General features: G+C 44.3%; 3 protein-coding genes across 8 annotated transcripts; 1 reads left to right on the top strand and 2 right to left on the bottom strand.

The window, feature by feature from the left end:
- Positions 1–13382: 13382 nt before the first annotated feature.
- Positions 13383–48865, bottom strand: LOC106588820 (Y+L amino acid transporter 1). Of its 4 annotated transcripts, none has more exons than XM_014178271.2 (10): positions 48752–48865; positions 41727–42051; positions 39789–39931; positions 27529–27654; positions 27129–27273; positions 26247–26370; positions 21156–21356; positions 20805–20954; positions 20450–20633; positions 13383–16782 (listed from the first exon to the last, which is right to left on the bottom strand). In XM_014178271.2, exons 2-10 carry the CDS (start codon positions 42032–42034, stop codon positions 16688–16690), a joined length of 1476 nt encoding a protein of 491 aa, XP_014033746.2. In that variant the 5' UTR covers positions 42035–42051; positions 48752–48865; the 3' UTR covers positions 13383–16687. The 4 variants fall into 4 exon arrangements, with proteins under 4 accessions (XP_014033746.2, XP_014033748.2, XP_014033747.2 ...); XM_014178273.2 differs by lacking the exon at positions 48752–48865 and adding an exon at positions 42522–42671; XM_014178272.2 differs by lacking the exon at positions 48752–48865 and adding an exon at positions 42359–42449.
- Positions 48866–49927: 1062 nt separating this feature from the next.
- On the top strand, positions 49928–66313 carry stmn2b (stathmin 2b). 3 transcript variants are annotated; one of them, XM_014178270.2, is made up of 5 exons: positions 49928–50211; positions 63069–63164; positions 63431–63603; positions 64162–64353; positions 64611–66313. In XM_014178270.2, the coding sequence occupies exons 1-5, from the start codon at positions 50193–50195 to the stop codon at positions 64668–64670; spliced, it is 540 nt and encodes a 179-aa protein (XP_014033745.1). In that variant the 5' UTR covers positions 49928–50192; the 3' UTR covers positions 64671–66313. The 3 variants fall into 3 exon arrangements, with proteins under 3 accessions (XP_014033745.1, XP_014033744.1, XP_014033742.1); XM_014178269.2 differs by having other exon boundaries at positions 63428–63603; XM_014178267.2 differs by having other exon boundaries at positions 63425–63603.
- A 1578-nt stretch (positions 66314–67891) lies between these two features.
- On the bottom strand, positions 67892–71530 carry hey1 (hes-related family bHLH transcription factor with YRPW motif 1). Its single transcript, XM_014178266.2, has 5 exons — positions 71142–71530; positions 70853–70928; positions 70647–70730; positions 70334–70415; positions 67892–69958 (listed from the first exon to the last, which is right to left on the bottom strand). Exons 1-5 carry the CDS (start codon positions 71225–71227, stop codon positions 69201–69203), a joined length of 1086 nt encoding a protein of 361 aa, XP_014033741.1. The 5' UTR covers positions 71228–71530; the 3' UTR covers positions 67892–69200.
- Between the last annotated feature and the right edge of the window lie 559 nt (positions 71531–72089).

The following is a 72089-nucleotide window of genomic DNA, read 5'->3' as shown; positions in this document are numbered from 1 at the left end:
GCCGTAGAGACAGCAGTAGAGACAGTGGTAGACAGGATTAGAGACTGCAGTAGAGACAGCAATAGACAGTAGAGACAGAAGTAGAGCATCTGTAAAAAGTAGAGGCAGCAGTAGAAACAGCAGTAAACAGTAGAGAAAGCAGTAGAGACAGCAGTAGACAGTAGAGACAGCAGTAGAGACCACAGTAGACAGTAGAGCCATCAGTAGATCCAGCAGTAGACAGCAGTAGAAACAGCAGTAGAGACAGCAGCGGAGACAGCAGCGGACTGCAGTGGAGCCAGCAGTAGACCCAACAGTAGACAGTAGAAGACAGCAGTAGATATAGCAATGGAGACAGCAGACAGCAGTAGAGACAGTAGACAGTAGAGACAGTGGTAGAGACAGCGGTAGAGATAGCATTAGACAGTAGAGACAGCAGTAGAGACAGCAGTAGAGACAGCAGAGACAGCAGCAGAGCCAACAGTAGACAGTAGAGACAGCAGTAGAGATAGCAATAGAGACAGCAGACCGCAGTAGAGACAGCAGGTGAGACAACAGTAGACAGTAGTAGAGCCAGCAGTAGAGTCAGCAGTAGAGTCAGCAGTAAACCAGAGAGGGCAGTAAAGACAGCAGTAGAGACTGCAGTAGAGACAGCAGTAGAGACTGCAGTAGAGACAGCAATAGACAGTAGAGACAGAAGTAGAGCATCGGTAAAAAGTAGAGGCAGCAGTAGAAACAGCAGTAAACAGTAGAGAAAGCAGTAGAGACAGCAGTAGACAGTAGAGACAGCAGTAGAGACCACAGTAGACAGTAGAGCCATCAGTAGAGCCAGCAGTAGACAGCAGTAGAAACAGCAGTAGAGACAGCAGCGGAGACAGCAGCGGACTGCAGTGGAGCCAGCAGTAGACCCAACAGTAGACAGTAGAAGACAGCAGTAGATATAGCAATAGAGACAGCAGACAGCAGTAGAGACAGTAGCAGTCGAGACAGTGGGTGAGATAACAGTAGACAGTAGAGACAGTGGTAGAGACAGCGGTAGAGATAGCATTAGACAGTAGAGACAGCAGTAGAGACAGCAGCAGAGACAGCACCAGAGCCAACAGTAGACAGTAGAGACAGCAGTAGACAGCAGTAGAGATAGCAATAGAGACAGCAGACCGCAGTAGAGACAGCAGGTGAGACAACAGTAGACAGTAGTAGAGCCAGCAGTAGAGTCAGCAGTATATTCAGCAGTAAACCAGAGAGGGCAGTAAAGACAGCAGTAGAGACAGCAGTAGAGACAGCAGTAGAGCCAGTAGTAGAGACAGCAGTAGAGACAGCAGTAGAGACAGCAGTAGAGAGTGGTAAACAGCCAGAGCCCGCAGTAGAGCCAGCAGTAAACAGTAGAGACAGCAGGAGAGACAGCAGTAGAGCCAGCAGTAAACAGTAGAGACAGCAGTAGAGACAGCAGCAGACCGCAGTGGAGACAGCGGTAGAGACAGTGGTAGAGACAACAGTAAAGACAACAGTAGACAATAGTGACAGTGGTAGACAGCAGTAGAGACAACAGTAGATGGTAGAGAAAGCAGTAAAGATACCAGTAGACTGTAGAGACAGCAGAAGAGACAGCGATAGAGGCAGTAGAGCCAGCAGTAGACATATCAGTAAAGATAACAGTAGACAGTAGAGACAGCAGCAGTAGACAGAGGTAGAGACAGCGGTAGAGACAGCGGTAGACAGCAATAGAGACAGCAGTAGACAGTAGAGACAGCAGTGAAGACAGCATTAGAGACAGCATTAGACATCAGTAGAGACAGCATTAGAGACAGCAGTAGACAGTAGAGACAGCAGTAGAGACAGCAGTAGAGACACCAGTAGAGACACCAGTAGAGACACCAGTAGACAGTAGAGACAGCAGTAGAGCATCAGTAGAGCCAGGGGTAGACAGCAGAGACAGCAGTAGAGACAGTGGTAGACAGCAGTAGAGCCAGCGGTAGAGATGGGTAGACAGTAGTGCCAGCAGTAAAGACAGCGGTAGACAACCGTAGAGACAGGGGTAGACAGTAGAGACAGCAGTAGAGACAGCAGCAAACAGTAGAGACAGCAGTTAACAGTAGAGACAGCTGTAGAGCCAGCAGTAGACATTAGAGACAGCAGTAGAGACACCTGTAGACAGTAGAGTCAGCATTAGAGTTAGTGGTAGAGACAGCAGTTGAGACAGCAGAGACAGTAGTAGACAGTAGTAGCCAGCAGAAGAGATAGCAATAGAGACAGCAGTAGAGACAGCAGGTGAGACAGCAATACAGACAACAGTAGACAGTAGAGCCAGCAGTAAACAGTAGAGACAGCAGTAGACAGCAGTAGAGAGAGCAGTAGAGACAGCAGACAGGAGTAGAGACAGCAGTATACAGTAGAGACAGTAGTAGACAGTGGTAGACTGCTGTAGAGCCAGCAGTAAACAGTAGAGAGAGTAGTAGAGACAGCAATAGACAGCAGTAGTGACAGCGGTAGACAGCAGTAGAGACAGCGGTAGACTGTAGAGACAACAGTAGACAGCAGTAGAGATAGCAGGCAGCAGTAGAGACAGCAGGTGAGACAGCAGATGAGACAACAGCAGACAGTAGAGCCAGCAGTAGAGCCAGCAGTAAACAGTAGAGAGGGCAGTAGAGACAGCGGTAGACAGCAGTAGACAGTAGAGACAGCAGTAGACAGTTGTAGACAGCAGTAGAGACAGCAGTAGACAGTTGTAGACAGCAGTAGAGACAGCAATATAGACAGCAGACAGCAGTAGAGACAGCAGTAGACAGTAGAGACAGCAGTAGACCGTAGAGACAATAGTATACAGTAGAGAATGGTAGAGACAGCAGTAGACAGCAGAAGAGAAAGCCGTAGACTGTAGAGACAGCAGTAGAGACAGTTGTGGACAGCAGTAGAGCCAGCAGTAGAGCCAGCAGTAGAAACATCAGTAAACAGTAGACAGCAGTAGACATTAGAAACAGCAGTAGAGACAGCAGTAGACACAGCAGTAAACAGTAGAGAAAGCAGTAAACAGCAGTAGAGCCAGCAGTAGACAGTAGAGACAGCCGTAGAGACAGCAGTAGAGACAGTGGTAGACAGGAGTAGAGACTGCAGTAGAGACAGCAATAGACAGTAGAGACAGAAGCAGAGCATCTGTAAAAAGTAGAGGCAGCAGTAGAAACAGCAGTAAACAGTAGAGAAAGCAGTAGAGACAGCAGTAGACAGTAGAGACAGCAGTAGAGACCACAGTAGACAGTAGAGACAGCAGTAGAGCCAGCAGAAGAGACAAGGGTAGACAGCAGAGACAACGGTAGACAATAGAGACAGCATAGAACCAGCGGTAGAGACAGGGGTAGACAGTAGTGCCAGCAGTAGAGACAGCGGTAGACAGCAGTAGAGACAGGTGTAGACAGTAGAGACAGCAGTAAACAGTCGAGAAAGCAGTAAAGACAGCGTTAGACAATAGAGACAGCATAGAGACAGCGGTAGAGACAGGGATAGACAGTAGTGCCAGCAGTAGAGACAGCGGTAGACAGCAGTAGAGACAGCAGACAGGAGTAGAGACAGCAGTATACAGTAGAGACAGTAGAGACAGAGACAGCAGTAGAGAGTGGTACATTTTTTACATTTTAGTCATTTAGCAGACGCTCTTATCCAGAGCGACTTACATTAGTGAATGCATACATTTCATACATTTTTTTTGGTAGACAGCCGTAGAGCCAGCAGTAAACAGTAGAGACAGTAGTAGAGACAGTAGTAGACAGCATTAGAGATAGCGGTAAACAGCAATAGAGACAGCGGTAGACTGTAGAGACAATAGTAGACATTAGAGACAGCAGTAGAGACAGTGGTTGACAGAGACAGCAGTAGACAGCAGTAGAGATAGCAGTAGAGACAGCAGACAGCAGTAGAGACAGCAGGTGAGACAGAAGTTGAGACAACAGTAGAGCCAGCAGTAGAGCCAGCAGTAGAGCCAAAGTTAGAGCCAGCAGTAGAGCCAAAGTTAGAGCCAGCAGTAAACAGTAGAGAGGGCAGTAGAGACAGCGGTAGGCAGCAGTAGCAGAGACAGCAGTAGACAGCAGTAGAGACAGCAGGTGAGACAGCAGGTGAGACAGCAGTAGACAGTAGAGACAGCAGCAGACAGCAGTAGAGATATTAATAGACAGCAGTAGTGACAGCAGGTGAGACAGTAGTTGAGACAACAGTAGACAGTAGAGCCAGCAGTAGAGCCAACAGTAAACAGTAGAGAGACAGCGGTAGACAGCAGTAGACAGTAGAGACTGCAGTGGACAGTAGAGACATCAGTAGACAGTAGAGACATCAGTAGACAGTAGAGACAGCAGTAGAGACATCAGTAGACAGTAGAGACAGCAGTATACACATCAGTAGACAGTAGAGACAGCAGTAGACAGTTGTAGACAGCAGTAGAGACAACAATATAGACAGCAGTAGAGACCGCAATAGACAGTAGAGACAGCAGTAGACTGTAGAGACAGTAGTATACAGAAGAGAATGGTAGACAGCCGTAGAGACAGCAGTAAACAGTAGAGACAGCAGTAGAGACAGCAGTAGAGACAGCGGTAGACTATAGAGACAGCGGTAGCGAGTTGTGGACAGCAGTAGAGAGCAGTAGAGACAGCAGTAGAGACATCAGTAAACACTAGAGACAGCAGTAGACACAGCAGTAGACAGTAGAGAAAGCAGTAAACAGCAGTAGACAGTAGAGAAAGCAGTAGAGACAGCAGTAGACAGTAGAGACATCAGTAGAGACAGTGGTAGACAGGAGTAGAGACAGCAGTAGAGACAGCAGTTGACAGTAGAGACAGCAGTAGAGCATTGGTAAAAAGTTGAGACAGCAGTTGAGACAGCAGTAGAGCCAGCAGAAGAACCAGGGATATACAGCAGAGACAGTTGTAGACAGCATTAGAGACAGCAGACAGCAGTAGAGACAGCAGTAGACAGTAGAGACAGCAGTAGACCATAGAGACAGTAGTATACAGTAGAGAATGGTAGACAGCCAAAGAGACAGCAGTAAACAGTAGACAGCAGTAGAGACAGCAGTAGACAGCAGTAGAGACAGCGGTAGACTGTAGAGACAGCAGTAGAGACAGTTGTGGACAGCAGTAGAGAGCAGTAGAGCCAGCAGTAGACTGTAGAGCCAGCAGTAGAGATATCAGTAAACAGTAGAGACAGCAGTAGACAGAGACAGCAGTAGAGACAGCAGTAAACAGCAGTAGACAGTAGAGACAGCAGAAGAGACCGCAGTAGACAGTAGAGACAGCAGTAGACCATAGAGACAGTAGTATACAGTAGAGAATGCTAGACAGCCAAAGAGACAGCAGTAAACAGTAGAGACAGCAGTAGAGACAGCAGTAGACAGCAGTAGAGACAGCGGTAGACAGTAGTAGAGCCAGCGGTAGACAGTAGAGACAGCAGAAGAGACCGCAGTAGAGACAGCAGTAGACAGTAGAGACAGCAGTAGAGACAGCAGTAAACAGCAGTAGAGCCAGCGGTAGACAGTAGAGACAGCAGTAGACCATAGAGACAGTAGTATACAGTAGAGAATGGTAGACAGCCGTAAACAGTAGAGACAGTAGTAGAGACAGCAGTAGACAGCAGTAGAGACAGCAGTAGACAGTAGAGCCAGCAGTAGAGACAGCAGTAAACAGCAGTAGAGCCAGCGGTAGACAGTAGAGACAGCAGAAGAGACCGCAGTAGAGACAGCAGTAGACCATAGAGACAGTAGTATACAGTAGAGAATGGTAGACAGCCAAAGAGACAGCAGTAAACAGTAGAGACAGTAGTAGAGACAGCAGTAGACAGCAGTAGAGACAGCGGTAGACAGTAGTAGAGCCAGCGGTAGACAGTAGAGGCAGCAGTAGAGACAGTTGTGGACAGCAGTAGACAGCAGTAGAGCCAGCAGTAGACAGAGCCAGCAGTAGAGACATCAGTAAACAGTAGAGACAGCAGTAGACAGTAGAGCCAGCAGTAGACATTAGAGACAGCAGTAGAGACCGCAGTAAACAGCAGTAGAGCCAGCGGTAGACAGTAGAGACAGCAGAAGAGACCGCAGTAGAGACAGCAGTAGACAGTAGATACAGCAGTAGAGCATCGGTAAAAAGTAGACAGCAGTAGAGACAGCAGTAAAAAATAGAGAAAGCAGTAGAGACAGCAGTAGAGACAAGAGTAAACAGTAGAGAAAGCAGTAGAGACCGCAGTAGACAGTAGAGACAGCAGAAGAGACAGCGGTAGAGACAGGGGTAGACAGTAGTGCCAGCAGTAGAGACAGCGGTAGACAGCAGTAGAGACAGCAGTAAACAGTAGAGACAGCAGTAGAGACAGCAGTAGACATGACTAGAGCCAGCAGTAGACAGTAGAGACAGCAGTAGAGACAGTAGACATCACTAGAGCCAGCAGTAGACAGTAGAGACAGCAGTAGACATCACTAGAGCCAGCAGTAGACAGTAGAGACAGCAGTAGACAGTAGAGACAGCAGTAGAGCCAGGGGTGGGCAGTAGAGCCAGCGGTAGAGCCAGCGGTAGAGCCAGCAGTAGAGACAGGGGTAGACAGCAGAGACAGCAGTAGAGACAATGGTAGACAATAGAGACAGCGGTAGACAGTAGTGACAGCAGTAGAGACAGGAGTGGACAGTAGAGCCAGCAGTAGAGACAGCCGAAGAGACAGGGGTAGACAGCAGAGACAGTGGTAGACAATAGAGACAGCGGTAGACAGTAGTGCCAGCAGTAGAGACAGGGGTGGACAGTAGAGCCAGCAGTAGAGACAGTGGTAGACAATAGAGACAGCAGTAGACAGTAGTGCCAGCAGTAGAGACAGGGGTGGACAGTAGAGCCAGCAGTAGAGACATGTAGCGGCAGCGACAGCAGTAGAGGCTCTGTGCTGCTCTACGTTCATTAATTAGCTATGTAAGAGGGCTTTTGGAGCACCGCGTTGTCTGTGCTGTCACTGGGCAGAGATAGGCTGTTTTTTTTGTTGTTGTTTTTTATAATACAAAATTATCATCAACAACTTACTACATCAAACATGTCTAACAAAACAAGAAAAATAATAATACATTTAAAAAACAATTCCAGTGCAATTGTATTCATTATAAATGATTCAGGAAGATGTTATTCTTGTTGTTATTCACTAGGAATGTCCTCTGAACAATATGATTAAATTCAATCAAACATATTTGAAATTTTGGTATAAAATTCTGGAATTTTTGTTTGCGTATAAAGTAGTTGGCAACAAGAATAAAAAAATCCACAATAATTTCAATAGTATTGTTATCATTGCAATAGTAACATATTATATCCTTAATGTCAAAAACATGGGTAGTGTTCAAAATGTTATTCTGTATTGTGCAAGGTTTTCCCAAAATTCTATCACATAATATCAGACAGGCTGTTGACCAGTCTCACAGTCTCTCTATTACAATATAGCAGAGAATAAACTAGAGAGGTTTCAGACACCCCCTCCCTTCACTCTTTCTGCTGCCCTCTTATCAGCCTCGTGCCACAGACCACACTGAGTGGTCAATTACTGTAGGTCATCGCACAGAGAGGCCATCGCACAGAAAGGGTATCGCACAGACACACACAAATACTGCTGAGGGGAGAAAGCTCTTCAAACAATGCTGCTCAATAAGCAGGAGACACTCCTAAAAAAGAAATGGGTTATAGAAACACTACAGTACAGAAACTGATCAGAGCTCACCCTTTTCTGGACGGGTCAGCAACTTGGAAATGGTTTATTGCTCTAGAGTGAATCTGTGGTCGATAACCTGAATCAGTCTTGTATAAAGCTCAAATGCTGTAACTCCAGGATCTGCCCCAGCCCAGGTAATCAGGCTACAGCAGTCCTACTTTGTCTAACACATGAGGATGTGTGAAACGTATTCTTCGGGCTGAAGTGTCCCCACTTGCACCAGCAAATAGCTAGCTTTTTGCGTGGCGCCCACTGGAAAGATGCTGTAGGAGGGCAGTCACATGTGCTAGCAAGGCAAAGGTCTTGGGTTCGGAGCCTCGGTGTGAACTGAAGCAGAAGGAAGTAGTATTTGCTAAGCAAGCAGTAAGACGTGCTTTACATTTGCAAAGCCACATTCAGTGGAGTGGTGGTGGAACCCATACTCTTCACTACTTGACCTTATACAATTTCAAATAAACTTTCACAGATCTCCCTCACGCGATACAAGTCTGATCAAATAGCACTGCTGGTCAACTGACCCTGACAGACCCTGACAGCGAAGCCTTTAGCTTCAAGATGATATTTCTTACATCAAGGGGTCTGCTTGCATAATGATTCTCACTGACTAACCTGGCACAAACAGTTACTTTCAGCTGTACCGAGCTCATAGGGCATTTACAAGGTTTATTATTCAAGAATCAATGTTATATCATTTTAGCTTAAATTACCATTGATTGTGGCTTTAATATTAGAATATGGGGTAGGTAAACTGATCCTAGACCTTTCTGAGGGTAACTTCTACCCAGAGCAGAGCACGTGCCGCAGCCTTGTGCCTCTGAGTGGAGGTTGTTGAAGTGACATCGCCCCCCATGGTGGAGGTTGTTGAAGTGACATCTCCCCCCATGGTGGAGGTTATTGAAGTGACATCGCCCCCCATGGTGGAGGTTGTTGAAGTGACATCTCCCCCCATGGTGGAGGTTGTTGAAGTGACATCTCCCCCCATGGTGGAGGTTATTGAAGTGACATCGCCCCCCATGGTGGAGGTTGTTGAAGTGACATCGCCCCCCATGGTGGAGGTTGTTGAAGTGACATCTCCCCCCATGGTGGAGGTTGTTGAAGTGACATCTCCCCCCATGGTGGAGGTTGTTGAAGTGACATCTCCCCCCATGGTGGAGGTTGTTGAAGTGACATCTCCCCCCATGGTGGAGGTTGTTGAAGTGACATCTCCCCCCCATGGTGGAGGTTGTTGAAGTGACATCTCCCCCCATGGTGGAGGTTGTTGAAGTGACATCGTCCCCCATGGTGGAGGTTGTTGAACTGACATCTCCCCCCATGGTGGAGGTTGTTGAAGTGACACTACACTGTTGTTGTTGACATGGCATCGCCCCCCATGGTGGCCCCCTGGATATCACTGCTCTGTGTGGATCTATTCCACTCCCAGTCACAGCACACACCAATCAGCAGCCTAAGCCAATCAGCTGGCCATGTGAGTTGATGCGTGAGCTGATCCCAGCCTCCCCTTCAGTTCTACCTCCTCGGCTCCCCCCTAAAGCAGAGAGGCTCAAGCTCAGTTCTACCTCCTCCCTCCAGCAGAGAGGCTCAAGCTCAGTTCTACCTCCTCCCTCCAGCAGAGAGGCTCAAGGTCAGTTCTACCTCCTCCCTCCAGCAGAGAGGCTCAAGGTCAGTTCTACCTCCTCCCTCCAGCAGAGAGGCTCAAGGTCAGTTCTACCTCCTCCCTCCAGCAGAGAGGCTCAAGGTCAGTTCTACCTCCTCCCTCCAGCAGAGAGGCTCAATGTAAGATGTTCCACTGCTATCTCCACACTCTTCTCTAGCAGCATATAAACAATGAATGCATGCATATAGCTGTACACACAGGTATGTAAACAATAAACATAGCCTGAAACTATCTATTTGTATTTATGTGAAGGAGAAAGAGTAGAATAAAGACACTCAACATGGATGGCCAACAGTACATATAAATATATCCAACAACAGTCCAGTTTGGGGGGGGGGGGGGGGGTGAGAGGAAGGTAGGAACTTAGAACACCAGCCATGTTGCCTATATAGAGGACCTCTCACTGTGCTTCCATTATGTAAGACAGCAGACTACACCACAACATTCCTCCATCTCCAGCACTCAGAGGACATCTAATGGATAGGTTTATATCTAGTACAAGGCTCCTTGACAGAATATATAAGCTATGAACTCCGATCCATAAGAGGCTTCTGGGCACACCCATTAACATTGAATGTAACTCCTGACTGCAACGGTTTTCAGAACTAGGCTAGTTCACAGCACTATATCTTCAACTACAGCGCTCAATGTGCTGACTGACTGGCTAATGACTTCCTCGGTGTGCTTCTCCATTACACAGTGCATACTAAACAGGCAGCAAAAAGCATTTCTCAACTCACTCAAAGACCATAGACATAGGCAAAATAGACAAAGGCACACACACTACTCACTGTTAAACTCCCTGTGGCGGGCCCGGGCCCTCCAGGGCCGGTTACGGATCCAGTGCAGCCGTCGAGACAGTTCCATGGCCTGGTGCCAGCAGTGTGCTGTGGCACGAGTCATCCACCATCCGCCTTGTCCCCGAGAAAGGAGCTCATCCCTGGGCTGTAGTGGCCCAGCTCTGGACCTGTCCCTGGACAGCTCCCTGCTAGGATATGAAGTTCCTATGGATCTCAAGTCAGACTGGCTGGGTCGATCTGTTTGTTTACAGCCAGTCCTGGCTCTACCAGAGAGTCTAGTGAGGACACTGTGATGGTGTGGATCATCTCTCCTCTCTCCCCCTTCTTTCTCTCAGCTTTATTTTTAATGCATGAGTCTGTGGAACCAAACTCCCTGGGCTGGGCGGAAGGCTCAGGGACACACAGACACACACACACACACACTCCCCAGGCCTAAGCACCTATCAATGGGTTGCATCTGAGACGAGGACAGGAGTACACACCCTGCTGAAACGTAATCCGCTACGGTCCGGACCAGAGGGGAGGGGTGAGGACAGGAAACGGTCACATACACAGACTACCTGACTCAACACAAGGCCATAATATATAGGGCCTACTGCATTGTCCTAACTATATAAACAAAAGATAATCTTCAGTTGGCTGAATCCCAACAGATGACTTGACATTCATTTTGCCTGCAAATCCATCAGGTGCTTGCTTAGAGATCGCTAGTGAACAATCCTCTCAGTTGTTATGTATAGTACAGTGCACTGCACTCAGAAACTATTCACACCCCTTGACTTTTTTCACATTTTGTTGTGTTACAGCCTGATTTCAAATGGATAAAAAAAATAAAAATTCCTCACTCATCTACACACAATAACCCATAATGACAAAGTGGGAAGAAAAATATATATTTTTTTAGCAAATTTATTGAAAAAGAAATGCAGTATCTCATTTACATAAAAGTATTCACACCCGAGTCAGTACTTTGTAGAAGTTCCTTTGGCAGCAATTACAGCTTTCTGGGTAAGACTAAGAGCTTTCTACACATGGATTGTGCATCATTTGACCATTTTAAAATTCCAAATTGTTCAAGCTCTGTCAAATTGGTTGTTGATCATTGCTAGACAAGCATTTTGAGGTCTTGAAGTAAATTTAAGTCATAACTGTAACTCAGCCACTCAGGAACATTCACTGTCTTCTTGGTAAGTAACTCCAGTGTATATTTGGCCTTGGTGTTAGGTGCTGAAAGGTGAATTAATCTCCCAGTGTCGGGTGGAAAGCACCACTGAAACAGGTTTTCATTTTCCAGGAATTGTGTACAGATCCTTGCGACATGGGGCCGTGCATTATCATACTGAAACGAGGTGATGGAAGCGGATGAATGGCACGACAATAAGCCTCAGGATCTTGTCACAGTATCTCTGTGCATTCAAATTGCCATCAATAAAATGCAATTGTGTACGTTGTCCGTAGCTTATGTCTGCCCATACCATAACCCCACCATGGGGCACTCTGTTCATAACATTGACATCAGCAAACGACTTGCCCACACGACACCATACACGCCGTCTGCCCAGTACAGTTGAAACTGGGATTCCTTACACTTCTCTAGCGTGCCAGCGGCCATCGAAGGTTAGCATTTGCCCACTTAAGTTGGTTATGATGCCGAACTGCAGCCAGGGCAAGACTCTGGTGAGTATGACGAGCACACAGATGAGCTTCACTGAGACGGTTTCTGACAGTTTGTACAGAAATTCTTCGATTATGCAAACCTACAGTAATCAGCTGTCCGGCTGGCTGGTCTCAGACGACCCCACAGATGAAGAATTCGGTGGAGATCCTGGGCTGGCGTGGTTACACGTGGTCTGCGGTTGTGAGGCCGGTTGGATGTACTGCCAAATTCTCTAAAACTATGTTGGAGGCTTATGGTAGAGAAATTACATTCAATTCTCTGGCCCCAGCTCTGGTTGACATTCCTGTAGTCAGCAAGCCAATTCCACACCCCCTTAAACTTGAGACATTGGTGGCATTGTGTTATGTGACAAAACTGCACATTTTAGTGGCCTTTTGTCCCCAGCACAAGGTGCACCTGTGTAACGATCATTGATGGATTATCTTGGCAAAAGAGAAATGCTCATAAACAGGGAAATAAATACATTTGAGCTCAAAATTAGAGAAATAAGCTTTTTGTGCGTATGAAAAATGTCTGGAATATTATATCTTAGCTCATGAAACCAACACTTTACATGTTGCATTTATATTTTTGTTCAGCATATCACCATGCTCAAAGGTCGCTGGTTCAAATCCCCGAGCTGACAAGGCGAAATGTCTGCCGATGTACCCTTGAGCAAGGCACTTAACTAGTTTCTCTGGATGAAAGCGTCTGCTAAATGACAGAAATGTACACGTGGTCTCCATATTAAAAAACATTAGCGTTTCTGTAAAACATGACTCAGACTTCATTCTGTTTTAATTCCACTTCACATATCTGAATCTTTCTAAACCATAAAGTATACCTCTTTGCAATATAAAGCATGTATATTATAATATGCAGCGCTGTAAACAAATACAAAATGGAACAAAGCAGACAGTCAGACTGGAATAATGACAACATTTAACATGTATACGTCAACACCATTAGGGAACAACTACTAGGAGAGACTAGAACTTGATCATCAATGGACCACATAAACAGATACAACGGAACACAACCCGCCGTATAGGAATGAATGTCAAGACCGCAACATGACAACATGGGGGAATTTGGAAAAAGAACACTTCACTGAAATGTTCTAAAGGATGACGTGATGGGTGGTGGAAATATTACAGGTAGAGGCCCATGTGTCCTCTGTGCACAGCATTTTATTAACATTTGGACAGTAAAGATGTTGCAGATAAACAAAATAGTCATTACAAAGATCCTCTTCTTGGTATGAGAGAAACAATGTCAAGGACACCACTATAGCCTGGTTCTATAGCAGCTGGTAGGACTGCACAAAGCGATGTGGGACCAGGCTAACACTCCCACATCATATATCTTCCTAGGCTGTGTTTACACAGGCAGCCCAATACTGCAAAAATAAAAAGTCTAATTAGGGAAAAAAGATCAGAAATGGGCTGCCTGTCTAAACGCAGCCATAGAAGGCCGCACAACAATATACAAGATTGCCTACATTTGGTCTGGCAGACAACACATTTACAAAAACTGCATATAATACTCTTACAAGAAGAACAAGAGAAACTGTACACACACACACCACTGATTTCCCCTTTGTGAGAGATTTTATTCACCAAGTTCAGACACCCAAATATAATATTCCTACTAAAGATTGAAAACAGAAATGCCTGTTGTTCTGTAATGTATAGTGACGGACCTAGTCGCTCATTGTGAAGTTAAACCTTTTATTTGTAAAGTAACATGCTTTAAACATAGCTGTACACATCCTGTGAATTAGGAATGACGGTAGGAAATGCCTATTTCAGTCACGTGGATGGACAGATTGAAGCCAATGAGTTCATTTGTTAAAATGTCACCAATACTTTGGAATCCATAGTTATGCAGTAATGTAGAGTAAAAATGATTGCAGAAAGTGAACCAACAGCAGTCGAAGATAAAGTGATATCACCAAGGGTGACATTGATAAAGCAAGTGAGATGGGTCGAGCACAGTCCACACTTGCTCTGCCATAACCTGGCCAGAATAATTCCCAAATGGGTTTATGTGCTTTATAGGTGAAACGTCTGTCGCTGTGCCCTTGAGCAAGGCACTTAACCCTAATTGCTAATTTCAGTCACTCTGGATAACAGCGTCTGCTAAATTATTAAAATTTCAAATGTATACCTGACCACTGAGAACTATAAAAAGCGACCAAAAAACCCCTCCAAAAACATTCAAATGGCAGTCATACATGCATGGAAATGTTTCCGTTTCACATTCAGTTCATGTAGTGCAAACAAATTGATTTGATTGACAGGTGAAGGGACTTGGTAAACAGCTTTGGATGGAATTAGATAATTTATTAAAAAGGGTCAATATGCAGTTGCTACATCGATTTTTGGACTTATAAATGAATGATATGTACCCATTGATTCTTGAAGAATATAACTTAAATGCCTTATGAGCTTAGTTCAACTGCCATTCACCATCAGAACCGAGATAAAGAAGCTTACATTTTCTGTTTGTAAACAAAGTAAATGTAAACAAACAGCCTCAAAATGGTTAAGACTATCATTTTGATATCATGGATAGTCAGTCCTTGCATCCATAGCACCGTCTATGAATTTGAGTGGTTATATTTCTCCCTCAGCTTTTTACCAAAACAGGGGCGGGGAGTACCCATTTATTTAACTAGGCAAGTCAGTTAAGAACAAGTTCTTATTTACAATGACAGCCTACACGGCCAAACCTGGAAGGCGCTGGGCCAATTGTGCACCGCCCTATGGGACTCCCAATCCCGGCCGGTTGAGATACAGTCTGGATTCGAACCAGGGTGTCTGTAGTGACGCCTCTAACACCGAGATGCAGTGCCTTAGACCGCTGCGCCACATTGTTATAGTTTAAACTGCTGATTTCCCCTTTAAAGCAAATTTCCAATGACAACATACATGCATACACCAATAAGAGACAGCACATTCAGAACAACAACTTTTGGAAGCAAGTGCCCCGAGTGCCGTGATCCACAACATTGACTTGCTCTCAACAACCTGACGTTCATAAAACTACCACTAGATGGTGCATAGAAATCAAATATGGCTCAGCCAGTAGCTGTAATATTTGATCTGGCTTGTCAATGAATTGCATTGTAAAGAAGATGTCGCATTCCTCTAATCCTGCATCACATGTTCATCCAAATTGCATGAATGTGCATATTTATGGCATTGGATCCTACCAAATTCATGTTGTAGGATTTCTCGGTCTATAACAAAAGAACAATAGAGAGCGAGACATGCATGACACCATGGCAAGTCTATGGCAGAGATGGCATGAATAGGATCGCCATCTAATTGCATTAGAAAATGTTGTTGTTTTTTTTAATACAAAAAAATTTACTAAAAACATTGAGACCAGTCCTCTGTATATTATTGGAAACGTATCCTTTCTACATTACCCACATGTCTACGTCAGCAACTGTCCTTTTGGATCTTCAGATAGGCTTATGGGTTGAAATTAAACATCAGTAAATGTAACATCTTAATATCAAGCACAAAATTCAGTAAGTGCTGTTAACGTGTCACTGCTGGTGATTTCATGTCTGTCTTAGAGAGCCATCTTGGTGTAATAAGGGCATAGGCTAAAAGTCAATGTCATCTACATGTTCCATTCTGGACATCAATAGGGCAACCATGGTAACAGCTGTAACAATGTCAGTAAATGGTGATATTGAAACATATCCTGTGTGTGCCATGGTGTGCAAGGCCAATAGAATGATAGCCCAATTCTGTCCACACATGAATGCTATCGGCAACAGTAACTACATTACTATCATCTGACAGATTAAATGGTGAGAAATAGCACAGTAAACAGAAAATGCAACGGCAATCTATTCTTATGAGAACGAGCAAGCGTCAGAGACAATATCTTAGCTTGGTTTGGTAGAGAGAAATAAAGAAGACAAATAAAGGACATTACAAAGTGGTCACAGAATATGGACCACTTTGTTCTTCCGGGTCAGCAGGTAGCCTAGTGGTTAGAGCGTTGGACTAGTAACCGAAAGGTTGCAAGATCGAATCCCTGAGCTAACAAGGTAAAGCGCTGTCGTTCTGCCCCTGAACAAGGCAGTTAACCCACTGTTCCTAGGACGTCATTGAAAATAAGAATTTGTTCTTAACTGACTTGCCTAGTTAAATAAAGATAAAATAAAAATTCACCATCTGTCAGCTTCACCAATAAACATTACTTTGATGCCATAATGGCTCAACCCATGGCAGTTTCCATACAGTACACGTGTCAGTCACTTGACAGCCACTAAGTTGGAGGAATCTTCAGTGACTAGTACAGGGAGTACTAACCTTAAACAAGACAAGCAGTTTGTTTGTGCACACACACCACACCTGGCCTAGTGCAAGTAAAGTAGGGCCAGAATGGGCATCTTTGACTAACGCTTCCAACTTTCAAAACAAATAACTCATTTAATATAAAAAATATCAAATCTCCACTAGCTTTATTCAGTAGGTCCTGCTGATGAAAACCTACTCCTCCTAAATGGTTAGTAGGACCTGTTCAAATCTCCATTTGAATTTATTTCGTTGTTCAATGGTTAAACTCCCATGGTTGATCGTCTCCATAGGTGTAACCAGTAGGAGTGAACTACATTGTGCTGCATGCATGTGGTTGTCAGAGTCCACCGGCACTAGAAAGTGGCTTTCCTCAGTACTCAACACACACACTGTATAGTCCCATAGGACAAGCAAGTCACAAATTATAAATAGTAAAGTCCTGGTAAAAAGTAGATTAAAAATAAATGTTCATCATTGGCACAGAAGGAGTGTAGCTATGATTGTGGTCCTTCTGTTTCCACCTTTGGCTCAGTATCTACCTCCATCCCTCCACACCTCCTTTCATCCCTTACTCCAGCTTTTCGTCAGGGATGTTGTCCAGGTCTAGGTCACGTGACGCCTCACAGCACAGACACAGCTTCTGGGTATTTAGGGAGATCGCATCTGGGGAAAGGAAATAGAAGCAGGAAGTGTCAAATCCAAGCACAGCTCCCCGGAGCAGAGTGTTACAACTTTTACAGTGCCCCCAACCAGCCAGTGATTGTCAAGAAAATAACTGTCGTCCTCATGGTTATTGACTGTTAATTAACAAACATATTTAGTATGTACTGGCTTCCCTACAAGCCACTGATGCAGACCTTTGGAACATCTACATTTTAAAAGGTGTAATATAGCCTACACCTTCACAATAAATCCATTATTTATTTTAGACAGGTCTAAAGGAACATGATATGAAGAAAATTGCAGAACCCCTAGCCAACAGCCAATGGCATCGCACGGCGCGAAATACAAAACCAACTAAAATACCACAATTAAATTTTCTCAAACAATCAACTATTTTACACCATTTTAAAGACAAGACTCTCGTTAATCTAACCACATTGTCTGATTTTCAAAAAGGCTTTACAGCGAAAGCAAAACATTAGATTATGTCAGGAGAGTACCCTGCCAAAAATAATCACACAGCCATTTTCAAAGCAAGCATATATGTTACAAAAACCAAAACCACAGCTAAATGCAGCACTAACCTTTGATGATCTTCATCAGATGACACTCCTAGGACATTATGTTATACAATACATGCATGTTTTGTTCAATCAAGTTGATATTTATATCAAAAAACAGCTTTTTACATTAGAATGTGATGTTCAGAACTAGCATACCCACCGCAAACTTCCGGTGAATTTACTAAATTACTCACGATGAATGTTTACAAAAAACATAACAATTATTTTAAGAATTATAGATACAGAACTCCTTTATGCAATCGCGGTGTCAGATTTTAAAATAGCTTTTCGGCTAAAGCACATTTTGCAATATTCTGAGTAGATAGCTCGGCCATCACAGGCTAGCTAATTTGACACCCACCGAGTTTGGTGCTCACTAAACTCAGAATTACTATAAGAACAATTGGATTACCTTTGCTGTTCTTCATCAGAATGCACTCCCAGGACTTCTACTTCATCAACAAATGTTGTTTTGGTTCGAAATAATCCATAGTTATATTGAAATAGCTCCGTTTTGTTCGTGCGTTGAGGTCACTATCTGAAGGGTGACGCGCGGGCACATTTCGTGACAAAAAAAATCTAAATATTCCATTACCGTACTTCGAAGCATGTCAAACGCTGTTTAAAATCGATTTTTATGCTATTTTTCTCGTAAAATAGCGATAATATTCCAACCGGGCGACGTTGTATTCATTCAAAGACTGAAAGAACAAAATGGAGTAGTCTCGTGGACGCGCATCTCCAGTGTCACTGTCCCCAGGCAGGCCAGTAACAAACAGAGCTGCTGTACTTAGCCCAGAGACTGCAGAGCTCTAATTCCACTTTCTGGCGCCTTCTGAGAGCCAATGGAAGCCTTAGAAAATGTCACGTTACAGCACAGATGCTGCATTTTCGATAGAGAGGCTACAGAAGGACAATAAATTGTCAGACAGGGCACTTCCTGTATGGAATCTTCTCAGGTTTTGGCCTGCCATATGAGTTCTGTTATACTCACAGACACCATTCAAACAGTTTTAGAACCTTTAGAGTGTTTTCTATCCAAATCTACTAATTATATGCATATTCGAGTTTCTGGGCAGGAGTAGTAACCAGATTAAATCGGGTACGTTTTTTATCCGGCCTTGAAAAAATACTGCCCCCTATCCCAAACAGAAATGGGTATTCCCAAGAGCACAACTTTGGTTTTAGAAGTGGGAGGAGTCCACTGGGTCCTAAAGCACACCGTTGACTTGTATTCCTATATGCTTCATTTAGAGTTATTAATGTAACTTTAGTTATTCTACAAACGTTGGGCTATATGTTTAGATTTGTTTTATACATTGTAAGGCTGCATGATGCGACTAATGATGATTTGAATAAAGTTGCTTGAAAGGCATGAGCTCTGCTTTGTTTTTTGTGCAGGCTGTACACACTACATCACTCATTCATTTCCAATTTAACAAGCACTTGATAATGCCTTGAATTTCACAGCGGCATCCCCTTCTGCGGCCAGTGGCCGCTGTGCCCTTGGTACTGCGTTGTGCCCTTCTCCCGAGTGCTGCGAGCTCCGAAGCGCCGCTCACTCACATTGCTCTCCATCACGTGATCGGGTCTTTCACAGACTACAAGTAAAGACAGACACATCGGGGATGCAACTGCGTGCGTCCTTAGCCAATTCCAAGGTGCATATCGAAGATACTGGAAGAACTGTCCACATTTACTTTTCATCAGCCAAAAAGATGAGTAGGCCTTACCAACAGCAAAAGCACTAGCCTATGTCAATCTACTATCCCCCATAGTACAAAAGTCAACCTATTCTGTGTGAGAAATAAATATTCTAAACAGTCTGGGACAGTTGTGCGATGAGATAGATCCCAAATTAATACAACCACTAGCACCAACAAAGGTTTACGCAACACAGCTAACGCAAAATATCAAAACGTTTAGCTTAAAGTTTTCATAAACTATTATTCTTCACATTATAAGCGCAGCAATGCGCACATGGCAGTAAGCTATAAGCGCGAATGTTCCATTAGTGGGAAAACACCAGTATCAAAAGTGCCCGCAAATGCAATTATGCATGTAATGCTTTTATTATAAAGGTGCATTTTTATGGTAAAAATGATGTTCCTCAAACTTGAAACTCCCGCGATGCTTATGTATGCCAGTTAGGCTCTACAGCCCTTGTAAAGCAGATTAATGTGCTTCATTTTAAGAAGTTATTTGGTCACTTTAGTGTGTGCAACTACGATTCTAAAAAGGTCGCAAAAATAAAAAGGCATTGTTTCTTGTGCTGGGCATCATTCACAAGTGATAATTCACAATAGGCTAATATTGTCACCCATCAGACTATTCTTGATTGAATCTCGTCTTCACATATACGTGAAATTTGTTTTGATTTAGAATTGGCCATTATCAGGCACCATTCTCAAAACCGGGGCAGCGAAAAAAAGACATGTCATCTACGGTATGCACTTAAATAGCGAATGGAGGACGCTTTTGCCGTGGTTAATTTTCATGCCAGCCAGGTAGCTATACTCCTGTTGTAAAGCGAAGCAATGTGCTAAATATTAGGAAAGTTGAGAAATAAATATAGTAGGCCTAGCCTATAGAGGGCTGATGGGATCCTCTGTTTAGTAGAGGCCATCACTGTTTTCTCAAACAATTACCTAGCCTATAGAAATGTTGCGCAACATGAGCTCATGGGCTCTCATGAAGTGTTTGATTAGATTTTCAAAAACAATTGCTTTGATGTCAGAGTGATTAGAGGGACAATAGAGTGCTGAGTACCAGGAAGTTGGCAAATTTGGTAGGCTACTAATGACCATCAGCAGCATCAGAGCTTGGAGAAGCCTAATGACCGTGACTAAACGGTCATGTTGAATTTGACCGCCGGTGTGGCGGTAATACGGTCACCGCAACAGCCCTACCTCCAACTACAGTAGATCTAAATTTGGTTGCCCAATTCCAAAATCACAAGGTAACCATGATATGAATGTATAGCTTTCCACCATGTATATGTCTTCAAACAAAGTCTACCTATTATTCCCCATGAATCAATCTTTCCTGTTGAATCATGTCAGCTCTATTCATTACATCTTAAGGTTGTTTCAGCCCAGTCTCACCGAGCATCCTGCCCAGGAAGGCAGGTCTGGAGGAGGGGGGCAGGTGGATACAGATGTAGTACACTGGAGCTCCAGACAGAGCCACTCCGATACCAACCAGAGAGTTGATGGTATCACTGTAGAGAGGTACTACCACCAGGAACACACTGCATAGGCAGTACACTATAGGGAAGAACAAAGAGAGCTGGAGAGGGAGAGAAAGAGGGCGAGAGAGAGCAAGTGGGGGAACTCAACATGAATTATGCATTCCATCATGTTCCCACACATTCCTCAGAGCAGTTGATAAAATAACTGATAGAAAAGTAGATAACTGACAGGAATTAAGACATTTAGTAACCGTGAATAAGGTCCTTACCTTGACGGGCCGGGACATGTTGGGAGCCTTGAACCGGAGGTATATCTGGCTGGCGACGGAGAGGCCGATGAACAGCCAGTAGTTGAAGCTGAAGTAGTTGATGAGCTGGAACACGTCCTTCACACACAGGTAGATCAGAGACATGCCACCCTGCAGGAGACACAGAACACTTCATAAATCTGATCCTAGATCAGACATGCCACCCTAAACCAGACAAGGACAGTGCCCACACACACCAGCAGAATAAACCCTACATTTTTACAGAGAAAAGGATTGTAAAGCTACTATATGCAACATCACACTCCCCGTCAATCACTGTGTGACATGACATTTAAGTCGTCATTCACTGACGTTGAAGAGCAGTGCTGGAATGGGGGTGTAGCGCTCGACGTGGATCATGCAGAGGACGTTGGGTAAATGGCCCTCCCTGGAGCCCACGAAATACAGCCTGGAGAGAGCAATGATGGCGGAATTGAGTCCTCCGGAACAAGAGATGGCCACTGACAAGGGGATCAGCCATCGAGCCCAGCCCAGGACCAAATCAGAAAACGTCTGCAGAGAAAGACAAGACAACATAGGTTCACATCTGAGATTTGGATACAGAAACCTAGGTTAGGCTGCATTCCATTTATTTCAACCAATTCAGCAATTTATCACCTTTCCATGGGGAGAATTGGATTAGGAATTTTCCGTTTACCTCCTGAATTGCAATGGAATTTACCCCATCTCTGCTAACAACCGTCAACACACCTAAAAAGGACACTTACTCAGGGCATTTTGTAACTACATGATCGTTATTAATTACCATAGTCCTGTGTACAAGCTAACCTCAGCAGCTAGAGGACTTTCCCTCTTGGTTATCATGTCAGTAAGAGTCACAGGAGAATAGTATAGCTGGTGCCCCAGGCAAGCAGAGCAGCCAGTCTCCTACTGATGACATCACAGGAACCAGAGAACAGAACAGATGCTGCCCATTAAGACCTGCCCCGTGACCTGCTAATGGTTTAACCATGGTGTGTGTGTTTGAAAAGAGAAGCCTTTTTCATTCATCATGATTGACTTACATGGCAGGTCCCAACTCATCCATAACCCTACTAGTGGTGAGCGATTAATCAAACATTTGTTTTATACTGTTCAATTCAACCAAAACATATTTCAGAACTTTTATCATTTCTGAATTTCCTGCACTGAATTACAGTGGTGGGAAAAGTACCCAATTGTCATACTTGAGTAAAAGTAAAGATACGTTAATAGAAAATTACTAAAGTAAAAGTGACCCAGCAAAATACTACTTGAGTAAAAATGTACGTATTTGATTTTAAATATAATTGATAAAATGTACTTAAGTATTAAAAGTAAAAGTATAAATAATTTCAAATTCCTTATATTAAGCAAACCAGATGGCACCATTTTATTTATGGACAGCCAGGGGAACACTCCAACACTCAGACATAATTTACCAACGAAGAATGTGTTAAGCGAGTCCTCCAGAGAGGCAGTAGATGACCAGGGATGTTCTCTTAACAAGTGCGTGAATTGAACCATTTTCCTGTCCTGCTAAGCATTCAAAATGTAACGAGTACATTTAGGTGTCAGGGAAAATGTATGGAGTAAAAAGCACAGTATTTTCTTTAGGAATGTAGTGAAGTAAAAGTTGTAAAAAATAGTAAAGTACAGATACCAAAAAAAGCAACTTAAGTAGCACTTGAAAGTATTTTTACACCACTGCTCAATTGAGAATTTCCACATTGCCAAGTAGGGCTGCATGATATGTGCAAATAATCGAGGACTTATTTTTTAACCAAATGTTGCAAATGCAATTTGACTTGCGAATTAGAGCAAAACTGTTGGAATCATGTAAATAGAATGACAGTTATAATTCTATAGTTAGAATATAATAGTGGGCACTTTGAATACAGTGTTGTTTGAGATGACAAAACATTTAAATATCGTGACAGGGTAGGAACTAAAGTGTTAATACGTGTTTCCTAGGGGACCCAATAAGCACGGGCTACATTGCATGTTGTCTCAGCTACTTCATGTAGCTAACATATTCTTGCTTTGCATATTCCCCTTTGATTTAGAAGATACTGTTGCACAAACATGCTGGTTTAGGTCTACACCATCACTGGTATTATCAGGCTGTATTAGCTAGCTACGTTTGCTCTTACTCAATACATTATTAGCTAGCTAGCTATTAGCATTAGCGGTTAACAATTAGCGTCTCACAAGATTTAGGGCAACTTGCTAAGATGTTGCTTTGCTGCTGTAAGAAACAAACTAATAATGTCGTGGTCGAGGCGCTGCTTGAGTGACAGGGGGCGTGGCTAGGTCTGTGTGGAAAGTGACACGGAGAGAAAGAGCGGAGAGCGATGACTCAAGTAGCGATGTAAACTATAAAAACTGACATTACACATGGCGCATGACATTTAACAAACCAAACATTCAAATACCGGTATAGAAGGTAAAGTAAAATCCCAAACCGGTCCCTGTATCAATACCGGTATATCATAAAATACGGTATACCGCCCGCCATACTTTGAATAACTAGTAAAATGGTTGTCAGACAGCTCTGCAGAATACTTAGGCAGCTACTAACGATGAGGGTTTGAAATAATTTCACTATTCGAATGGTATCATGAATAACTGTGAAATACGTGTTTGACCTGCGCACTGCTGCACGAGGGAGAGACGCTGGCGCTCTATTGCAGCTATGGAGGGGCCGGCGAGATGGGAGCGAGCAGACGGAGGGAGGGAGAGTCATTTAGCCAAAGAAACTCAGCTAACGTTACAGCCAAGACTACAGTCGTGGCCAACAGTTTTGAGAAAGACAAATATTAATTTTCACAAAGTCTGCTGCCTCAGTTTGTATGATGTCAATTTGCATATACTCCAGAATGTTATGAAGAGTGATTTTTTACATTTACATCATTTAGCAGACGCTCTTATCCAGAGCGACTTACAGTAGTGAATGCATACATTTCATACATTTTTTTTTTTTTCTGTGCTGGCCCCCCGTGGGAATCGAACCCACAACCCTGGTGTTGCAAACACCATGCTCTACCAACTGAGCTACAGGGAAGGCAGTGATCAGATGAATTGCAATTAATTGCAAAGTCCCTCTTTGCCATGCAAATGAACTGAATCCCCCAAAAAACATTTCCACTGCATTTCAGCCCTGCCACAAAAGGACCAGCTGACATGTCAGTGATTCTCTTGTTAACACAGGTGTGAGTGTTGACGAGGACAAGGCTGGAGATCACTCTGTCATGCTGATTGAGTTTGAATAACCACCCGAAGCTTCAAAAGGAGGGTGGTGCTTGGAATCATTGTTCTTCCTCTGTCAACCATGGTTACCTGCAAGGAAACACATGCCATCATCATTGCTTTGCACAAAAAGGGCTTCACAGGCAAGGATATTGCTGCCAGTAAGATTGCACCTAAATCAACCATTTATTGGGTCATCAAGAACTTCAAGGAGAGCAGTTTAATTGTTGTGAAGAAGGCTTCAGGGCGCCCAAGAAAGTCCAGCAAGCGCCAGGACCGTCTCCTAAAGTTGATTCAGCTGCGGGATCGGGGCACCACCAGTACAGAGCTTGCTCAGGAATAGCAGCAGGCAGGTGTGAGTGCATCTGCACAAACAGTGAGGCGAAGACTTTTGGAGGATGGCCTGGTGTCAAGAAGGGCAGCAAAGAAGCCACTTCTCTCCAGGAAAAACATCAGGGACAGACTGATATTCTGCAAAAGGTACTGGGATTGGACTGCTGAGGACTGGGGTAAAGTCATTTTCTCTGATGAATCCCCTTTCCGATTGTTTGGGGCATCCGGAAAAAATCTTGTCCGGAGAAGACAAGGTGAGCGCTACCGTCAGTCCTGTGTCATGCCAACAGTAAAGCATCCTGAGACCATTCATGTGTGGGGTTGCTTCTCAGCCAAGGGAGTGGTCTCACTCACAATTTTGCCTGAGAACACAACCATGAATAAAGAATGGTACCAACACATCCTCCGAGAGCAACTTCTCCCAACCATCCAGTAACAGTTTGGTGACGAACAATGCCTTTTCCAGCATGATGGAGCACCTTGCCATAAGGCAAAAGTGATAACTAAGTGGCTCGGGGAACAAAATATCTATATTTTGGGTCCATGGCCAGGAAACTCCCCAGACCTTAATCCTATTGAGAACTTGTGGTCAATCCTCAAGAGGCGGGTGGACAAACAAAAACCCACATATTCTGACAAACTCCAAGCATTGATTATGCAAGAATGGGCTGCCATCAGTCAGGATGTGGCCCAGAAGTTAATTGACAGCATGCAGAGGTCTTGAAAAAAGAAGGGTCAACACTGCAAATATTGACTCTTTGCATCAACTTCATGTAATTGTCAATAAAAGCCTTTGACACTTTATGAAATGCTTGTAATTATACTTCAGTATTCCATAGTAACATCTGACAAAAATATCTAAATACACTGAAGCAGCAAACTTTGTGGAAATTAATAATTGTGTCATTCTCAAAACTTTTGGCCACGACTGTACCTAACTCGTAGCAGCCACAATGTTATTTATCATCCCCTATATAACAGTGCCTGTCTTGACTAAGCTAGCAACCTATAGCTAGCTAAGCTAATTGAGGACACATGGCTGCGCTTTCTCCCCAAACCCATTCAGATAAAGTTGGTTGCTCGTTGTAGCCTACTCATCATTTCGCAAACTTTTAATTCCATAATTGTATTCCTTCTTGCATTAGTGAATTTGCGCTCCACTTGCTACATATTGAGCCGCTTTGATTGGCCAACAAACAAGCTACACGTGAAGGCTACCGTTCTTTTTATGGGGCATATCATAAAAATGTAATTGAAAAGTTGTGTTTTATAAAATGTATAATTTGAAATATAAATGGTATATCCTTGTACGCAACATGGATGTTTACATTTTATTTAGAAAAAGCCTTTGTGAAAAATCGGCCTATTTTTGGCCAACATTCATACTCACAAGTATTTGAATACTAACATCAGTTCGTATATTCGAATAACCGTGCACATCCCTACTACCTAGCTAAATAGGATGACACAAAGACAGTGCAGTATAGGGAGCACAGGGTTAACGTTAGATGGTTGGCTGCTACTTCCTGAACAGAGATAAAATGACTAAGGAATTAAAAACGAAGTAATATACACAACTGATATTTTATTATTTCAGAGTAATGTCCTTTTTCTATCGACATCTACCCAATGTGGACCTGAGAGACAATGGAATGTTTTCGGCAATTGAACATTCACTATTTTGGGCTTTAGAATTTCCATTAAAAAGCTATAAAATCATTCTCATGTCATTATTTCATAACTCATTTAATGTTGTAAATTATCTAAACCGACCTCAAAATGCACCAATCGCTCAGCATTAAACCCCACACAACCTCAAATCCAGAGCAGAGTGGAACTCACCACAGCCACAGCATCACTGGCCAGCACGGTGCCAGCATCCATAACGGTGTAGTAAGCTATATTAGTCAGAATGTAAATCACTGTGACGATGGGCATGGAGATCCCTATGGCCAACGGGAGGTTCCTGGTGGGAATGGATAAAGAAATGTATAGAAAGCTTTACAAAAATACAAGGACAAACTTTGCGGGGAGAGAGAAACCTTGACAGGAACCAGACGGCCAGGGCCGGGCTTACGTTCCTTGTCTATATATAACAAGAGTCAGACTAAGAAGGGTCAAGAGAGGACTGGCAGTGCAGGGCTGGTGGAACATAGGGCTGGGTGGTACCGTTCCTATACCATACCGGGGTATACAGTATTACCGGCAGTGCAGGGCTGGTGGAACATAGGGCTGGGTGGTACCGTTCCTATACCATACCGGGGTATACAGTATTACCGGCAGTGCAGGGCTGGTGGAACATAGGGCTGGGTGGTACCGTTCCTATACCATACCGGGGTATACAGTATTACCGGCAGTGCAGGGCTGGTGGAACATAGGGCTGGGTGGTACCGTTCCTATACCATACCGGGGTATACAGTATTACCGGCAGTGCAGGGCTGGTGGAACATAGGGCTGGGTGGTACCGTTCCTATACCATACCGGGGTATACAGTATTACCGGCAGTGCAGGGCTGGTGGAACATAGGGCTGGGTGGTACCGTTCCTATACCATACCGGGGTATACAGTATTACCGGCAGTGCAGGGCTGGTGGAACATAGGGCTGGGTGGTACCGTTCCTATACCATACCGGGGTATACAGTATTACCGGCAGTGCACACAAGTAGCGCTATTTCTTTCCAAACTTAAAAATCTAAATATAAACATCATGACAGACTGCCTCACCTCTTCGGGTTCTTGATCTCCTCGGTGATGAAGTTGAGTGCGTCCCAGCCCGAGTAGGAGTAGAGCGCAGCGTACAGAGCCAGGGCCATGTCCCCAGGGTTCACTTTAGAACCCTTAAACAAATCATCAAAGTTCTGCGTCTGGCCTACAGACAGAGGCCAGGGATCACATAATGAATTAGATATAATAGATAAAAATCATTGTAATGGATTAAATAATTTAGTTAAATATCATAGCTCTTTTCCAATGCTCTTTACATTGTAAGGGGGACTCATCTCATCCACTACAAAACTCACACACACACACCTGGTCAGCAAGTGAAGCTCTATCATGAATAGGCCAGCACACTGACGTTACAGACAGGTGGGTTATGTGTCCCTAGCCAGATGCCGTACTGTACCTTGTCCCAGCTTGATCATCCCAGCAATGATGATGACAATGAGGGCCAGGACCTTGGCTACTGTAGAGACCACCTGGAGAATGGCCCCCCACTTCACCTTCATACAGTTCACACACGTCAGGAGACCTAGAGTGGGAGAGGAGGAAGAATACTGTAGCAGACCACTCTCTGCAAGCAACTCCAAAGCAAGTGTTGTTTCAAACCAGGGTTAGTTCAGGTAAATTCTATTTCAAACTGATATAAACCAATTCCATTTCCAAACCTGGTTCAAATCATGTATATCATGAAAGCAGAAGAGCGTTTTTGCTGACTCGTTGAGTTAATGGGCTGCTACTAGTTATCAGTAAAGCAGAGCGCCGGGATGAAAAGGCTAATGGCTTAGGAACGATTCCAGATAAACCTGTCTCTGACTATCCACCACTACACAGGGAGCTGATAACACTACAGTCCAGGAGGACAGGACTCCATCTGTGGGCCTGCATGTATAGTAATTCTCTCAGATAACATTCGCAGGAAAGTGTGCACCTGCAGGCACAGACAGAGGGATTTCACTTTATCACTGTGGCGTTGCACAGAAATTTCCTCTCCTCTGGTACCCTGGTCCCAGTGGATATGGGCATGGCTTTGCATTGTCATCCCAGAGAAGGCCTGTAAAGGAAAATAAGCCTGAAGCTTCTTACTGTATTTTCAAGTGGCTATTCAAGGAAGGCTGACTCCACAGCCAATCGCTTAAACATACCCTGGAGGTGTACTGGAAAATATTTGCTGCTGTTTATTTGGTAAGTAAACAACTGAAATAAGTTACTTAAAAAGTCATTCTCTTGGGTATGGTTTAACATGTAAACACTAGGCCTATAAAAAAAAGATGCAGAACTGAATTGATAATCTAAGGAAAGCTCATTTGGAAACACACAAACCTCCGTAGAGTATATTTGGAGCATGTTACACGGAATCATTCACCAACGTGTAAGTCAACTTAGATTCACTATGTGACCAGTTTCTAAAGGTTTCATTTGTCAATTTACCATACATACTCGAAGTACATATCTCATAAATAGGAAAGTTGTCCCTTAGAGCCGGTCCAGGATTCCGGTTTCACTCCCTGTGGTTCTTATTGAGCCTATAGGCTAGTGCAAATACTGACTTAGCGGGTCTCAAAGAGAGCAGCGTTGGCATCGTCCAGAGAACAGTCACCTGGGCCTCTAAACGCTACACTAGTTCAAGGACAGATTTTAGTAGTGTAAAGAGACGGATCTAAATTCAAATCTCGCTTTCCCAAGCCACCTCCATAGGTAGTGTGGGACACATCTACACCACATACCCCCCTCTGTGAGTGGTACAGTGTAAAGACAATGGCTCGCCAAAGCCACATGTCCCTGCAAGAATGATCTTAATTACCTTAACACCAGTAGACAGCATTTTTGTTGCTAGCCATATTGAAACTTAAAGGCTTTCAAAAATGTCCACACATTTGAGAACCATTGGACTATTCAAGTGAGAAACATTATGTGCAATATGGTAGATGAGAAGCTCCTGTATACGGACAAAGAAAAAGTATTTGCCCTCCTTCTGATTATCTACTTAAGAATATATTTTATACTGAATGTTATCAGATCGTCAACCAAAACCTAATATTGTACTGAAAAATAATAAAAATGCAACTTGTAAAGTGTTAGTCCGTGTTTCATGAGCTGAAATAAGATCCCAGAAATATTCCATATTTCTCTCAAATTTTGTGCACAAATGTGTTTACATCCCTATTAGTGAGCATTTCTCCTTTGCCAAGATAATATCTTTATGGGTCTGATTACACAGAATTATCATTATACAGGTGCACCTTGTGCTGGGGACACAAATTTTGAAGGAGCGTGCAATTGGCATGCTGACTGCAGGAATGTACACCAGAGCTTTTGCCAGATATTTGAATGTTCATTTCTCTACCCTAAGCCGCCTCCAACAACATTTTTAGAGATTTTGGCAGTATATCCAACCGGCCTCTCAACAACAGACCACGTGTAACCACGCCAACCCAGGACCTCCACATCAGAATTCTTCACCTGCGGGATCGTCTGAGACCAGACACCCAGACAGCTGATGAAACTGAGGAGTATTTCTATTAGAGGTCAACCGATTATGATTTTTCAACGTCGATAATACCGATACCGATTATTGGAGGACCACAAACCCCGATACCGATTAAATCGGCCAATTAATTAATTAATTAGTAATAATAACAATTACAACAATACTGGATGAACACTTATTTTAACTTAATATAATACATAAATACTATCAATTTAGCCACAAATAAATAATGAAACATGTTCAATTTGGTTTAAATAATGCAAAAACAAAGTGTTGGAGAAGAAAGTAAAAGTGCAATATGTGCCATGTAAAAAAGCTAACGTTTAAGTTCCTTGCTCAGAACATGAGAACATATGAAAGCTGGTAGTTCCTTTTAAAATGAGTCTTCAATATTCCCAGGTAAGAAGTTTTAGGTTGTAGTTATTAGAGGAATTATAGGACTATTTCTCTCTATAGAATTAGTATTTCATATACAGTGGGGGAAAAAAGTATTTGATCCCCTGCTGATTTTGTACGTTTGCCCACTTACAAAGAAAGGATCAGTCTATAATTTTAATAGTAGGTTTATTTGAACAGTGAGAGACAGAAAAACAAAACAAAAAAATCCTGAAAAACGCATGTCAAAAATTTTATAAAATGATTTGCACTTTAATGAGGGAAATAGGTATTTGACCCCTCTGCAAAACATGACTTAGTACTTGGTGGCAAAACCCTTGTTGGCAATCAGAGGTCTAACGTTTCTTGTAGTTGGCCACCAGGTTTGCACAGGAGGGATTTTGTCCCACTCCTCTTTGCAGATCTTCTCCAAGTCATTAAGGTTTCCAGGCTGACGTTTGGCAACTCGAACCTTAAGATCCCTCCACAGATTTTCTATGGGATTAAGGTCTGGAGACTGGCTAGGCCACTCCAGGACCTTAATGTGCTTCTTCTTGAGCCACTCATTTGTTGCCTTGGCCGTGTGTTTTGGGTCATTGTCATGCTGGAATACCCATCCACGACCCATTTTCAATGCCTTGGCTGAGGGAAGGAGGTTCTCACCCAAGATTTGACGGTACATGGCCCCGTCCATCGTCCCTTTGATGCGGTGAAGTTGTCCTGTCCCCTTAGCAGAAAAACACCCCCAAAGCATAATGTTTCCACCTCCATGTTTGACGGTGGGGATTGTGTTCTTGGGGTCATAGGCAGCATTCCTCCTCCTCCAAACACGGCGAGTTGAGTTGATGCCAAAGAGCTCCATTTTGGTCTCATCTGACCACAACACTTTCACCCAGTTGTCCTCTGAGTCATTCAGATGTTCATTGGCAAACTTCAGACGGGCATGTATATGTGCTTTCTTGAGCAGGGGGACATTGCGGGCGCTGCAGGATTTCAGTCCTTCACGGCGTAGTGTGTTACCAATTGTTTTCTTGGTGACTATGGTCCCAGCTGCCTTGACATCATTGACAAGATCCTCCCATGTAGTTCTGGGCTGATTCCTCACCGTTCTCATGATCATTGCAACTCCACGGGGTGAGATCTTGCATGGAGCCCCAGGCCGAGGGATATTGACAGTTTTGTGTTTCTTCCATTTGCAAATAATCGCACCAACTGTTGTCACCTTCTCACCAAGCTGCTTGGCGATGGTCTTGTAGCCCATTCCAGCCTTGTGTAGGTCTACAATCTTGTCCCTGACATCCTTGGAGAGCTCTTTGGTCTTGGCCATGGTTGAGAGTTTGGATTCTGATTGATTGATTGCTTCTGTAGAAAGGTGTCTTTTTTACAGGTAACAAGCTGCGGTTAGGAGCACTCCCTTTAAGAGTGTGCTCCTAATCTCAGCTCGTTACCTGTATAAAAAGACACCTGGGAGCCAGAAATCTTTCTGATTGAGAGGGGGCCAAATACTTCTTTCCCTCATTAAAATGCAAATCAATTTATAACATTTCTGCCATGCGTTTTTCTGGATATTTTTGTTGTTATTCTGTCTCTCACTGTTCAAATAAACCTACTATTAAAATTATAGACTGATCATTTCTTTGTCAGTGGGCAAACGTACAAAATCAGCAGGGGATCAAATACTTTTTTCCCCCACGGTACCTTTGACTATTGGATGTTCTAATAGGCACTTTAGTATTGTCAGTGTAACAGTATAGCTTCCGTCCCTCTCCTCGCTCCTACCTGGGCTCGAACCAGGAGCACATCGACAACAGCCACCCTCGCAGCAGCGTTACCCATGTAGAGCAAGGGGAACAACTCTCCAAGTCTCAGAGCAAGTGACGTTTGAAACGCTATTAGCGCGCACCCGCTAACTAGCTAGCCATTTCACATCGGTTACACCAGCCTAATATTGGGAGTTGATAGGCTTGAAGTCAAACAACGCAATGCTTGAAGAATTGCGAAGAGCTGCTGGCAAAACGCACGAAGGTGCTGTTTGAAATAATGCTTACGAGCCTGCTGCTGCCTACCATCGCTCAGTCAGACAGCTCTATCAAATCATAGACTTAATTACAACATAATAACACACAGAAATACGAGCCTTTGGTCATTAATATGGTCGAATCCGGAAACTATCATTTCGAAAACGAAACGTTTATTTCAGTGAAATACGGAACAGTTCCGTATTTCATCTAACGGGTGGCATCCCTAAGTCTAAATATTCCTGTTACATTGCACAACCTTCAATGTTATGTCATAATTATGTACAATTCTGGCAAATTAATTACGGCCTTTGTTAGGAATAAATGGACTTCACACAGTCCGCAATGAGCCAGGCAGCCCAAACTGCTGTATATACCCTGACTGCTTGCACGGAACGCTAGAGAAGTGACAAAAATTCATGTTAGCAGGAAATATTAACTAAATATGCAGGTTTAAAAATATATACTTGTGTATTGATTTTAAAGAAAGGCATTGATGTTTATGGTTAGGTACATTGGTGCAACGACAGTGCTTTTTTCGCAAATGCGCTTGTTAAATCATCACCCGTTGGTCGAAGTAGGCTGTGATTCGATGAGAAATTAACAGGCACCGCATCGATTATATGCAACGCAGGACACGTTAGCTAAACGAGTAATAACATCAACCATGTGTAGTTAACTAGTGATTATGTTAAGATTGATCGTTTTTTTATAAGATAAGTTTAATGCTAGCTAGCAACTTACCTTGGCTTCTTGCTGCAGTCGCGTAACAGGTAGTCATCCTGCCATGCAGGCTCCTCGTGGAGGGCAATGTAAGGCAGGTGGTTAGAGCATTGGACTAGTAACCGGAAGGTTGCAAAAACGAATCCCCCCTGAACAAGGCAGTTAACCCCCGTTCCTAGGCCGTCATTGAAAATAAGAATGTGTTCTTAATCTGACTTGCCTAGTTAAATAAAGGTGTAAAAATATATTTTTTTAATAAAACATTGAAAAAAAAAAAAAAATTGAATAAAAAACATTCATTAATCGGCATTAAAAAAACATTAATAATAAAAAACATTAATAATAAGAAACATTAATTAATCGGCATTAAAAATTAATAGACCGATTACCATGAAGACCTGAAATCGGCCCCAATTAATCGGCCATTCCGATTAATCGGTCGACCTCTAATTTCTATCTGTAATAAAGCCCTTTTATGGGGAAAAACGTATTCTGATTGGCTAGGCCTGGCTCCCCAGTGGGCATAAATGGGACCCATACCATCCAAAAAGTTATACATTTGACTCATCTATCCATAAAACACCCTTCCAAGAGTATTGATGATCATCCAGGTGTTTTTTGGCAAGCTTGAGTCAACACTACATTCCACAGAAAGAACCTCATACCAACAGTCAAGCATGGTGGTGGTCGTGTGATGGTTTGGGGATTCTTTGCTGCCTCAGGACCGGGACAACTTGCCTTAATAGAAGGAACCATGAATTCTGCTCTGTATCAGAGAATTCTACAGGAGAACGTCAGGTCCTCCGTCTGTGAGCTGAAGCTGGGTCATGCAGCAAGACAATGATCCAAAACACACAATCAAGTCTATATGAAAATGTATAAAAAAAGAAACACATTTTTAGTTTTGGAATGGCCTAGACCTAATCCCAATTGAAATGTTGTGGCAGGACTTGAAAAGAGCAGTTCATGCTTGAAAACCCACAAATGTCGCTGAGTTATAGCAGTTCTGCATACAAGAATGGGCCAAAATTACAACACAGTGATGTGAGAGACTGATCAAAAACTACAGGAAGCATTTGGTTGCAGTTGTTGCAGCTAAAAAGGTGGAACAACCAGTTATTGAGTGTAAGGGGGCAATTACTTTTTCACACAGGGGAATTGGGTGTTGCATAACTTTGTTGAATACATTTTAAAAGTATAAATGTTTTGCTATTTGTAAACTCAAGTTACCTTTAATATTAGGTTTTGGTTTAGGAGCTGATAATTCAGAATTGAAAAAATGCAAAAATTGAGAAAATCAGAAAGGGGGCATATACATTTTCACGGCACTGTAGTTTGAATAGCGATCCTTATTTTGTCTTCATAAACTGGGTGGTTTGAGCCCTGAATGCCGATTGTAAAATGGCACCGGAAGAAATGTCAGCAGTTTTACGGGCACTCAACCAATTGTGCTATTATGTGGGGTTTTCTGCCACCGTATCTTACGGCAAAAAACGATCACTCACCTCGGATTAGACAAAAAACAGTTATTCAACAAACAAGACATTCTCCAAACACCCGGCAGGGCCGACATCCACGTTATTTGCAAGAGAAAGCGACACAGGTACAGAGGACAAAAGAGCCGGATGCCTGGTCAGGACCCGGAAAAGGCGAGTGGGAAAGCTGCCGTTACCGTCAATACTACTCGCCAACGTGCAATCATTGGACAATAAACTAGACGAGGTACGATCACGAATATCCTACCAAAGGGACATCAAAAACTGTAATATCCTATGTTTCACGGAATCGTAGCTGAATGACGACATGGATATTCAGCTAGCGGGATACACGCTGCACCGGCAAGATAGAACAGTACACTCTGGTAAGACGAGGGGGGGCGGTCTGTGCATATTTGTAAACAACAGCTGGTGCACGAAATCTAAGGAAGTCTCTAAATTTTGCTCGCCTGAAGTAGAGTATATTGTGATAAATTGCAGGCCACATTACTTGCCTAGAGAGTTTTCAGCTATACTTTTTGTGGCTGTTTATTTACCACCACAGACACATGCTGGCACTAAGACCGCACTCAGTCAGCTGTATAAGGAAATATGCAAACAGGAAACCACTCACCCAGAGGCGGCGCTCCTAGTGGCCGGAGACTTTAATGCAGGGAAACTTAAATAAGTTCTACCAAATTTCAATCAACATGTTAAATGTGCAACCAGAGGGAAAGAAATTCTAGATCACCTGTACTCCACACACAAACGAGTACAAAGCTCGCCCTCCATTTGGTAAATCCAACCACAACTCCATCCTCCTGATTCCTGCTTACAAGCAAAAATTAAAGCAGGAAGCACCAGTGACTCGGTCTATAAAAAAAGTGGTCAGATGAAGCAGATGCTAAACTACAGGACTGTTTTGCTATCACAGACTGGAACATGTTCCGGGATTCTTCCGATGGCATTGAGGAGTACACCACATCAGTCACTGGCTTTGTCAATAAGTGCATCGAGGACGTCGTCCCCACAGTAACTTACGCACATACCCCAACCAGAAGCCATGGATTACAGGCAACATTCGCACTGAGCTAAAGGGTAGAGCTGCCGCTTTCAAGGTGTGGGACTCTAACCCAGAAGCTTACAAGAAATCCTGCTATGCCCTGCAACGAACCATCAAACAGGAAAAGCGTCAATACAGGGCTAAGATTGAGTCACACTACACAGGCTCCAATGCTCGTCTTATGTGGCAGGGCTTGCAAACTATTACAGACTACAAAGGGAAGAACAGCCGCGAGCTGCCCAGTGACATGAGCCTACCAGACGAGCTAAATCACTTCTATGCTAGCTTCGAGGCAAGCAACACTGAGGAACGCCACAACAGATCCACAGATAATGCAATCTCTATTATATTCCACACTGCCCTTTCCCACCTGGAAAAAAGGAACACTTATGTGAGAATGCTATTCATTGACTACAGCTCAGCGTTCAACACCATAGTACCCTCAAAGCTCATCACTAAGCTAAGGATCCTGGGACTAAACACCTCCCTCTGCAACTGGATCCTGGACTTCCTGATGGGCCGCCCCCCAGGTGGTGAGGGTAGGTAGCAACACATCTGCCACGCTGATCCTCAACACTGGAGCTCCCCAGGGGTGCATGCTCAGTCCCCTCCTGTACTCTCTGTTCACCCACGACTGCACGGCCAGGCATGACTCCAACACCATCATTAAGTTTGCAGACGACAGCGGTAGGCCTGATCACCGACAAGACAGCCTATAGGGAGGAAGTCAGGGACCTGGCCGGGTGGTGCCAGAATAACAACCTTTCCCTCAACGTAACCAAGACTAAGGAGATGATTGTGGACTACAGGAAAAGGAGGACCGAGCACGCCCCCATTCTCATCGACGGGGTTGTAGTGGAGCAGGTTGAGAGCTTCAAGTTCCTTGGTGTCCACATCAAGAACAAACTAGAATGGTCCAAATACACCAAGACAGTTGTGAAGAGGGCACGACAAAGCCTATTCCCCCTCAGGAAACTAAAAAGATTTGGCATGGGTCCTGAGATCCTCAAAAGGTTCTACAGCTGCAACATCGAGAGCATCCTGACTGGTTGCATCACTGTCTGGTACGGCAACTGCTCGGCCTCCGACCGCAAAGCACTACAGAAGGTAGTGTGTACGGCCCAGTACATCACTGGGGCTAAGCTACCTGCCATCCAGGACCTCTACACCAGGCGGTGTCAGAGGAAGGCCCTAAAAATTGTCAAAGACCCCAACCACCCCAGTCATAGACTGTTCTCTCTACTACCGCATGGCAAGCGGTACCGGAGTGCCAAGTCTAGGACAAAAAGGCTTTTCAACAGTTTTTACGCCCAAGCCATAAAAATTCAAATAAATCTAGTTTAAGTTTTCCTTCCTGAACAGGTCTACCCAGACTATTTGCATTGTGTGCCCCCCCTCCCCCAACCCCTCTTTTTACGCGGCTGCTACTCTCTGTTTATCATATATGCATAGCCACTTTAACTATACATTCATGTACATACTACCTCAATTGGGCCGACCAACCAGTGCTCCCGCACATTGGCTAACCGGGCTATCTGCATTGTGTCCCACCCACCACCCCCTCTTTTACGCTACTGCTACTCTCTGTTCATCATATAGGCATAGTCACTTTAACCATATCTACATACTACCTCAATCAGCCTGACTAACCGGTGTTTGTATGTAGCCTCGCTACTTTTATAACCTGTCTTTTTACTGTTGTTTTCTTTCTTTACCTACCGACTGTTCACCTAATACCTTTTCTGCACTATTGGTTAGCCTGTAAGTAAGCATTTCACTGTAAGGTTGTTGTATTCAGCGCACGTGACAAATAAACTTTGATTTGATTGGCTGACAGCCGTGGTATATGAGATTGTATACCACGGGTATGACAAAACATGTATTTTTACTGCTCCAATTACATTGGTAACCAGTTTATAATAGCAATAAGGCACCTCAGGGGTTTGTGATACATCTCTAAAATACCACGGCTAACGGCTGTGTCCACGCACTCCACGTCGCATCATGCTGATAACAGCCCTAAGCCATAGAACATTGGCCATTTACCACACCCCCTCGGTCCTTATTATTTAACTATACTAATGGTACTTACAGTGCTAATAGCTGCTAACACACATGAAGCAGGAATGTGGCTTAGGCCACATCACACCCAAGGCTAACAGAAGGATAGTGCAAACTGAAAAGTTGCAAATCTGATGTTGAAGACAGATCTTACTACACATATTTTATTTTTTTAAGAGACAACCTCTGAAAATAGATTATCTACACACACACACACACACACACACACACACACACCCCATTGGAATCATTGCTTTAAACAAGGACCTAATGTTGCTAGTCAGTGTGTCTATGCTTCAGGAAGAATTTCAACAATGGCTTCACACAACAACCAAATGCTTCCATGACATGAATGAGATATGTTGTCATGGCCTATGGCATTTACGTACATCAAGCCCTGCGTTTAGGGGAACAATTATACCTACGTCTTTTCTGAAACATGAGTAGCATACACTGTTACCGTCGCAATATTAAAAGGACATTTAAAATCCCCCACAAATAACTGAGCAGGTTCTCAGTTAGCTACTAAGATGTTACCAGGTTGCTTCCGCGTAGACCTTGGCCTCCTACACTAACCAGAGAATCAGCATTCCTTTATTCACTCGTAATTCATGAAGGAACGTGTGAGAATGTCTCCCCAGACCCTTAAAGAGAACAAGCATGCACAGTTGGCCTAATTCCTAAGGGGATTCAACTAAATGCCAAGTCAGGCTGTTCCGTTTATTACAGCTCACTCTCTCCGACTCAACAGAACCCCTTTTGAGCCTTCTACACGTTTGTCTGACAAAGCACACATTTTTTTTTTACCTTGAGTGGCTCAGCTCCAACTGAAAAACACACACACGCACATTCATATCCCCCCTGGCAACTGCAGAGCTGACACAGGATGAGAGAAACAAAAGGCAGGACTGAGAAAAACAAAGAACACACAAGTGCACTTTAAAGCCAGACCCAGTTAAGACCCAGTTACATCATTTGTATTCATGAAATATCAAACTGTCTGACATACAAAAAAAACCCAGGGAAGACAATGTAAAGAAACCCAGGCAAGACGTCATAATGTGCTCGATCAGAGTTCCTTAGTGGCAGCTGGGCCAGCCACCCTTTGATCAGTCAGTATCAGACAGCTGATGTTCTCGTTTGCGTGTAGCCAACAAGCATGTAGGCTATTCTACAGTATTGTAACATTTTAAATGTACAAGTGGGATCAGCTTTGAACGTTCAGGCAGTCAAAGGTATTTCTAATTTACAAACACGATCTCAACAATAAAGGCAGCCTACATTTGTCTTATCTGTGATATTTTGATTAAAATACAAAAAAAATGAAATTAAACAATATACTACATTACTTCTTATTAGCAATACATTTATTGTTTTAGAAACATGAGCATGCTCATCGGTTTCTGTTTTGTTGGTGCAATTTTTGCGGGAAATTTTCCATCTACCTGCCAGTGGCCGTTGGACCAAAAATAGAATTTTAGGCCCTGGTTACGACATGCATTTGTCCGGGATGCTGGCCTTCTAGGCAGAGTTCCTCTGTCCAATGTCTGTTCTTTTGCCCATCTTAAACTTTTATTTTTATTGGCCAGTCTGAGATATGGCTTTTTCTTTGCAACTCTGCCTAGAAGGCCATCATCCTGGAGTTGCCTCTTCACTGTCGATGTTGAGACTGGTGTTCTGCAGGTACTATTTAATGAAGCTGCCAGTTGAGGACTTGTGAGATGTCTGTTTCTCAAACTAGACACTAATGTACTTGTTCTCTTGCTCAGTTGTGCACCGGGGCCTCCCACTCCTCTTTCTATTCTGGTTAGAGCGCTGTTCTGTGAAGGGAGTAGTACACAGCGTTGTACAAGAGCTTCAGTCTCTTGGCAATTTCTCGCATGGAATAGCCTTCATTTCTCAGAACAAGAATAGACTGACAAGTTTCAGAAGAAAGTCTTTGTTTCTGGCTATTTTGTGCCTGAAATTGAACCCACAAATGCTGATGCTCCAGATACTCAACTAGTCTAAAGATGGCCAGTTTTATTGCTTCTTTAAATCAGGACAACCGTTTACAGCTGTGCTAACATAATTGCAAAAGGGTTTTCTAATGATCAAATAGCCATTTAAAATTATAAACTTAGATTAGCTAACACAACGTGCCATTGGAACACAGGAGTGATGGTTGCTGATAATGGGCCTCTGTACGCCTATGTAGATAAGGCATCGCAAAAATGTGTAGAACTGCAGAAAATCGCTTAGAACCCTAAATGTTGTCTGCGGCAAAGAGGAGGACCTCTAAAATGTTCCGTCAGCAACTGCGATATTGGCCACGACCACCACCTAAGCCTCATTTTTATCCAGAAAAAAAAGATTTGTTCAGCAGGGCACACCATAGAATGCCACTTTATAAAAGTTCAGGTAGTATCTCCTTATTTCAAAACAGGCAGAGGGAGGAAAAGTGAACTCAGCTCATCTTACTGATGATGGCTGCTGCTATGAGTCTCACAGCATCGTAGGGGGCTGAGCACGTGGGGTAGAAGGGCTGCACCAGGTAGTTGGAGAAGGTGAGGGCTATGACAGCCTGGCCTGCTGGCTCCACGATCATCAGGGACGACCACAGCCTGATAATTAAAAATAAGAAATTAATGAGGATAATATATATATATATATATATATATATATACTGCTCAAAAAAATAAAGGGAACACTTAAACAACACAATGTAACTCCAAGTCAATCACACTTCTGTGAAATCAAACTGTCCACTTAGGAAGCAACACTGATTGACAATAAATTTCACATGCTGTTGTGCAAATGGAATAGACAACAGGTGGAAATTATAGGCAATTAGCAAGACACCCCCAATAAAGGAGTGGTTCTGCAGGTGGTAACCACAGACCACTTCTCAGTTCCTATGCTTCCTGGCTGATGTTTTGGTCACTTTTGAATGCTGGCGGTGCTTTCACTCTAGTGGTAGCATGAGACGGAGTCTACAACCCACACAAGTGGCTCAGGTAGTGCAGCTCATCCAGGATGGCACATCAATGCGAGCTGTGGCAAGAAGGTTTGCTGTGTCTGTTAGCGTAGTGTCCAGAGCATGGAGGCGCTACCAGGAGACAGGCCAGTACATCAGGAGATGTGGAGGAAGCCGTAGGAGGGCAACAAGCCAGCAGCAGGACCGCTACCTCCGCCTTTGTGCAAGGAGGAGCAGGAGGAGCACTGCCAGAGCCCTGCAAAATGACCTCCAGCAGGCCACAAATGTGGATGTGTCTGCTCAAACGGTCAGAAACAGACTCGATGAGGGTGGTATGAGGGCCCGACGTCCACAGGTGGGGGTTGTGCTTACTGCCCAACACCGTGCAGGACGTTTGGCATTTGCCAGAGAACACCACGATTGGCAAATTCGCCACTGGCACCCTGTGCTCTTCACAGATGAAAGCAAGTTCACACTGAGCACATGTGACAGACGTGACAGAGTCTGGAGACGCTGTGGAGAACGTTCTGCTGCCTGCAACATCCTCCAGCATGACCGGTTTGGCGGTGGGTCAGTCATGGTGTGGGGTGGCATTTCTTTGGGGGGCCGCACAGCCCTCCATGTGCTCGCCAGAGGTAGCCTGACTGCCATTAGGTACCGAGATGAGATCCTCAGACCCCTTGTGAGACCATATGCTGGTGCGGTTGGCCCTGGGTTCCTCCTAATGCAAGACAATGCTAGACCTCATGTGGCTGGAGTGTGTCAGCATTTCCTGCAAGAGGAAGGCATTGATGCTATGGACTGGCCCGCCCGTTCCCCAGACCTGAATCCAATTGAGCACATCTGGGACATCATGTCTCGCTCCATCCACCAACGCCACGTTGCACCACAGACTGTCCAGGAGTTGGCGGATGCTTTAGTTCAGGTCTGGGAGGAGATCCCTCAGGAGACCATCCGCCACCTCATCAGGAGCATGCCCAGGCGTTGTAGGGAGGTCATACAGGCACGTGGAGGCCACATACACTACTGAGCCTCATTTTGACTTGTTTTAAGGACATTATATCAAAGTTGGATCAGCCTGTAGTGTGGTTTTCCACTTTAATTTTGAGTGTGACTCCAAATCCAGACCTCCATGGGTTGATAAATTGGATTTCCATTGATTATTTTTGTGTGATTTTGTTGTCAGCACATTCAACTATGTAAAGAAAAAAGTATTTAATAAGATTATTTCATTCATTCAGATCTAGGATGTGTTATTTTAGTGTTCCCTTTATTTTTTTGAGCAGTATATATATATATATATATATATATATATAGAGAGAGAGAGAGAGAGAGAGAGAGCTTTTCTAGATACTCGAAGCACTTTTCTTAAAGGTCTCTTTTGCAAAATAGTTTCTCAACGAGACCAACCTGTAAAAAAAATGTTTTAAGTGGAATCTCACCTAATGAAAGCCAGGAAGCCGCCAAAGGACTCCAGGATGTAGGCATAGCTGGCACCAGACTTGCGGATGGTGGTTCCCAGCTCAGCGTAGCACAGGGCCCCAAACACGGAGAAGATCCCGCCGATGGCCCACACCACCAGAGACAGGCCGTAGGAGCCTGTGTAGAAGAGCACCCCTTTGGGGGAGATGAAGATGCCCGAGCCGATCATGCTTCCCACAATGAGGCAGACCCCTTGGAGCAGGGAGATTTCCTGCTTCAGACGCATGGACCCAGTCAAAATGGTCTCGGTGTCTTTCTCAGCCCCCATGGTGACGGATTATCCCTCTAAATGACACAAAAAATGATTTTCTCTGTCACATACACTCAGTCACAACACACGTGCCTGGCTGCAAAAGTGCATTGTGAGACGTCAGCAGCAGGCGCTCAGCTCGTGCACAGGCAGCAGCAATTTCAGCAAATTGCAAATCGTTTTTGGCTGACTGCAGCAGCAGTAGTACGGGTTCGACGAGCCAAACTCAATGAATATAGTTGGTCACGAATGTTTGATCTTGAACAGAACTTACAACATCAATCAACATGTCTCAATCAAAATTGTACAGCCAGAAGTACAGAAAAGAGTGGGAGTCTGTACCTGAACAAATGTCAAATCATATTTTTGGGCGAGATGACCAGTCAATTTGAGCACCGTTATTGTGTATTCTACGTAATGACGCAGGTTTACGTTTTCACGCAATGACATCACAACGTCATTTAGCAACCTTTCGCAACAAAGCAACCTGCATCTAGCAACTTACCCTGAAAATTAGTTGGCAACACTGGTACACGCACACATACGTAGTGTGCACGAACATACTACACACAGTGACACACAGTGCAGTATTCACATCACTGTTTCCGATCACTTATTTCCCTCCCTCTAGAGTTGAAATAAACTCGTCTGGGATTCAATTACTCAAGCGCGACCTCTGTAACAAAGAAAAAAACAAGGACAAGGAGTAGTTCAAATGCCTCCTGTTACCATGGGAGAATTTCCCATGGCTGTTTGTTCACCAACTAGAAAATCAAAGTGAACATAGAACAGCCCGCACACTATGCATTTCATAACAGTAATATGGCTAGATAGATGCTCATTAAAAATCACTAATGGTGTACTAGAGCTTGATATAGCCTAGCTGAATATCTAACGCAACAATGCTGTCAGTAGGAGAGATGCAATTTTCAAATGATTTTCCCCCGATATAAAGTGCGCTGCACTTCACCTCCGCACGTAACAGTTGGCAATACATTGAGAAGTAAAATGAGAAGATGAAATGCAAACTTTGTGAGGTGGAACTGGGCTACAGTGGCAGTACAGGTGCAATGCTGAAAGGGAGGCAGCAGGAGAATCAGCACTTTACTCAGAGTACATAGCTCTCCTCCCGGGCAGTGTTGCTGTGTGAGGTGAGTTAAAGGACTCGTATTTCTTTGTGCACACAAAGAAATACAAATCCTATATCCAACCTTACGCAGCAACACAGTAAAGTGCTGACAATCATTTTTGATGGCGCTGCGTACTGGCATAAACTTTGGTCTAATTTACTCTAAAGTCTACAAAGTGAGACTTTGTCCTCGTGTTTTACTTTTTATATAGTTTTGTTCACAAGCTCGGATGCTTTTCAACGTTAGTTTGGAGTCTGCTGCTTTAATTTATAGTGAAGAGACGCCCTAGTCAGATCACTCACCGTTACCACGGTAACATCCCGCCCTTATTTTGGTTAAAAGACTCAAGTTACAAAACTTTTAATTAGATTTAGAAATATACCACATAACTTACTAATACATTTTTTGTCTTAGAAACATTACAAAGCATGGGCATGTTTTTTTAATGCAATTATGACGAAAAATATATATTTTGGCTGGCAGAAAATCTGATTGACTGGTATACTTTTTTACATCTACCTGCCACAGTGGCTGGTGGAACATAACGTACATTTTAGGCACTGGTATGGCGATTAAATACTGCAATTTTATTGCAGTTTGACGTTCCGAACATATTGCTCACTATATGTCTGCTGCAGAGAGACAAGAGCATGAAAAAATGTGTTTTGATCAGTCATGGAAATAAAAGTGCTGAAAACATAAGCTACAGGATGAAAAATACTGGTGTTTTAGAGCAGGTACAATTTCTTGAGGCAAGCCGAAGTTCAGAAGCCTAAAGTCTACGGCCTTTCGTCAGTGATTGGTCAACAGTAGGGATTCTTCAATTAAGTGTTTGTTGTCATTCAACGACATTCGATTAGGTTTAAGCAAATGTTTTCGCTTGAGAAACACGGCACCAAACATCTTAGATGTGAAATTGCGCGACTAAGACCTCTGCAAAAACGTAAAAATCAATGAGAGATTTCTTGATTTATCTTAGCTTGATTCTTACTATTTTGTGGAAGTCTTGCTGTATGTTGTTACTACGGTGGGACAAACAGTCATAGTTTTAAGGTAATGTCTTTTTAAGTGAGTAGACGAGGCACAGACGTACGCGTCGCTTAGCTCTGCTAACAAACCAAACCTAGTATACGGACGCCTTCATTTTTACATTTTACATTTACATCATTTAGCAGACGCTCTTATCCAGAGCGACTTACAGTAGTGAATGCATACATTTCATACATTTTTTTTTTTTTCTGTGCTGGCCCCCCGTGGGAATCGAACCCACAACCCTGGTGTTGCAAACACCATGCTCTACCAACTGAGCTACAGGGAAGGCAGTGATCAGATGAATTGCAATTAATTGCAAAGTCCCTCTTTGCCATGCAAATGAACTGAATCCCCAAAAAAACATTTCCACTGCATTTCAGCCCTGCCACAAAAGGACCAGCTGACATGTCAATTAATGCTGCATCTGTTTGTAATGCCCTCTCTGTGTTTGTAATGCTTCTATTTGTAATGATACTTGTGTGTTTAATGCAGTTTCTAATGACTCTCTCTGGCAGAAGCGTCCTCTACTTTACTAGCTAGTTCCTCTCATATCCACGAACAGGAATATAATAGAGTCAGAGGAGGGACCACAACCATGCAGACAAGTCTATTAGATTCCAGCGGTATCTGGTCTGGTGGTCTGTCTGTGTGTTCTGGGAAATACACTGCCTTCAATTAAATGTATTCGGGATTCCTGCCAATAACAGCCTAGAGACTTATAACATAATCACAGCTTTAACTAAAAGATATCAGGGCGCCATATCGCAAGGAATGCCATGTGGGAATCAGTTTTCCACTCATGCGTGTCAACATCATTTTACAGCAAGTGATGCAACATCTAGATCACATGAAGTTATTCTAGCTGCTTGAAAGTCAAATGTCACTGCCCATATCATGTTCGGATTCATTTAATCACAATTACAGTGTTCAACATTTTGCATGATGGTACTAGCTAGTCTGCTTAAATCAGGCTGTAATACAAAATGTATTGGTATATACACAACATGAAACAAATGCCTGATAAAATTACATTTAAGGTTAATCTACCAGTTGCCTTTGTGGTTTGATCTTCAGCTGCTCGAAATTTGAGATAAAATATCCACCGTAAAGTAATGGTTTAACCAACTGTTTATAGAGAGCCATAGGTATATGGTAGTTTTGTTGGATTTTCTTTAGTCAATAGCTATTGAACCATATTTTAAATCAGGGAAGGATAGCTAACTATCGACATCTGATTCATTACACAGTACCAGTCAAAAGTTTGGACACACCTACTCATTCCAGGGTTTTTCTTAATTATTTTCTTCATTGTAGAATAATAGTGAAGACATCAAAACTATGAAATCATGTAATAACAACAATAACAACAACAAAAAAGTGTTAAACACATCAAAATATATTTTATATTTGAGATTCTTCAAAGTAGCCACCCTTGCACACTTTTGGCATTCTCTCAACCAGCTTCACGGGGTAGTCACCTGGAATGCATTTAAATTAACAGGCGTGCCTTGTAAAAAAAATTATTTGTGGAATTTCTTTCCTTCTTAATGCGTTTGAGCCAAATCAGTTGTGTTGTGACAAGGTAGGGGTGGTATACAGGAGATAGCCCTATTTGATAAAAGACCAAGTCTATATTATGGCAAGAACAGCTCAAATAAGCAAAGAAAAACAACAGTCCATCATTACTTTAAGACATGGTCAGTCAATACAGAACATTTCAATAACTTTTTCTTCAAGTGCAGTCGCAAAAACCCATCAAGCGCCATGATGAAACTGGCTCTCATGAGGACCGCCACAGGAAAGGAAGACCCAGAGTTCAAGTAACAGACATATCAACTGTTCAAAGGAGACTGCGTGAATCAGGCCTTTATGGTCAAAACACTGCAAAGAAACCACTACTAAAGGACACCAATAAGAAGAGACCTGCTTGGGCCAATAAACATGAGCAATGGACATCAGACCAGTGGAAATCTGTCCTAGGGTCTGATGAGTCCAAATTTGAGATTTTGGGTTCCAACCGCAGTGTCTTTGTGAGATGCAGAGTAGGTGAACGGATGATCTCCGGATGTGTGGTTCCCACCGTGAAGCATTGAGGAGGTGGTGTGATGGTGCTTTGCTGGTGACACTGATTTATATAGAATTCAAGGCACACTTAACCAGCATGGCTACCACAGCATTCTGCAGCGATACGCCATCCTATTTGGTTTGCGCTTAGTGGGACTATGATTTGTTTTTCAGGACAATGACCCAACACACCTCCAGGCTGTATAAGGGATATTTGACCAAGAAAGAGTGCTGCATCAGATGACCTGGCCTCCACAATCACCCAGCCTCAACCCAATTGAGATGGTTTGGGATGAGTTGGACCGCAGAGTGAAGGAAAAGCAGCCAATAAGTGCTCAGCATGTGGGAACGCCTTCAAGACTGTTGGAAAAGCATTCCAGGTTAAGCTGGTTGAGAGAATGCCAAGCGTGTGCAAAGCTGTCATCAAGGCAAAGGGTGGCTATTTTGAAGAATCTAAAATATATTTTGATTTGTTGAACACTTTTGTTAATACATGATTCCATGTGTTATTTCACAGTTGACGTCTTCACCATTATTCTACAATGTAGAAAATAGTACAAATAAAGAAAAACCCTTGAATGAGTAGGTGTCCAAACTTTTGACTGGTACTGTATACAATTTTTATTGTCACTGCATTATTGTTTCAATATTTCAAGCAGCTGAAGGACAAACCGCACAGATAACCAGTAGATTCAGTTTAAATGTAATTTTGTTCAACATTCTGGCTTGTAAGGAACATTTACAGAATTTTGCAGGCATTCGTTTTAGGCTGAAACGTTATATACCAATTAATTGTGTATTGCCCAGCCTATTAATTAGGCTAGGTACATGCTAGACCTATTGTTAGCAGGATACTTTTTTTGCCCACAACATCAAACCACAGATAGAACAATGAGACAGATATTTCACCAGATGTATAAATGTGAAGCACCTGCTTGGCATTTCCACTCACTATCAAATATGGTAGTAAGGGAAAACAAATCCAATTTTGACAAACTTCCATATATCGGGTGAAATACCACAGTGTGCAATCACAGCAGCAAGATGTGTGACCTGTTGCCACAAGAAAAGGGCAACCAGTGAAGAACAAACACCATTGTAAATACAACCCATATTTATTTATTTCCCCTTTTGCACATCGGTACAACACTGTATATAGACATAATGACATTTGAAATGTCTTTATTCTTTTATAACTTCTGTGAGTGTGAAGTTCACTGTCCACTTTTTATTGTTTATTTCACTTTTGTTTGTCCAGTTCACTTGCTTTGGCAATGCGAACATATGTTTCCCATGCCAATAAAGCCCCTTGAATTTAACTGAAAGCCAAGTTGCCGGCAGTGGGAGAAGATGGAACGAGGTGGATTTTGGCCGACATTCTGCTAATTCTCTCATCGATTAAACATTTCATCTCAATAACGTTCTGCTCCCAACACTAGAATCTGTCACGAACACTGGACTACGTTTTGTAGACTTTACCCTTTGCCAAAGTTAACATTTGTGTTGTTGTTTAGCGGTGCAAAGGCCAATTGGATCTCGTTAGCTCGTGCTACCTCCTTGCTTGTTCCGCCCACTACTGGGTCTCATTTGTTCCCATTTGAAACGACGGGTGGTCTCGCATGGTTAAATTATACAAATCTCATCAAACCATGGTGTAATAAATTAAATCCACATCCCGGAAACTCCATATCAGTATCAGCCAGTCAAACAGAACAAACGTGGACACAAGTTGCACAACGAACAAGCTGGCAAATGTAAAAAACTGGACACTTGGCAAGCATCATTACTTAAATAGTATTTTCATTCATTGGTCACATCAGACTCACATGCTCCGTTCCGTCAATATATACTTAACTAGCTACCGCGGCTAGCTAGTAGGCATGCCGAATAGCTAGCAACACGCCGTTTGTCGCCACAGTACTGTAGTTGGATGATATTTATGGGGCCGCAGTGAGATTCTGGGTTCGAGCCCAGGCTCTGTCGCAGCCGACCAGGAGACCCATGGGGCGGCGCACAATAGCGCGCTGGACTTCGGACTAGAAGGTCGAGGGTTCGAGACCTGCTCCATTACAATATATTGTAACGACCCTGGGTTTATAAGCGCGGAAATCGACTCTGCCGGACGAGCATGCTTTTGCGGCGCCGGACTTCGGGCTTGAAGGTCGAGGGTTCGAAACCTGCTCCTTGCTGTTTCATTACAATATATTTATCGGTAGCTTGCTAAACTAGCTAGCAAATATAACTACTGGCAGCTAAAGAACTCCCAACAATGATCAACTTAGACAATAAAACATATTTGCCAGGTAGTTTGAGTAAATGCAAAAAAAAAAGTATGGTAAACACTCTATCTTGAACCCTTTCCAACATGCGCGTGACAGTTCAATCCAGTGACGTTTAGCTCGCTCTCTACTGTAGCTAACAAGTTAGAACCAGCTGGCTAGTTTAACATCTTAACTAGATCAATTTAGTTAAGAAGTGAAATCAAATTCTCTTTAAAAAAATACCTTACCTTGAAATATTCAATGAGACTAGAACCCCATGTGCAAAATTACTCAACGACGGCTGTTTATCGTTGGTTGACTGCCTCTTCTGCCGCGTTCAACTACTAGATGGAACTAGGAAACTCAGAAGTTTCGGACTTGCTAACTGGTTGTAATTATACACGTGCCGCGTTCAACGAATCAGCAAGTCGAAAATTGAGTTTCCAGTCATTTATATGGATATGTACAGTGTAAGTGTTGTTTATTGATGTGTTCATGCAAGGTTCATCTGCATAAGAGTCCATGGTCTCAGCATGACTCCCTGCCTAAATAAAGGTTTACAAATACATTTAAAACACTTAAATAGCAGAAAAAGTCACATGAATTTCACATGTGAAATTAAGGTAATCACATGTGACTTTTCCTAAGAGTAAAAAAAAAAGAGCATATCCATTTATTATAAAGTTTACTTTTGTTTTCCTAATTCATAGCCCACTCTGGTTGATGGCTGAAGTGAAGGTCTTGGAACTAGTAAAGTAATTGTCTGCTGACATCAAATGATTGAAGAGGGAACATTGTGGAGAGGTCATTCACAATACGATTCTGTCAGATAGGCCTACTATAATATTAGGGAAAGGGAAAAGGACAGGGGGATACCTATTCAGTTGTACAACTGAATGCATTCAACTGAAATGTGTCTTCTGTATTTAACCCAACCCCTATGAATCATTACAGGTCTCAATTCTGGATAGGATACTTTATCATGCAATCACAAAGGCATAGGAGGAAGACGTGTTACTGTGAAGCAGAAGGCCATTTAGCCACTACACTTATAAACTAGATATAATTGTATTCCAATAAATAAGCTAGTGAGTGCCATTAAAACATCAATGTCAAAATGTCACAGGTAGGGCCTATGTGTTACCTTGTAATTATGTCACACACGAAACATTAGGCCTATACATTGTGGTCAAGTTACGTTTCATTTACCTTCAACGTCTATTTCCATTAAGTTAAGCTATTGGGGGGCTGCCTCTCTCGCTGATACCGTTTCAACACCATGGACAAGAGCCATTAGGACAGGTTCCATCTCTGACAATACTTTTTTTTACGGGTGGCACCATTAGAGAAAACAAAGAGGGATAACACCCACCCCATCACCTTTCATAGGGGCAACTTGAGCTATCCTACACACAGGAACATTAGAGGAAAAAGCGACCGTCTCTTGCCTTGGAAATGCGCGTCAGGGACCGCGGTAGCCAATCTGCTTGAGCACGTATAGACGCTTGTAATTCACCAGCCCCCTTGCTGTCTCGCGCAGTGCTCTCTTTCCCCACATAGCAGTGTTCTTGCTGACTCAGTGCCTTGCTCCCTTTTCTCGCCAAGCACCGACCAGAAACTGCGACGCACGCTCCCTCCAGTAGCCTATAGCCCACTTCAGCAGCACCAACGCCGCACAAACCGACAGACATGGCTAAAACAGCAATTGGTAAGCTAACGATTTACCGTTATTTATCTGTGTTTTGGGGACGAGTTGACAGTCACAGAGCGTTGGGTGGTGAATCTGCATGAGGCTTTAAGGATGCTGTGTGAGCATGCAGCGGCGACACCCTTGGCACAAAAGACTGCCAAGCATTTATTAAAGGGAGCGGTCAAAGTCTGTCGCACGTCAACAAATATTGTAGTTTTAAACTTGCAAATGGATGCAATCATTTTGCTTGTGTTTACATTGAGCCTGAACTGTACGCATTTGTTTTTTCTTTCATTCTATATCAAGAGGGTCGATTGATAACAGTGGGCTACAGTTTAGGATTAAATAGCCCAATAACATTTTATTATAGGGATATTCAATCTCCCTTTTTACATTGTGCGTAAAGCGAATACATAGCCTAGATTGAAGAAATCCTATGGACACATTTACTGTAGATTATTCGAGCAGGATAGACGCTCTTGTGGATGCTGGCTGACGCACCTGCCGCTGTAGACCAACACATGCTCATACAACAGCATAATGCAGAACGACCGCACCCAACATCACGGTCTCTCTCTCTCTCCTCACCAGCCCAGAATTAGGCTAAACCTTTACAAATACTATTATAGGGACTGGGCCGCTATTTATTATAATCGTATGCTCAATCAAATTGAATGATGAGAGGAATGCATGAGAAGAAAAGAATCTCTAGCCGCACACTTTGCATCAGAGCAAAAGCTGTCAGGTGAAGAATTACGACCTGCAATGAAAATGAATGGACGTTTGCAGAATTCGATTTTTTTTCTTCTCGAATCTATATGGATACTAATCATATAGTCACATGTATTCCTAGTGGCCGATGATTGCCCTGTCATTCAATGTATGATCTAAACATGTCTATATGGTTCTATGAAGGAATGGACGGAAGTGAAATGTGTCATCATATTCCTGGCAATTTCATGGCTGGTCTTGATATCATTTTTATTGCATGGCTCGGCCTGATTTGCTTACAGCCAGTCATGATACATGTTTTAAGATATTTGGGAGTATAAATAGCATAGACCTATCCAAGATTGTCTAATGCTTAATAATGGAGCACTTTCATGCGGATTTAGGGCCCTTTTGAGTGAGTTAAGACCCGTCTCTATGGCGACGACGGCCAAGGGACTACTTGTATTCCGGATGACTAGGTCGGTGATGGATGGATGGATGAGGGTGCAGACAGAGAGCAATACATTTAACTGGGTCAGGTCCTGAAGTCTGCCTACACCTGCAGCGGGCTGTTTCGTTATGTCTCGGCCTGGCCGCATAGTTGTTAGTTCTGTTTTTTTGTATTTTATTATTGAGTTGTAGTCAGACACGGGGCGAGTGGGATGGGCCAGACACCCGGGGCACACGATCGTCATAGACGTCGTCAATGGGCGCAAGGGCAGGCAGGGCCGCAGGCCGGATTAGTTGAGGTTTGGTTATGTACCATACTGTCAATGACAGTGATTGTAATAGAAATAGAAATGTGTCCTTGCTGTTTATAGAAGATTCAATAAGAATATGTTGCCTACAGCCTGGGATCAACGCATTTTTAGCAGACAGACAGGCAGAAAGGCAGGCAGACAGACAGGATATTTGACAGTTGTGGGCGGCATACACAGCTTCCTCCCAATGGCATATAGTGGTAGGCCTATTAAATGACAAGCCAAAATGGAAATGTATGCTCTCTGCCCACTTGGCTAATGATTTGGCTAGGGACATCAAACATGCTTACTTTAACGTACATTAAGATCCTTGTTCATTTATAATATATACAGGGCCTACTGTGTGATCTCTCAGATAAGCCCATGAGTTAGGTGTGGCTATCAGATATCTATTCCCCATTCTTTGTGTTAAGGGGCCAAAGCTTTCTGGAACAATGGCGCCCCCCAGAGGTCATAGCCTCTGCAGTGTCACTGAGTGCATCCTGAACCCAGTTCTGCCTGAGTCACTCCTGTGACTCTTGTTGCCATAGAGCTGTATTCATCACTTCTCAAGGCCCATCAACAGTTGTAGAATAAAATGTTTACGAATTAAGCAAAAGCTGGAATCAAATATCCCAGCCAGAGAGGGGAGGCTATCATCAGCAATGTCACTCAGTTAAAATAATAATTATATCCTAATCAAATCAAATCAAATTGTATTAGCAATATGCGCCGAATACAACAGGTGTAGACCTTACAGTGAAATGCTTACTTGCGAGCCCCTAACCAGTTAAACAAAATACGGATAAGAATAAGAAATATAAGTAACAAGTAATTAAAGAGCAGCAGTAAAATAACAATTGCGAGACTATATACAGGGCGGTACCGGTACAGAGTCAGTGTGCTGGGGGAACCGGTTAGTTGAGGTAATATGTACATGAAGGTAGAGTTATTAAAGTGACTATGCATAGATGATAACAACAGAGAGTAGCAGTGGTGTAAAAGGAGGTGGGGGGGGGCAATGCAAATAGTCTGGGTAGCCATTTGATTAGGTGTTCAGGAGTCTTATGGCTTGGGGGTAGAAGTTGTTTAGAAGCCTCTTGGACCTAGACTTGGTGCTCCGGTACCGCTTGCTGTGCGGTAGCAGAGAGAACAGCCTAAGACTAGGGTGGCTGGAGTCTTTGACAATTTTCAGGGCCTTCTTCTGACACCGCCTGGTATAGAGGTCCTAGATGACATTAGGCCTAGATGACATTACACTAAATAGAGAACATGACTCCTTGGGTGTGGTTATTAAAATAAAAAAAAATAGGCTCAGGCTTATTGTTCTGTTGTTTGCATTTCAGTGTTCAATAATGCATACTAATGTCTGAAACCTCCCTCGCTGATAATATCCTCCACCTACCATCCCACTCAATAGCCCATTTCCACTGTAGTTCTACATTAATGCTGTAATTACACAACTGATTATATTGTCGTCTAGAGGCTGGGTTGTAAACTAAATGATGAGCTTTATCCGACACACACACACACACACACACACACACACACACACGCACACACACGCACACGCACACACAGTCAGGCTGCTGTTTTAGCTTATTGGGCCCTGGAGACCTGTAAGGCCCCAGTATTGGGTTAGGTAGGAGGGACGGGCAGAACAGGACAGTATTGGGTTGGGTAGGAGGGACGGGCAGAACAGGACAGTATTGGGTTGGGTAGGAGGGATGGGCAGAACAGGACAGTATTGGGTTAGGTAGGAGGGACGGGCAGAACAGGACAGTATTGGGTTGGGTAGGAAGGATGGGCAGAACAGGACAGTATTGGGTTAGGTAGGAGGGACGGGCAGAACAGGACAGTATTGGGTTGGGTAGGAGGGATGGGCAGAACAGGACAGTATTGGGTTAGGTAGGAGGGACGGGCAGAACAGGACAGTATTGGGTTGGGTAGGAGGGACGGGCAGAACAGGACAGTATTGGGTTAGGTAGGAGGGACGGGCAGAACAGGACAGTATTGGGTTAGGTAAATCAACTCAAATCAAATTTATTTATATAGCCCTTCGTACATCAGCTGATATCTCAAAGTGCTGTACAGAAACCCAGCCTAAAACCCCAAACAGCAAGCAAAGCATGTGAAAGAAGCACGGTGGCTAGGAAAAACTCCCTAGGAAAAACTCCCTAGAAAGGCCAAAAACCTAGGAAGAAACCTAGAGAGGAACCAGGCTATGAGGGGTGGCCAGTCCTCTTCTGGCTGTGCAGGGTGGATATTATAACAGAACATGGTCAAGATGTTAAAATGTTCATAAATGACCAGCATGGTCAAATAATAATAATCATAGTAGTTGTCGAGGGTGCAACAAGCACGTCCGGTGAACAGGTCAGGGTTCCATAGCCGCAGGCAGAACAGTTGAAACTGGAGCAGCAGCACGGCAAGGTGGACTGGGGACAGCAAGGAGTCATCATACCAGGTAGTCCTGAGGCATGGTCCTAGGGCTCAGGTCCTCCGAGAGAAAGACAGAAAGAGAGAACGAGAGAATTAGAGAGAGCATATTTAAATTCACACAGGACACCGGATAAGACAAGAGAAATACTCCAGATGTAACAGACTGACCCTAGCCCCCCGACACATAAACTACTGCAGCATAAATACTGGAGGCTGAGACAGGAGGGATCAGAAGACACTGTGGCCCCATCCGATGATACCCGGACAGGGCCAAACAGGCAGGATATAACCCCACCCACTTTGCCAAAGCACAGCCCCCACACCACTAGAGGGATGTCTCCAACCACCAACTTACCGTCCTAAGACAAGGCCGAGTATAGCCCACAACAATCTCCGCCATGGCACAACCCAAGGGGGGCGCCAACCCAGACAGGAAGACCACGTCAGTGACTCAACCCACTCAAGTGACGCACCCCTCCCATGGACGGCATGGAAGAACACCAGTAAGCCAGTGACTCAGCCCCTGTAAAATGGTTAGAGGCAGAGAATCCCAGTGGAAAGAGGGGAACCGGCAAGGCAGAGACAGCAAGGGCGGTTCGTTGCTCCAGCCTTTCCGTTCACCTTCACACTCCTGGGCCAGACTATACTTAATCATAGGACCTACTGAAGAGATAAGTCTTCAGTAAAGACTTAAAGGTTGAGACTGAGTCTGCGTCTCTCACATTGGTAGGCAGACCATTCCATAAAAATGGAGCTCTATAGGAGAAAGCCCTACCTCCAGCCGTTTGCTTAGAAATTCTAGGGACAATTAGGAGGCCTGCGTCTTGTGACCGTAGCGTACGTGTAGGTATGTACGGCAGGACCAAATCGGAAAGATAGGTTGGAGCAAGCCCATGTAATGCTTTGTAGGTTAGCAGTAAAACCTTGAAATCAGCCCTTGCCTTAACAGGAAGCCAGTGTAGGGAGGCTAGCACTGGAGTAATATGATACATTTTTTTGGTTCTAGTCAGGATTCTAGCAGCCGTATTTAGCACTAACTGAAGTTTGTTTAGTGCTTTATCCGGGTAGCCGGAAAGTAGAGCATTGCAGTAGTCCAGCCTAGAAGTAACAAAAGCATGGATAAATTTTTCTGCGTCATTTTTGGACAGAAAGTTTCTGATTTTTGCAATGTTACGTAGATGGAAAAAAGCTATCCTTGAAACAGTCTTGATATGTTCTTCAAAAGAGAGATCAGGGTCCAGAGTAACGCCGAGGTCCTTCACAGTTTTATTTGAGACGACTGTACAACCATCCAGATTAATTGTCAGATTCAACAGAAGATCTCGTTGTTTCTTGGGACCTAGAACAAGCATCTCTGTTTTGTCCAAGTTTAAAAGTAGAAAGTTTGCAGCCATCCACTTCTTTATGTCTGAAACACAGGCTTCTAGCGAGGGCAATTTTGGGGCTTCACCATGTTTCATTGAAATGTACAGCTGTGTGTCGTCCGCATAGCAGTGAAATTTAACATTATGTTTTCGAATGACATCCCCAAGAGGTAAAATATATAGTGAAAACAATAGTGGTCCTAAAACGGAACCTTGAGGAACACCGAAATGTACAATTGATTTGTCAGAGGACAAACCATTCACAGAGACAAACTGATATCTTTCCGACAGATAAGATCTAAACCAGGCCAGAACTTGTCCATGTAGACCAATTTGGGTTTCCAATCTCTCCAAAAGAATGTGGTGATCGATGGTATCAAAAGCGGCACTAAGATCTAGGAGCACGAGGACAGATGCAGAGCCTCGGTCTGACGTCATTAAAAGGTCATTTACCACCTTCACAAGTGCAGTCTCAGTGCTATGATGGGGTCTAAAACCAGACTGAAGCGTTTCGTATACATTGTTTGTCTTCAGGAAGGCAGTGAGTTGCTGTGCAACAGCTTTTTCAAAAATGTTTGAGAGGAATGGAAGATTCGATATAGGCCGATAGTTTTTTATAATTTCTGGATCAAGATTCGGCTTTTTCAAGAGAGGCTTTATTACTGCCACTTTTAGTGAGCTTGGTACACATCCGGTGGATAGAGAGCCGTTTATTATGTTCAACATAGGGGGGCCAAGCACAGGAAGCAGCTCTTTCAGTAGTTTAGTTGGAATAGGGTCCAGTATGCAGCTTGAGGGTTTGGAGGCCATGATTATTTTCATCATTGTGTCAAGAGATATAGTACTAAAACACTTTAGTATCTCCCTTGATCCTAGGTCCTGGCAGAGTTGTGTAGACTCAGGACAATGGAGCTTTGGAGGAATACCCAGATTTAAAGAGGAGTCTGTAATTTGCTTTCTAATGATCATGATCTTTTCCTCAAAGAAGTTCTTAAATGTATTACTGCTGAAGTGAAAGCCATCCTCCATTTGCGAAGGCTGCTTTTTAGTTAGCTTTGCGACAGTATCAAAAAGAAATTTAGGATTGTTCTTATTTTCCTCAATTAAGTTGGAAAAATAGGATGATCGAGCAGCAGTGAGGGCTCTTCGATACTGCACGGTACTGTCTTTCCAAGCTAGTCGGAAGACTTCCAGTTTGGTGTGGCGCCATTTCCGTTCCAATTTTCTGGAAGCTTGCTTCAGAGCTCGTGTATTTTCTGTATACCAGGGAGCTAGTTTCTTATGACAGATGTTTTTAGTTTTTAGGGGTGCAACTGCATCTAGGGTATTGCGCAAGGTTAAATTGAGTTCCTCGGTTAGGTGGTTAACTGATTTTTGTCCTCTGACGTCCTTGGGTAGGCAGAGGCAGTCTGGAAGGGCATCAAGGAATCTTTGGGTTGTCTGAGAATTTATAGCACGACTTTTAATGCTCCTTGGTTGGGGTCTGAGCAGATTATTTGTTGCGATTGCAAACGTAATAAAATGGTGGTCCGATAGTCCAGGATTATGAGGAAAAACATTAAGATCCACAACATTTATTCCATGGGACAAAACTAGGTCCAGAGTATGACTGTGGCAGTGAGTAGGTCCAGAGACATGTTGAACAAAACCCACTGAGTCGATGATGGCTCCGAAAGCCTTTTGGAGTGGGTCTGTGGAATTTTCCTTGTGAATGTTAAAGTCACCAAAAATTAGAATATTATCTGCTATGACTACAAGATCCGATAGGAATTCAGGGAACTCAGTGAGGAACACTGCATATGGCCCAGGAGGCCTGTAAACAGTAGCTATAAAAAGTGAGTGAGTAGGCTGCATAGATTTCATGACTAGAAGCTCAAAAGACAGAAACGTCATTGTTTTTTTTTTTTGTAAATTGAAATTTGCTATCGTAAATGTTAGCAACACCTCCGCCTTTGCCGGATGCACGGGGGGTATGGTCACTAGTGTAACCAGGGGGTGAGGCCTCATTTAACACAGTAAATTCATCAGGCTTAAGCCATGTTTCAGTCAGGCCAATCACATCAAGATTATGATCCGTGATTAGTTCATTGACTATAACTGCCTTGGAAGTGAGGGATCTAACATTAAGTAACCCAATTTTGAGATGTGAGGTATCACAATCTCTTTCAATAATGGCAGGAATGGAGGAGGTCTTTATACTAGTGAGATTGCTAAAGCGAACACCGCCATTTTTAATTTTGCCCAACCTAGATCGAGGCACAGACACGGTCTCAATGGGGAAAGCTGAGCTGACCACGCTGACTGTGCTAGTGGCAGACTCCACTAAGCTGGCGGGCTGGCTAACAGCCTGCTGCCTGGCCTGCACCCTATTTCATTATGGAGCTAGAGGAGTTAGAGCCCTGTCTATGTTCGTAGATAAGATGAGAGCACCCCTCCAGCTAGGATGGAGTCCGTCACTCCTCAACAGGCCAGGCTTGGTCCTGTTTGTGGGTGAGTCCCAGAAAGAGGGCCAATTATCTACAAATTCTATCTTTTGGGAGGGGCAGAAAACAGTTTTCAACCAGCGATTGAGTTGTGAGACTCTGCTGTAGAGCTCATCACTCCCCTAACTGGGAGGGGGCCAGAGACAATTAATCGATGCCGACACATCTTTCTAGCAGATTTACACGCTGAAGCTATGTTGCGCTTGGTGACCTCTGACTGTTTCATCCTAACATCGTTGGTGCCGACGTGGATAACAATATCTCTATACTCTCTACACTCGCCAGTTTTAGCTTTAGCCAGCACCGTCTTTAGATTAGCCTGCCCCCTGGTAAACAGTGTATGATCGCTGGATGATTAGTTTTAAGTCTAATACTGCGGGTAATGGAGTCGCCAATGACTAGGGTTTTCAATTTGTCAGAGCTAATGGTGGGAGCCGTCGGCGTCTCAGACCCCACAACGGGAGGAGTAGAGACCAGAGAAGTCTCGGCCTCCGACTCCGACTCGCTTAATGGGGAGAACCGGTTGAAAGTTTCTGTCGGCTGAATAAGCGACACCGGTTGAGCATTCCTACAGCGTTTCCCTCCAGAAGCCATGAGAAAGTTGTCCGGCTGCGGGGACCGTGCGAGGGGGTTTATACTAACGTTACTATCTGTACTTACTGGTGGCACAGACGCTGTTTCATCCTTTCCTACACTGAAATTACCCTTGCCTAACGATTGCGTCTGAAGCTGGGCTTGCAGCACAGCTATCCTTGCCGTAAGGCGATCGTTCTCCTGTATATTATAAGTACAACGACTGCAATTAGAAGGCATCATGTTAATGTTACTTAGCTTCGGCTGTTTGAAGTCCTGACGAACCATGTCCAGATAAAACCTCCGGGGTGAAAAAGTTGAATGAAAAAAGTTGAGTGAGGGAAAAAGTAAAAATATACGGTAATGAAAAAGTAAAAAACCGTAAGGTAGCAAAGTAAGATCGGCAACAAAACGCACAGCAGCGTAAACAAGTCTGCAAGTTGTGACCGGAGGAGGGATGGGCAGAACAGGACAGTATTGGGTTAGGTAGGAGGGATGGGCAGAACAGGACAGTATTGGGTTAGGTAGGAGGGACGGGCAGAACAGGACAGTATTGGGTTAGGTAGGAGGGACAGGCAGAACAGGACAGTATTGGGTTGGGGTGGAGGGACGGGCAGAACAGGACAGTATTGGGTTAGGTAGGAGGGATGGGCAGAACAGGACAGTATTGGGTTGGGGTAGAAGGACGCGCAGAACAGGACAGTATTGGGTTGGGGTAGGAGGGACGGGCAGAACAGGACAGTATTGGGTTGGGGTGGAGGGACGGGCAGAACAGGACAGTATTGGGTTAGGTAGGAGGGACGGGCAGAACAGGACAGTATTGGGTTGGGTAGGAGGGACGGGAAAAACAGGACAGTATTGGGTTAGGTAGGAGGGACGGGCAGAACAGGACAGTATTGGGTTGGGGTGGAGGGACGGGCAGAACAGGACAGTATTGGGTTAGGTAGGAGGGACGGGCAGAACAGGACAGTATTGGGTTGGGTAGGAGGGACGGGTTAAACAGGACAGTATTGGGTTGGGGTAGAGGGACGGGCAGAACAGGACAGTATTGGGTTAGGTAGGAGGGACGGCAGAACAGGACAGTATTGGGTTAGGTAGGAGGGACGGGCAGAACAGGACAGTATTGGGTTGGGGTGGAGGGACGGGCAGAACAGGACAGTATTGGGTTGGGTAGGAGGGACGGGCAGAACTGGACAGTATTGGGTTGGGGTGGAGGGACAGGCAGAACAGGACAGTATTGGGTTGGGGTGGAGGGACGGGCAGAACAGGACAGTATTGGGTTAGGTAGGAGGGACGGGCAGAACAGGACAGTATTGGGTTAGGTAGGAGGGACGGGCAGAACAGGACAGTATTGGGTTGGGGTGGAGGGACGGGCAGAACAGGACAGTATTGGGTTAGGTAGGAGGGACGGGCAGAACAGGACAGTATTGGGTTGGGCAGGAGGGACGGGCAGAACAGGACAGTATTGGATTAGGTAGGAGGGATGGGCAGAACAGGACAGTATTGGGTTAGGTAGGAGGGACGGGCAGAACAGGACAGTATTGGGTTAGGTAGGAGGGACGGGCAGAACAGGACAGTATTGGGTTAGGTAGGAGGGACGGGCAGAACAGGACAGTATTGGGTTAGGTAGGAGGGACGGGCAGAACAGACAAGTATTGGGTTGGGTAGGAGGGATGGGCAGAACAGGACAGTATTGGGTTAGGTAGGAGGGACGGGCAGAACAGGACAGTATTGGGTTAGGTAGGAGGGACGGGCAGAACAGGACAGTATTGGGTTGGGTAGGAGGGACGGGCAGAACAGGACACTATTGGGTTGGGGTGGAGGGATGGGCAGAACAGGACAGTATTGGGTTAGGTAGGAGGGACGGGCAGAACAGGACAGTATTGGGTTAGGTAGGAGGGATGGGCAGAACAGGACAGTATTGGGTTGGGGTGGAGGGACGGGCAGAACAGGACAGTATTGGGTTGGGTAGGAGGGATGGGCAGAACAGGACAGTATTGGTTTGGGGTGGAGGGACGGGCAGAACAGGACAATATTGGGTTGGGGTGGAGGGATGGGCAGAACAGGACAGTATTGGGTTAGGTAGGAGGGACGGGCAGAACAGGACAGTATTGGGTTGGGTAGGAGGGATGGGCAGAACAGGACAGTGTTGGGTTGGGTAGGAGGGACGGGCAGAACAGGACAGTATTGGGTTGGGGTGGAGCACCAGGCAGAACAGGACAGTATTGGGTTGGGGTGGAGGTGGAGGGACGGGGTAGAACAGGACAGCACCAGTGCAAGAGGAGGAAGAAGAAGGGCTGAGGGGGAGGAAGAGGGGGAGGTTATTGATGATCTGGGGTCTCATGCTGATGGATTACAACAGGAAACGTAACACCTGGCTCTGTTTCCGTGGTGAGGAGGAGATCTCCATGGGGATAAGAGAAGATGTTCAGTGTAGATCTTGCGGTAGAAATGAGAAAATAATTTTCCTTCGAGAGTCATATACAGAAAAAGGAATGTATTTGTTTGCTGTAGAATTGTGTGGTTTTAGTTCACCATAATAGAATAGCAATGTTTAGTTCAGAAATGTATTTAATATAAAGCTATATTACATCACATAAGGACAAGGCCCATATTGAATCACTTCAAGTAAATGTGTTGACAAAGTTCACTAAACAACAAAACACACAACAGGGAAGGGTAAGACCAGGGTAAGACCAGGGTAAGACCAGGGTAAGAGCAAGTTGACACGACTACCTGCTCATTAACACTTAACCTACATTATCTGCTCCACTAATCCACCATTTGTTCACATCACTGACAAGATGTCCTGAAGGGAAAATGGCTGCTGCCTGTGGTTCCCGGCACACACACTGCCCTCTTAATGACGACGTGACAGCCAACACAGACGCCCACACACACACATGCACACCTACACCCACACATGTACACTCACAACTGCACCCGCACAAGCACACCCACACCCAGCCACACCCACACCCACCCAGCCACACCCACACCCACACCCACACACACACACACACACACACACACACACACACATTTAAGCAGATGCACACACACGCACATCCGTCCAGCGGGCCACCAGTAGAGATGGTCTGGTCCAGTAAACAAATTAAAATCCCCTCCACTACCTCAGCGAAATCAGCAGCATCCATTTGCTTGCCCTGAGGTCCCTCCATCCCTGTGGGAGTCAGCCAGCCCAAACCAGCCCTCCTTTCATCCTCTTCACCCCCCCTTTAATCTTCTCTTCTTCACTATGGGAGGGGTTAACCGAGTACTCCTTTTCTCCTTCTCTTCTGGGAAGGAGGGGTTAACAAGAGCGTTAACACAGTCCTCCTCTTCTCTGCTCTGCTCTCTTCTTCTCATCCCCGCTTTCATCTTCTTTTCTTTCTCTTCTGCGAGGGGTTAACAAGCCTATCGGAGAGTCAGCGAACTATTGCTACATGTGAGAGTTGATCTGATTGCCCGTGGCGTCTGCTAGGCTGAGAGCTGTCTGGTTGTGCAGTACCACTGCTGTGGGCACTAGCTACATGTCACTCAAACAGACAGGAAGACAGGGAGAGGGTTTGGCTGGTTGAGCAACAGCAGAGCGGCAGTAGGCACTAGCTACACTTCTCTCCTCCATGGAGAAGCTGTCTAACTGTAAATCTCAGCCTTATTTTGCTCAGCTTTGACTCCCAGCCAGGGAAATCAGTCAGTGATCGATGTAGCAATTTTCAGCCCTGCAGCCCACAGCGTGTGGTGGATGATAGATCATAGAGGCTTGGGTGCTGTTTGGCACGTTGAGGTGCCCGGCTGGACTCTGACTGTGCCTCCAATACACACTGTACTGAACACTACAGCACAGCAGCCAGGAGGACGAGAGCCAGAGTGTTTGTTGCAGTATGATACAGTAGTTTTCCCATCTTTGCTGGCTGCCTCATGGGAATGCTACATTAGGTTCTAGTCCCAATTTGGGTGCCAAAGCTCAGAACCCTAGCCTGGAATCCTAAAGTGAAATAATATTGAAATAGAACAATACAGTTTGGATTCCAGGGTAGTAGATTTTGGCAACATTAGCCATAATCATTCAGCCTCTAGGTGCTATCCCTGCTGTTAAATGACTGTTGGATGTTACCAGTGCTAGCTACGGACTGGGCAAGGAGGGTATCTTGCCTGCTAGCTAAGTAAATCAATTATATGCTGCAATGAAATGCATAGCTAATGATGAATGGAGAATGAATGCTGTGGGGAGGTGGTCAACCGTTCAGAACATATGAGGACACAGCAGACACCCTCTCACACAAGTATGTACACACACAAACATACACACACACAGCCATCCCACTTCCCTTCAGTCTGCACAAACAAAGCTCCACAAAATGGGGCTTAGAAACCTCAGGCTGATTCATCTCACTAGACCGCCTTTGATGATTATGTTTTTCTTTTCTATTTAGGGATTTGCTGAATATTTATTTTCCTAAACATCTAAAGATGGCGATGCCATGTGGGATGATCATTTATGAGGAGGAGAAAGTGGGTTAACGATGTGTGTGTGTGTGCGTGTGTGTTCCCCACAGCATACAAAGAGAAGATGAAGGAAATTTCTGTCCTGTCTCTCCTCTGCTCCTGCCTGTACCCTGAGGCACGCAAGAACCTGGTGGGAGAGTTCCAAGGTAAGCAGAAGAGTCATCTGACTTTTTTAGTGTTTCAAATCACTTTCAACTTACTGTAAAGGCAACGAAGAGGCTATTTTTTGTCTAAGTGAAAGTTTGATTGGGGTAATATTAATACTACAAAGGCAGCGTTTTGAGTTTTCTTTGGGTTTCCTCCATCTGTCCAACTTCTAACAACACACACACACACACACACACACACACACACACACACACACACACACACACACACACACACACACACACTTCTCACCTTGCAGTAGCAGGCATGGAGGTGAAGCCCATCAACAAGCGTGCCTCTGGCCAGGCCTTCGAGGTGATCCTGAAGCCCCCCTCCCCGATGTCGGACGCAGCCCACAGCGTCACCTCGCCCCCTAAGAGGGAGGTCTCTCTGGAGGACATCCAGAAGAAGCTGGAGGCCGCTGAGGACCGGAGGAGAGTGAGTCACCATCTATCAGTTTCCCTTAGCATAAGCCGACAACTTAATTCCAAAACTGAATCACACTGAATCATGCTGGTAAATTACACTTGGGACAAACTTTGTCCTAGCTTACTTGTCTTAGCCAATACCTTAGCTTGTCTTACCCTATACCTTAGCTTGTCTTACCCTATACCTTAGCTTGTCTTAGCCTATACCTTAGCTTGTCTTAGCCTATACCTTAGCTTGTCTTAGCTTATACCTTAGCTTGTCTTAGACTATACCTTAGCTTGTCTTAGACTATACCTTAGCTTGGCTTATACTTTGACTCCTACACTTATTTTATTATTACTAAGAAATGAGTACATTCATCAGGCAAAGTAACGATACTAAAAGTAACTCTTCCCCTCTCCTTCCAACCTTGTATCTTGGCCTCCACCTGCATTCTATTCTGTTCTATTCTACTTTATTCTATTCTATTCGGATTCCTTATTCTATTCTACTTCATATTATTCTACTCTTTTCTACTCTACTGTACCCTACTCTATTTTACTCTACTCTATCACGTCCCCTCTTCAGTCCCAGGAGGCCCAGGTTCTCAGGGCCCTTGCGGAGAAACGGGAGCACGAAAGGGATGTGCTGCTCAAGGCCATGGAGGAGAACAGCAACTTCAGCAAGATGGCAGAGGAGAAGCTGACCATGAAGATGGAGCAGATCAAGGAGAACCGCCAGGCCTACCTGGCCTCCATCATGGAGCGCCTGCAGGAGAAGGTGAGAGGAGAGCTTGGTGGGAAAAATTGTAGGTGGAGACAGCAAGACCAGGTGAATGGAAGGGGTACGATGTGATAGGTAGGGGCTGGTGGCATCATTCAAGGATGAAACACTGGCGATTGTAGTTAAACATGTCAGCTGAAAGGGGGAGGACAGTAAGTTGACAGACTTGAATCAGAGCGTCTCAGGGCAGGGTCAGTATTAAGAGGTTTCTGGTATGTCCAATATGGCAGCATCTCTCTCTGTGTTGTCCTCAGGAGAGGCATGCCCAGGTGGTGCGCAGGAACAAAGAGCTCAGGGAAGAGCTGACAGCGTGAGCAGATGAGGGGCGCCACCGACCATCGTACCCCCCTACAGCCACCCTTCCCCCGACAGCCCCGCCCTGAGGGACCCCCAGATCCCCCTACTACTACAGCCCCCACAGCATCAGACGACCCCCCCCCCCCGCCTTGAGGGAGGAGGATGACCAACCCACCCACCGCCAGCCCACACTAACAGCGTTAGCAAATGGGGGGGATCACAAACAAATATGAAAATGTCTCCCACTCCTCCCTATAAAAGAATGTTTGCTCAATTTCAAATGATGAAAAAGAAAGAAAAAGAGAAGCCAACCAAGTGAAAGTGGGTATTGTTTTTTGTAAATACTTCCTTTTTTGTTATATACAGTATGATAATACAGCTAAAGTATTGCAGTTTGCGATTGGATCATTTTCTCTATCTATGGATGTACTTTGTTGTTTAGTTTTTCTCGGAACAAAAAACGTTTGCAGTTTCTCTTGTACTATCAGGCTTCTGTGTTGTTGTGAGTTTGCCAGCTAGCTGACGTGTGTTTGCGGTGGTTATTTTCTGACCATGTCTGTGTCTGTCAGTCAGTCAGTCAGTCAGTCAGTCAGTCAGTGTGGGGATTATTAGAATGCAAGCTGCACATTGACTCCTGGAAGAGAGACTAGCTAGACTTCAGGAGACTTATTATAGCATTTATGAGCCGATTCTCTCCTGTCTGTCTGTCTGATCCCCCACTCTCTTACATACAGTAGTACATTCACACACATGCAAGCGTGCGCACGCACGCGCACACACACACATACTTTCAAACACACACACACATTTTGTCAGTTGGGCATTGCAGGGGTCACATGACATCCCTGGCTCATACCATGATGTCACCTTTCAATCCCTCTCTCAGCATGTATGTACCATCTTAGACATGTAGATAATGTAATCGTGCCTAGAATGCTACAAACTCATATAGCAGCTAACATAGAGGCAATGGTAGATCCACAAGTTACATCCATGTACCACAAGCTTATGGGCCCTCTCATTTCTTTCACGTCGTACCAGAGAGGAACCAATGCCAAATGCTACTAGGAAGGTTTCACACTATATATGGAGAATCGTAGAATAACTCTCTCAATATGGAGAATGAATCATTGTACCTTCTTCTTAGTATTTAAACAGCTTTTAACTGGGTACAGCAGACTATGGCACACAAATGGCATAAACAGCTAAAGTAGGCAACATGTAAGCCAATCAACACATAGACTTCAAATATCAGCTAGATGATGTTAGATGTGTTAACATGACAATGGAAGACAGTGGCCATCTGCAAAGGGTGCATGCAAGTGTATACAGGTCAGGTGTGTGTGTGTGTGTGTGTGTGTGTGTGTGTGTGTGTGTGTGTGTGTGTGTGTGTGTGTGTGTGTGTGTGTGTGTGTGTGTGTGTGTGTGTGTGTGTGTGTGTGTGTGTGTGTGTGTGTGTGTGCTGGGGAGCACAGGGAGCACAGTCAGGAAGTTGGAGCTGTAAATCTGACCATCGGTCACATACTGATGACATCACAGCATCCTGTCCGTGGTGATGAATCTGCCTGCCTCTCTCTCTTCCTGTTTGTGTGTTTCCCCCCTCCACATATATCTTTGTGAGCAACCTGTGGTTAATAAAGGTTTGGGGTTCTGTGAATGATATTGGCTTTGTGTGCGCTTATTCTATTTCTGATGTATTGTCTTTTTAGCTTGGAAGAAGACTAAAATAATTCCATTTGTTTTTGAGCATGTCCAATTACAAATGCAGATTAATCTGTCACATTAATATTTGTTAGTATGTATTATTGTATTATTTCTATAATATAACTATGTTTATTACTCAGTCTCTGAATTAGTTTGGACAAATTTGAAAAATATGGACATGGCTAAGGAAAGCAAGTGATCATCCACAGTTGTAGAATCGCATATGACCAGCAGGTGGTGACAAAAGATTGCAATTGGCAGTGTTGTAACACCTTGACCCTTTACTATGAAGTAAATCCAGAATTGTCTGTAGGGTTTACATGAGACAATACTAGACCCTGTAGTGTAGACTCTTCCCCATAGTTACTGATGGGAATCACCTTACGAGTCTGGCAAACAAACGACAGGAAGAACGATAATGAGGATGGATGGAGACAGAGTGAGAGATAGAAGGAGGGAAAGGGTGTGGGAGAGATACAGGAGAGGAGCATATTTTGGCCGAGCGTTGACGAAAGGAGGAGGAGGATGGATGGAGACCGAGTGAAAGAGAGAGGGATAGGAGGGTGGGTGAGATAGAGGAGGATGATTTGGCAGAGAGTTGATGAAAGGCGGAGGAGGAGGAGGAGGCTCTGTTTTATCACTCCTCTGACGGGCGTCCCAGCAGCAGCAACAACAGTAACTTGGGGGAGCGTGGGAGCCAAGCACACCGGGAGGAGAGTGGGCTGCAACCATGGCTCTGGGACAAAGCAGTACTGTGCTCTCTCTTCTCTCTCCCTCCTTCCTCTCCCCTCTATCCCACACTGCTCTCTTTCCCTCTCTCTCTCCCCTCTCTCCCACACCCCTATGTCTATCACACTCTCTCTCTTTCCCACTCTTTCTCTCTCTCTCTTTTCCCACTTTCCCACACTGCCCTTTCTTTCCCCCTCCTCTCACTCTCTTCCCTCTCTGCCTCCCACACTACCCTCTGTTTCCCCTCTCTCTCCTCCTGCCTCCTCTCTCCTTTCCTCCCTCTCTCCCTCCTCCCTCTCTTCCCACGCGGTAGGGCCAGCCAAGCTGCCATTGTCCAGGACATCCCCTCGTTGTTAATCGCTTCCTGTACACACAGAGAGGCAATCAAGAGACCCAGAGGCTGTGGCTGATACCGGGCGTCGACTGTCTCACAGCACAGCAGAGAGCAGCATAGGGACAGATAGGGACATGGACAGACAGGGACTGGAGCAGGGAACATTACCACTGTTACCCATGGAGAGCAGTGTGGAGTCAAAGTCGATATTACTACTGTTAATCACAACGATATCTTCCTTTATCTAAACAGACTTCGGAAATGTTGGATAATGTTGGTGAAAGATTGATCTAATAATTAAAATAAATAAGGAAGAGAATCTCAACAGTTCCAGGCAGTCATATTATCCAAATATGGATATAAATAGGGAGGGTTGAGTTTTGAATATCAGAAGTCCTTATTAAAATGTTTCTTTCTCCACACGGTCTCAATCGCAACATAGTTTGGGACACAGAAGGAGCAAACAATGGATTTCATTTTCTCATAGCTTTTTATTGCAGATAAGTCACACAGATAGATAAGTGAAGGACGGAATAGAGTACCTCACATGCCGTCCCAGCACTCTCTCTCTACATATATCCCATCTCTAGTGTACATACATACACACAGTATATCATTATTAGAAAGCTGAGAAATCAGATTTGTCAGCGCTTTTTTTATACAAAACACTTATGTACAAAATCACTTATGAGGTTTGGTAAAAATACACATCTTACAAGAAGGGGATGCTATTACTGTCACAGACTCGCCATGGAATCCACAGAGATATGGTCGGAAACAATCTAGAATTGGACCGTATAGGGAATATGTAGTCTAGATATCTCTGAGCAATGACTACATAGAGGTACAGGGATACTGCAGTGTGTCTGAGCGATTGTTCCTATTGGCGTCTATGTTGAAAATTTATTTATTTTATTACACCGATTCCAATTGGTTCCATACGTCTCAATAGCTGCCCGCTCAGCTCGCTAAGACAGTATGTTGTTTAATGTTAAACAATTGTACAGCTACCACTTTTTCACTGCAATCGGCTAATAATCAGAAATATTGGGTCTTGTGACCTCTGTAGACATCACGTCAAAGGACATGAACTCTTTGTTGTCCTCACCCTTGACTCATGACTGTAAATACATTACTTCAGAGAGATTTTGCTGCGATAGAAACTCACACAGAGAATGCAAATCAAACGAATGTAAAACAAGAGGCTTCCGGATAAATTCTAACAGTCAAACAAACACCTGGTTTTAGTTCTTCCAGTCCATAAAATGCCATAAAAAGGGCACCACCAAGACCTCCCTCTCCACACCTCTCCCTCTCTCTCTCTCGCTCCCTCTCTCTGCGAGATAAAAGTACAGTCCAGGGCTCAATGGGGAAACAAAGGGGGCAGTTTCGCTGAGAACTTGATGGGCGACTGATTGACAGCCTGACCATCTGTGAAATCTTCCCCTTAAAGGCTGAACACACTATGGGAGGAGAAGTAAAGCCCACTAACAGACAACACATAGATAACTCAATATTGTTAATTAAACAATCACTTTGTTTGCTCTCTTATAATTGTTTCCCTCTTTCGTCAACATCATAGAAAAAATGCAATTTCTAAGAAAATAAAAAATAGTATTCCTATAGCTATCTCCTTTATAGAATGTTGATATGGTATGATCTTCTTGGCCATGGAAAGGTCCAGCTCAGCTGGTGAGTTCAGTTCAGTTCATAGTGATGGTGCACTCTCTAGCCATCTACTTGGTCAGTTTAGTCAGTGTAGAGGGGGGTTAAAGATAGTTCAGAAAGCCCCTATCTCCATGCCCCAGGGCCGGTAGGGCTGCTTCCCCAGGCTGGCTTGGCTGGAGGGGGTGTGGACAGGGGGGCTGAGGGTGCCGGGGGACAGCAGGGGGAAGGCACTGAAGGGGAAGGGGAACGCCGATAGGGTGGAGAGTGAGGACAGGGAGAGGGGAGGGGAGAGCTTGGAGGCTGCAGCGGCTGCAGCAGCGGCTGTGGAGGTCACGGTGAGGTTCAGCCCTGGGGGGAGGGGGGCAGCACTGGGGGGGGGACGGAGAGGACCCCCCTGGGCGTGACTGTGCTCAGAGAGGGGGGCGGCACCGCTAAGCCTGCTGGGAGCATGGCCATGGGGCGAGGAGCGAGGCTCTCTCTCTATCGGCGAGGAGGAGGAAGAAGAGGATGAAGAAGGAGTAGAAGAGGAGGATGACGGAGAGCTGTTGGAGGCGCTGCGTGGTAACGATAACGTCGCCCCCTGCTGGTGTTGATGGTGTTGCTGCTGGAGGAGGAGGTGGTGGGCCAGGTGGGCGGAGGGGGGAGACCCAAAAGCCGAGCCCCATGCCAGGTGGCCCAGCCCGGACACAGAGACGGAGTGGGCCTCTCTCTGGGAGGCGTAGCTGTTCAGGTGGGAGACCAGACGGATCCGCAGGGGGTCAGTGCTGTCCAGGCCTTCCATAATGCTCAGGTAGCGGGCCGTCTCAGCCAGACATTCCCTGAAACCCAGACCCCGGTAGTCCGAGGCCAGGGCATGGGCATCAAAGTAACCTGGAAGGGAGAGATGGAGAAGCAGGGTTAATTAAGTGTTTTCAGACAATACTACCAAACAAGTAGAGCGGGAATAAAGGAAGTCTACTGAAGTCTACTAATAACAATGAGTGTGACAATCCAGGAAGATAGTTCAAGTTAGCAAAGAAACTAAAGCAGGTGTCTTGTGCTATGCCTGTCTGACTTATTAAAATATTTAATGAGATGCACATAGCTTGAGTTTACAGAACAACTCAGTGAAGAGAAAGATATTATACAAATCAATAACTTTACAGTCAATCAATATTATGGCAGTTCAAAAATATTGTTTCCTTTCATGATACAGTAATTATTTTATTATGGTAATTTATTGTAGTACAAACGACTCCACCACACCTTTTCCTCCAGCAGCATGAAGCATCTTCAGATGATCCACGGTCATCTGCAGAATCTCTGCTTTCTCCAGTTTAGCTGAACCCTGAAGGATTTCGGGACAGAAGGCACATTAATTAAACGAATAAAAAGGTATTGAATATCGTTTAAATCATTAAAGATATATACTGGAAATTATTATTCGTTATTTTCTTAAAACATGTGGAAAGACTATAAACTGTAACTGTTCTCTACCAGTTCAAAGCACGTTGATGTATCCTGTCAAACCTTTTGATAGGGCGATTGTTTTACGCATGACACAGGGATCGGACCTTACCTGCTTCTCGAACGCGCTAGGGACCAGTCTGCGCAGCTCCGTGAGGCTGTTGTTGATTCTGTCACGGCGACGTTTTTCAATGATCTGTAGGAGAGATGAGCGATTGGAACATTCAGTCACTGAAAACATTTTAGAATTTAGTTGGTGTAAAAACGTGCGTATTACACACTTTTACGCACGACCAGTCTAACAAGAAATGTACTCACTCCTCGACGGCGCTTCCTCGCATTCACTTGAGTTTTTGTTGCTGGAGACATCGGCCCAAGGGGAGAACTCATGTTCCTGAAAGAACAACACATTCAATTATTGTATTAATGTGCGTTACTAACGCACATCAGGCCTCGGAAAAGACCAAATTGCTAAATATATTTTCAAAATTTTGCACGTCTTTTCTTATAAACAATATCAAAGCAATACAGCTGTAAGACCCTTGGAGCGTGGTTCGGAACATATAATAATAATGCAATGAAACGAAAATATTGTACAAAATCTTACCCATTTTCATCGGCACTCTCCTTCTCAACCTCAATGTTCTCGTCCAGCTCGCTGTCCGAGGAGCTAAAATCGTGATTCCTTTTCATTTTTATCCGCTGTTGTGTTTCCTTCGTTCAGAGTACAATACAGTATGGTCCAAGTCTTTCAATTCTCCGACTCTCTGTGCGTCTATCAGCTATGCGTCGAGCTCATCCGTTTGAAGGACCAAGCTTTCCCACGGTATCATTTCTACACCACTGCCAGCCAGAAGGGGCTTGGCATTGCACCATAACTAGCCAATTATAAGTCAGCTATGGTTTGAGTGACAGCACAGTTGCAAGGGAACTCCACGGCCTAAACACGCCCCACTCCTTTGAATGATTTTGACAGGGGTCCAATAGACTTTCGGTCCGTGACTGTCAACCCCCCTCCCCTCCCGAGTACTGTGGCTGTCTGTCCCGGTTGTGAGGAGTGGCTGGCCTGCTGTCACCACGCGCTTGCCGTGGGAAAGTTTCTTAGCCCAACGCTGATAACCAATCAGGGGCGACGGCAGTCTCCGGCGTTTGAAATGAATGGGGCAATTGGTCGGGGCGACGGGCGGTCTAGAGGCGAGCGTGTGAACCTGTAATCCAATACTAACTCATCTAAAGGACAGCCAGTGTTCAAGAGGAAACTATGAAGTCTAATCTTACCCACCGCGGACATGATGCACAGTAAAGATGCTTTAGGGACTGGAGAGGATGAGGACTTTGCCACACAAAAGGCATAATGCAATTAAAGGAGGCCAGCTTCTCCAGTGTGTCATCACCACACCACACCCCCTCTGGGTCCCAATAATGGCCACACTCCCAAATCATTTGACAGACATTGTTGTGTGTGTTTGTATATCCCCTCTCCTCATGTGACAAGCAGATTTAGCTCTTGCTGATCCTTTTGACCTGTTTTCATGAGTCACACACAAACACACAC

The sequence above is a fragment of the Salmo salar genome, chromosome ssa27 (assembly GCF_905237065.1).
Source record: "Salmo salar chromosome ssa27, Ssal_v3.1, whole genome shotgun sequence".
Classification (NCBI taxonomy): domain Eukaryota; kingdom Metazoa; phylum Chordata; class Actinopteri; order Salmoniformes; family Salmonidae; genus Salmo; species Salmo salar.
The sequence above is the reverse complement of the archived record's forward strand: the minus strand, read 5'-3'. Positions and strand labels throughout refer to the sequence as shown.

Coding starts and splice junctions, on each gene's coding strand:
- LOC106588820 (XM_014178271.2), bottom strand. CDS start 42,034: ATGGGGGCTGAGAAAGACACCGAGACCATTTTGACTGGGTCCATGCGT. Junction 21,357..26,246: donor CCAGTGATGCTGTGGCTGTG/GTGAGTTCCACT, acceptor CTTTCTCTGCAG/ACGTTTTCTGATTTGGTCCT. Junction 20,955..21,155: donor TTCCAGCACTGCTCTTCAAC/GTCAGTGAATGA, acceptor TGTCTCCTGCAG/GGTGGCATGTCTCTGATCTA.
- stmn2b (XM_014178267.2), top strand. Junction 63,165..63,424: donor CCTGGTGGGAGAGTTCCAAG/GTAAGCAGAAGA, acceptor CTCACCTTGCAG/TAGCAGGCATGGAGGTGAAG. Junction 63,604..64,161: donor CCGCTGAGGACCGGAGGAGA/GTGAGTCACCAT, acceptor TCCCCTCTTCAG/TCCCAGGAGGCCCAGGTTCT.
- hey1 (XM_014178266.2), bottom strand. CDS start 71,227: ATGAAAAGGAATCACGATTTTAGCTCCTCGGACAGCGAGCTGGACGAG. Junction 70,416..70,646: donor CTAGCGCGTTCGAGAAGCAG/GTAAGGTCCGAT, acceptor GAAATCCTTCAG/GGTTCAGCTAAACTGGAGAA. Junction 69,959..70,333: donor TCATGCTGCTGGAGGAAAAG/GTGTGGTGGAGT, acceptor TCTCCCTTCCAG/GTTACTTTGATGCCCATGCC.